Below are 72089 nucleotides of genomic sequence, written 5' to 3'. Positions count from 1 at the left end.
CGATGTGTCCTTACGCGCTGCCGGACTTTATGAGGACTTTTATTACTTGGTGGAGAACGCAGGCCTTACCGCCTTCGTTGAAGATAAGTGTCTGTAATACCTTCTCCTCACTAATATTTTCGTGCAAAGCTTTAACTTCTATCCAAGGAAGAATCCTCCTATGGTTGAGTTCAAATTATATGATATCCCCCAGCACATGTCACTTCAGGATTTTTGCAATGTTTGCAAATTACCTTATGTTGGGGATATTCATGAACCTTGTCCACGGGACTTGGAGGCTTTCATAGATACTATTGTTGTAGGAGAGCAGAGAGGAGTGTCTTGCGTTAGAGCTGCTAGCATCAATTTTCCCGTGCTTCGGTACTTCTCATTATTCGTGGGAAAATGTTTGATTGGTCGTGAGAAAGCTGGGTCCCTTAGCTCCCCAGATCTTGCGGTCTTGCATGAAGCCCTTTATAATGATAAAACTTATAGCTTGGGCGCTATAGTAGCTCCACGGTTGAACACGAACCGTTCTAAAGGCGTTGTCTATGGAGGTATCTATGCTACTCGTCTTGCTAGACATTTTGAGATACCTATTAGACTGGACGAGGAAGAAGAGATTCTTCTTCCCGAGAGATATCTAGATTATGATAGCATGGTTCGCCATGACTTTCTTGATAGAGATATAAATAGAAGGATGATTTATAACCTAGTATTTAGTCAGGGTACTCGCGAGACTATTACTTTGCCTGCTCCTTCTTTGTTCAATCTTCACGCAGGCAGGTACATTATTATGCCCTCGGACATCTACACATATTGGGGCATAGCCCAACCAAAGGTGCCCGTTCTTGAGCCACCAGTCGAGTACCAGATGCTAGTTTATCAGTGGGAGCGAGAGGAGTTCACACAGCAGTGTCACCCTCAGTACACTCCGGAGTACCCCGGAGCTGGTTATTTCCCTCCTTGGGAGTAGACCAACTTAGGCCAAAATCCTAAGCTTGGGGGGTACGTGTTTCTCACCGACTTTACATTCTTGCTTACACTTTCGATTTTTTAGTCGGTGTTCACACTTTGCCACTGTATCATCCACGCTGGTTTATTTCTTTTTCTCGCTTTCTTCTCGTGTGTTTGTCTAGTTTGAGAAAACCCAAAAAGATTTTCTTTTCTTCTTTTTTGCTTGTTGGGAGCTTTCCCGTGTAAATAGTTTTCTTTTTCTTTGGGTCAAGGTAGACGACCATGGTTACAATGTTTAGTGTCTCTCGCATGAATATATGTTCATCTTTCAAAGAGCCATATTACTTTGTCTTCTCCTTTGTGTTTGCTTGCAGATTCCAGCTTAGTCCAATGCACGAGCACTCTTATTATCGTTCACATCGTTCGGTCGTGCAAGTGAAAGGCAATAATGACGATATATGATGAAGTGACTGAGCCTCGAAAAGTTGGTATGAACTCGATCTATTTTATTTTTGTAAATATGACTAGCTCATCGTTCCTGATTCAGCTTTGTTGTGTGAGAAACATGCTTGCAATGACAACTTAGAGATCATAGTTTCTGATGCCATGCTTAATTAGCTAGGAGCTTATAATGGTTTGTCTTGGATGCCAACATGAATCTTGAGATGACTATGATGTAGTATGATAGGATGGTATCCTCCTTTGAATGATTCAAGTGGCTTGACTTGGCGCATGTTTACGCATGTAGTTGAAACAAAATCAACATAGCCTCTATGATATTCATTTTTATGGTGATTTATGTCCTACTCATGCTTGCACTCAATGTTGGTTAATCTCAATGCATTTTGATGACTGTTGTCGCTCTCTAGTTGGTCACTTCCCAATCTTTTGCTAGCCTTCACTTGTACTAAGCGGGAATACTGCTTGTGCATCCACTTCCATAAACCCAAAGTTGTTCCATATGAGTCCACCATACCTACCTATATGCGGTATCTACCTGCCGTTCCAAGTAAACTTGCATGTGCCACTCTCTAAATCTTCAAGAAATAATCTGTTTTGCATGCTCGAACCGCTCATGTGGTGACAAGGGGCGATCAATATCTTCCATGCTAGGCGTGTTATCCTCGATATGTGTTTATTCAATATCATTCACGAGAAAGAGGCCGGTAATTGGAATGCCTAGTTCCATGCTCAAATCGAAAAGATAATTGCAAACAAAACTCCCCCTGGATTGATGTTGGTATGGACGGCACCCGAGTATTCGGCTAGTCGTGGAGTGTGATTGATCGGTGGTGGGGGAGTCAAAACTTTACTTTTCTGTTTGGAACCGCCTATAGCATGTGTAGCGTGGAAGATGATGAGAACTCTTAGTCATTGCGTTAACAATGAAAGCATGCCACCCAAAATTATTATCTCTGTTTTAAAAGCTTGAGCTCTGGCACCTCTGCAAATCAATGGTTCCCTCTGTGAAGGGCCTATCTATTTGTGTTCCTGTTGAGTCTTACTCTTCTTATAAAAGCACCAATTAGAGAGCACCTCTGTCATTTTTATTCTTTGCTTTTGACTGATATTGAGTATGACTGTGACTGGATCTTCTTTGCCATTAATTACAATGTTTAGTCAGCCCTTGGTCTTTGAAGGTGCTCTGCATTTTTGTTTTGCGGTCTCAGAAAGAGCTAGCGAGATACCATCTGTTCCTACTGCTTCATGATTGTTTTGATTGAAGCGTAGACGTTTGAAACTTATTATTATTGCTCGCTAGTTGATTATGCCATTGATATGAGTTTACCGTGAGACCTAGATGTCATTTGCTTATGTGGTTTGCTTGTGATCTTGCTGAAATTCTGGTTATGAGTTAGACATAGTTGCAACAACAAGATCAAACAGAGTTCATAAAAGTTTTTCTTTTGTCTCTTTCAGTTTGTCAACTGAATTACTTGAGAACAAGCAAGGTTTTAAGCTTGGGGGAGTTGATACGTCTCCGTCGTATCTACTTTTCCAAACTCTTTCGCCCTTGTTTTGGACTCTAATTTGCATGATTTGAATGGAACTAACCCGGACTAACGTTGTTTTCAGTAGAATTGCCATGGTGTTGTTTTTGCGCAGAAATAAAAGTTCTCGGAATGACCTCGAAATTTACGGGGAATTTTTGTGGAATATATTAAAAATACTGGCACAAGAATCAGCCGGAGGGGTGGAGCTGTGAGCCCACAAGCCCACCAGGCGCCCCCCTGGCCGCGCCTGGCAGGCTTGTGGGGCCCACAAAGCTCCACCACCTCCAATCTCAGCTCTATTTAGTCTGTTTCATGCGGAAAAAATTAGGGAGAAGAGTTCATCACATTTTATGATACGGAGGCGCTGCCACCTCCCGTTCTTTCTCTGGAGGGCAGATCTGGAGTCCGTTTTGGGCTCCGGAGAGGGGAAATCGTCGCCATCGTCATCACCAACCTTCCTTCATCGTCAATTCCATGATGCTCTTCACCGTTCTGATTAATCTCATCGTAGGCTTGCTGGACGGTGATGGGTTGGATGAGATCTATCATGTAATCGAGTTAGTTTTGACGGGGATTGATCCCTAGTATCCACTATGTTCTGGGATTGATGTTCCTACTATTTTTCCATGCTTAATCTTGTCACTAGGGCCCGAGTGCCATGATTTCAGATCTGAACCTATTATGTTGTCGCCAATATATGTGTGTTCTTGATCCTATCTTGCAAGTTGTAGTCACCTACTATGTGTTATGACCCGGCAACCCCGGAGTGACAATAGCCGGAACCACTCCCGGAGATGACCATAGTATGAGGAGTTCATGTATTCACCAAGTGTTAATGCGTTGGTCCGGTTCTTTATTAAAAGGAGAACCTTAATATCCCATAGTTTCCATTAGGACCCCGCTGCCACGGGAGGGATGGACAATAGATGTCATGCAAGTTCTTTTCCCTAAGCACGTATGACTACATACGGAATACATGCCTACATTACATTGACGAACTGGAGCTAGTTACATATCTCTCCGTGTTATAACTGTTGCATGATGAATAGCATCCGACATAACCATCCATCACCGATCCAATGCCTACGAGTCTTTTCCTAATGGTCCTTGCTATGTTACTTTGTTGCTACTACTATCACTGCTGCTACTATTACTCTACTGCGGCTACTGTTACTGTGCTGCTACTGCTGTCACTTTGCTGCTATTGGTTACTGTTGCTACTTTTGCTATCACACTACTTTGCTACTGATACTTTTCTGCAGATACAAAGTCTTTCAGGTGTGGTTGAATTGACAACTCAACTGCTAATACTTGAGAATATTCTTTGGCTTCCCCTTGTGTCGAATCAATAAATTTGGGTTGAATACTCTACCCTCGAAAACTGTTGCGATCCCCTATACTTGTGGGTTATCACATCCCTACATGATGAGCTATGTTGTCTACCTTCAAAGAAAGACTATCTAATTTTTCTAATTTCTCTTCTACACTCTTGTTGAAGGCTTTTTGAGAAGTGATAAAGTCTTTAAGCACGCTCTCTAATTCAGAAGTGGAGTTTTTGGTGCTAGGATAAATGTTGTTGTTCCCATAGTTGTTAGATGGGAACGGTCTAGGATTGCTACCAATATTACTCCTATAAGCATTATTATTAAAGTTGTTCCTAGAGATAAAATTAACATCAACTTGCTCTCTTTCTTGAGCAACCGAAGAATTTAAAGGAACATCATGAGGATCAATAGGAGCTTGCTTAGTAAGTAAAGACATGATCATGTCAACCTTATCATTAAGGGAGGAGATCTCCTCAACAGAGTTTACCTTCCTACCTGTTGGAGCTCTCTCGGTGTGCCATTGAGAATAATTTGTCATCACCTCGTCCAATAGCTTTGTGGCAGCACCAAGTGTAGTTGACATAAAGGTTCCTCCTGCGGCCGAGTCAAACAGATTTCGCAACGTAAAGTTCAATCCTGCATAGAAAGTTTGGATAACCATCGAAGTAGTCAAACCATGTGTAGGGCAATTCATCAAACACCACGTCACAAGTTTCTATAACACATATGGTCGATTTGTTGTAGATCCTATAGGCATGAGAGTTTGACCCATATCCAACAATATGCCCTCAGTTGTTTTAGATTGAAATTTTCCTAACCGTTATTTCTTGTTGAGAATGAAACATTTGCAGCCAAACACTCAGATATACTTGAGATTTGGCTTATTTCATGTGATGAGCTCATATGGTGTTTTCTCCAAGATCTTACGGAGGAGTAGATGATTTGAAGCATGACATGTGGTGTTCACGGCTTCAACCCAAAAACTGTGAGGAGACCTGTACTCATACAACATGGATCATGCCATTTCCACAAGTGTGCGGTTCTTTCTTTCAGCTACCCCATTTTGTTGTGGGGTATATGGTGCAGAGTATCGATGCTCAATACCTTCATCACCGAGAAACTATTCCAGGGTGTATTTTTTGAATTCAGATCCATTGTCACTTCTTATTGCCAAGGTTTGTTTGTCAAACTTGCGTTCAACTTGCTTGGAAAAGTCAATGAAGGTGATATTTGTCTCATCCTTGGATTTAAGAAAGAACACCCATGTATATCTTGAGTAATCATCGACAATGACAAACCCATACTTCTTCCCACTAAGGCTATCCCATGAAGGATGCCCAAAGAGATCCACATGAAGGAGCTCCAGGGGTCTTGAGGTTGATGCAATGTTCTTGGGAAGATGTTTTGATTGATGTTGCTTCCCTGCAATGCAAGCACTGCACACACGATCTTTCTCAAACGATACATTAGTTAGTCCAATAACGTGTCACCCTTTAAGATATCTTGAATATTTCTCATACCGACATGGGCTAGCCGACGATTCCTTAGCCATCCCTTGTTGGCCTTGGCCATGAGGCAAGTTTCGTGGAATGTGCTCTCTTTCGAGAATTCAACCGTATAAAGGTTGCCATCTAACTCCCTCACAAAGGCAACTTCAAGAGTATCTCTCTTAAATACTTTCACATCCGTGAGTCCAAAAAGTGTATCATAGCCAACCGAGGCCAATTGACGAACAGAAAGTAAGTGATATTTAAGGGATTGGACAAGCATCACATTTGCATGTGACATGTCATTTTTGATGGCTACCTTGCCCAACCGAAGTACCTGTTCTTTAGTCCCACCGCCAAATACAATGCTCATAAATGGTTTAATTGCTTCCATGAAGTCTATAAGTAATGTGCCATCTCCGGTCATATGATTTGTGCATCCGCTATCAATCACCCATCTAACTCCATCGGAGAAGGCAACCTACACACATTTCAAACCTTGGTTAGAGGTACCCACTTTACAATGGGACCCCTCATGTTAGTAACAAGGGTCTTAGGCACCCAAATTCCATAGAATCGAAAAGCATTTCGAGGGCCAACAAATTTAGCATAGACATCTCCATATTCTGCCTTGCGGAGCACATATGATGGAGGCATGCATTCTTTTGGCTTGTTGGGAGCAGGCTGGCCCCTAGTGACCTTCCTACTCGCAACCTTCTCGACGTCTCCCAATCTGTATTTCTTGTGCCCTTCCTGCAGAAATATCTCCTCGAGGGGAGAAGTGGACTTATGTATAGTTATTGCATTCCTATTTAGGCTTCGATCAAATCCAAGCACTTCTTTAGTCACAACCTCCTTGTGTTGACTCAACACTTCATTTAGGTTCTTTTGTCCTTGGGCACATGACATGAGACCTTTTCCAATTTGAGATTTTAGCAACCAGTTCTCCTCAAGAACACTAGCTAGGTCACCACTAGGTTAGTAGCACAAGCATCAACATTTATAATAGGAGAGGAGTAAACTTTGCCTAGAATGTTAAGATATGTAAGCTTGAGTTCGTAAAACTTCTTTGTAAGACTGTTGAGCTCTAACTCCTTTGTCTTGAGAGACAAATGTAAGAGCTCACAATCTTTAGAAAGAGTGGAGTGAGACTCGTCAAGCTTACACTTGTCTCTTTTTAACACTTCATAAGCATTTTCAGTCTTTGTCAAAGAGGCAAGTTCTTCAGTGTTCTTATCAATGTTCACAATTCGTCATTACGTGCTTCCTCATATAGGACTTTCTACTCAAGGATTTCACATTTTTCCTTTTCCTCAGTAACGAGGGTTTCGAGTTCCTTAATGGAGGTGGTGTGCTTACTCACCATCTCCATAAGCATATGAAACCCAAAGAGCTTCTTTCCTTTGAGGGAGCACACGAATTTATTCATTTTAGCAAACATAGCATCACTGATTTCAGTTTCATGATTGATCCTCTATATCAAGATATTCATCACTAGATGTGTTGGAGGAAAATAGAGAAGGGTTAGGTCGTGGAGTTACCTTCACCTTGCTTGAAGATCTATGTCCCTCATCATCTTCCATCACATCTTGAGCCATGAGCCATTTGTGTGCATTACCTTTGTAGTCTTTCATGTAGTTGTATGTGACAACATCACTACCTTTGTTGACCAGCCTTAATGTGGTTTGAGTGTCTTGTGCTATGCCTGCAACACCCCCAACATCATCGGGGTCAGATTCATCTTGAGCAACCATTGCCTTCCCATCTTTTTCTAAACTTGGAGTTTAATGGGTTAGGCAACTTCTTCATCACAAAGGTCTTCGGAAATCTTGGTTTGTCTTCTCTCTTCTCATAAGGACACTCGTTTGAGAAGTGATTGGTTTCTTCACAATTATAACAAGGCCTTACTTTCTTCTTTTGGAATCTTCCCTTGAATTTTCCAGCACTGAACTTCTTGATAAAGAGAGCCCATCATCTGATTCATCTTCATAGACTTCCTCTTCATCTTCCTCTTCTTCTTCACTAACATCATCATCATCATCTTTTTCTAAACTTGGAGTTTAATGATACTCCTGATGATTTTAAGGGTATTAGTCCCACTCTGTGTCAACACAAGATTAAAACCGATCCCGACTCTAAACAAGTTGCTGATCATCAAAGGAGATTAAATCCTAAGATGAAAGAGGTCGTTAGAAAAGAAATATTAAAGCTTCTGGAAGCAGGAACCATTTATCCTATTGCTCATGGTGATTGGGTGAGTCCAGTACATTGCGTGCCTAAGAAGGGAGGTATCGCCGTCGTTCCTAATGATAAGAATGAATTAATCCCACAAAGGATTATTACTGGCTATAGGATGGTGATAGACTTCCGGAAACTGAACAAGGCAACCACGAAAGACCATTATCCTTTGCCATTTATCGACCAAATGCTAGAAAGGCTATCCAAACACACACACTTCAGCTTTCTAGACGGTTATTCAGGTTTCTCGCAAATACCTGTTGCACAATCTGATCACGAGAAAACCACTTTCACCTGCCCCTTCGGTGCCTTTGCTTATAGACGTATGCCTTTTGGCTTATGCAATGCACCTGCCACCTTTCAAAGATGTATGATGGCTATATTCTCTAACTTTTGTGAAAAGATTGTCGAGGTTTTCATGGATGACTTCTCCGTTTACGGGTCTTCCTTTGATGATTGCCTCAGCAACCTTGATCGAGTCTTACAGAGATGCAAAGATACCAACCTCGTCTTGAATTGGGAGAAATGGCACTTTATGATTAATGAAGGCATCGTCTTAGGGCACAAAATCTTTGAAAGAGGCATTGAAGTTGATAAGGCTAAGGTTGATGCAATTGAGAAAATGCCTTGCCCCACAGATATCAGAGGTATACGAAGTTTCCTAGGTCATGCTGGTTTCTATAGAAGGTTCATTAAATTATTCTCTAAGATTTCTAGGCCTCTTACCAACCTCTTGCAGAAGGATGTTCCTTTTGTTTTTGATGAGGATTGTGAGGAAGCTTTCGAAATACTTAAGAAGGCTTTGATAATCGCACCTATCGTTCAACCACCTGACTGGAACTTGCCCTTTGAAATCATGTGTGACTCTAGTGATTATGTTGTTGATGCTATTCTAGGACAAAGAGTTGACAAGAAGTTGAATGTTATTCACTACGCTAGTAAAACTCTAGACAGTGCCCAAAGAAACTATGCCACTACGGAAAAGGGGTTTTTAGCAGTCGTGTTTGCATGTGAAAAGTTCAGATCTTATATAGTTGATTCCAAAGTCAATATTCACTCTGATCATGTTGCTATTAAGTACCTTATGGAGAAGAAGGACGCTAAGCCTAGGCTGAACAGAAGGGTTCTCCTGCTACAGGAATTTGATTTGCACGTCGTTGACCGAAAGGGTGCTGATAACCCTGTAGAAGATAACTTGTCCAGGCTAGAGAATGTCCTTGACGACCCACTACCCATTGATGACAGCTTTCCTCATGAGCAATTAAATGTCATCCGCACTTCACATAGTGCACCGTGGTATGCTGATTACGCAAACTATATCGTAGCCAAATACATACCACCCAGTTTCAGCTATCAGCAAAAGAAGAAATTCTTCTTTGATTTGAGACACTACTTTTGGGATGATCCTCACCTTTATAAGGAAGGAGTAGATGGTGTTATTAGATGTTGTGTGCCTGAACATGAACAGGGACAGATCTTGCAGAAGTTTTATTCCGAAGCCTACGGAGGACACCATGCTGGAGATAGAACTTCTCATAAGGTATTGCAATCAGGTTTCTATTGGCCCACTATCTTCAAGGATGCCCGTAAGTTTGTCTTGTCTTGTGACGAATGCCAAAGAATAGGGAACATCAGTAAACGTCAAGAAATGCCTATGAACTATTCACTTGTCATTGAACCATTTGATGTCTGGGGCTTTGATTATATGGGACCCTTCCCGAGTTCCAATGGGTACACTCACATCTTAGTTGCTGTGGATTACGTCACTAAGTGGGTAGAAGCTATCCCCACTAAAAATGCAGATCACCACACCTCTATTAAGATGCTTAAAGAAGTCATTTTCCCAAGATTTGGAGTCCCTAGATATTTGATGACTGATGGCGGTTCACACTTCATTCATGGTGTTTTCCGCAAGATGCTCGCTAAGTATGATGTCAACCATAGAGTTGCATCTCCTTATCATCCTCAGTCTAGTGGTCAAGTTGAGTTGAGTAATAGGGAGATCAAATTGATCCTACAAAAGACTGTCAATAGATCTCGAAAGAATGGATCTAGTAAACTTGACAATGCACTATGGGCTTATAGGACTACTTATAAGAATCCCATGGGCATGTCGCCGTATAAAATGGTTTATGGTAAGGCCTGTCATTTACCTCTTGAGCTGGAACACAAAGCTTATTGGGCAATCAAAGAGCTCAACTTCGATTTCAAACTTGCCAGTGAGAAGCGGATGTTTGATATCAGCTCATTAGATGAATGGAGGGCTTGGGCATATGAGAATGCCAAGTTGTTCAAGGAAAAGGTTAAGAGATGGCACGACAAAAGAATACAAAAACGAGAGTTTAATGTAGGTGACTATGTCCTACTATACAATTCTCGTTTAAGATTCTTCGCAGGCAAGCTTCTCCCTAAATGGGAAGGTCCTTACGTTATCGAGGAAGTATATCGTTCCGGTGCCATCAAAATCAATAACACGGAAGGAAATTTTCCTAGAGTGGTAAATGGGCAAAGAATCAAGCATTATATCTCTAGTACTCCCATAAATGTTGAGACCAATATCATCAATATCATAACTCCAGAGGAGTACATAAGGGATGTTTATTAGGCTGTTTCAGACCCTGAAAACGAAGAGGTATCTGTTTCGGTAAGTAATTGGCTCCGAAACTTTTCCAATAGGAAATTTCCTCCGTTTTGGAATTTTTGGAAAATTAGAAAAATAAAAAGCAGTCCGGAGAGCGCACGAGGCGGCCACAGGCTTGGAAGCCACCACCTACCCCCCTGGTGGCGGCTAGAGGGCTTGTGGGCACCTCGTGTGCCTCCCGGACTCCGTTTTCTTGCAGAGCACTCCCTCTGGTCCAGAAAAAATCATTATATATACGCCCGAGGGTTTTGATCTCCGTATCAGGCAGTTTTCCTCTGTTTTCGTTTCGATCCTGTTTCTGTGGCAGATCTAGATCATCATGACTTCCCCAAACGCTCCTAAGGACAAGATCTTCGAGAAGGTCATCAATCCCTACCTCACGGAAGTGCTGAAACACCCTCAATCTATCAAGATGAGCGAGGGGATGTTGCACATCCATGATGTTGAGGGGCCTAAGAAGACCGGAAGCATGGAGACGAGGCTCGAAGCAATGGAGCAACAAGTCTTCAAGTGCCAAGGGATGGTGGAGCGTGGACTCAACGCCAACCACATGATGATCACGGAGTTCACCAGCAATCACAAGATGGATGCCATTGACATTGGGAAACACCTCTCCAGGCTCTATGACAGGGTTGACCAACTTCAGGGCCAGATCTATGACCTGCAGAATCAAAACTGTGAGTATGAGTATAGATTTAAATCAATTAGGTTGGCTGCAGATTTGAGGATTCCGGCGACTCGTTCATCCTGCCACGATGGAGCACCTATGCCTTGGAAGACACAGGATCAGACTACTCCAAGAACTCCTGCAGCACGACGGCGTGGTGTCGATGGAGAGACGAGGTCTCCCGGTAGGGCTTCGCCAAGCACCGGCACAGAGGAGGAGGAGGGGCAAGGCTGCGCCAAGGGAGAGGGAGAAGTCTATCTTCCAATGGCCAAAAGTGCCCGGTATATATAAGGGAAGGGAGGGGCTGCGCCCCCTTGAGGGTTTCCCCCTCCTGGGGGGTGGCAGCCCTAGATGGGGCTGGTGCGGCGGCCAAGGGGGGAGGAGGGGTGTGGCGCACCCCTGGTGGGCCTTAGGCCCACCTTGCTTAGGGTTTGCCCCCCTTTTTCTCTCCCCTGCGCATTGGGCTGAGTGGGGAGGCGCACCAGCCCACCTAGGGGCTGGTTCCCTCCCCCACCTAGCCCATCTTACCTCCTGGGTTCGTTGCCCCCCTTCGGTGGACCCCCGGGGCCACCTCCGGTGGTCCCGGTGGTCCCGGTACGTTACCAGTGATGCCCGAAACACTTCCGGTGTCCGAAACCATCCGTCCTATATATCAATCTTTACCTCCGGACCACTCCGGAGCTCCTCGTGATGTCCGAGATCTCATCCGGGACTCCGAACAACTTTCGGTAACCTCATATAACAATTCCCTATAACCCTAGTGTCATCGAACCTTAAGTGTGTAGACCCTACGGGTTCGGGAGACATGCAGACATGACCGAGACACCTCTCCGGCCAATAACCATCAGCGGGGTCTGGATACCCATGGTGGATCCCACTTGCTCCAAGATGATCAAATTGGATGAACCACGATGTCAAGGATTCAATCAATCTCGTATACGATTCCCTTTGTCTGTCGGTATAGAACTTGCCCGAGATTCGATCGTCGGTATACCTATGCCTTGTTCAATCTCGTTACCGGTAAGTCTCTTTACTCGTTCCGTAGCACGTCATCGTGTGACTAACTCCTTAGTCATATTGAGCTCATGATGATGTTCTACCGAGTGGGCCCAGATATACCTCTCCATCACACGGAGTGACAAATCCCGATCTCGATTCGTACCAACCCAACAGGCACTTTCAGAGATACCCGTTGTGCACCTTTATAGTCACCCAGTTACGTTCTGACGTTTGATACACCCAAAGCACTCCTACGGTATCCGGGAGTTGCACAATCTCACGGTCGAAGGAAAAGACACATGACATTAGAAAAGCTTTAGCATACGAACAATACGATCTAGTGTTATGCTTAGGATTGGGTCTTGTCCATCACATCATTCTCCCAATGATGTGATCCCGTTATCAATGACATCTAATGCCCATGATCAGGAAACCATGATCATCTATTGACTAACGAGCTAGCTAACTAGAGGCTTGCTAGGGACACATTGTGATCTATTTATTCACACATGTATTACTATTTCCTGTTAATACAAATATAGCATGAACAATAGACGATTATCATGAATAAGGAAATATGATAATAACCATTTTATTATTGCCTCTAGGGCATATTTCCAACAGTCTCCCACTTGCACTAGAGTCAATAATCTAGTTACATTGTGATGTATCAAACACCCATAGCATTATGGCGTTGACCATGTTTTGCTCGTGGAAGAGGTTTAGTTAACGGGTCTGCAACATTCAGATCCGTGTGTACTTTACAAATATCTATCACTCCACTCTGGACATGTTCCTGGATGGAGTTGTAGCGGCGTTTGATGTGCTTCGTCTTTCGGTGAAACCTAGGCTCCTTGGCTATGGCAATGGCCTAGTGTTATCACACAAGAGTGTCATTGGACCCGACGCGCTTGGAACCACTCCAAGGTCGGCGATGAGCTCCTTCATCCAAATTCCTTCATGAGCTGCTTCTGAAGAAGCTATGTACTCCGCTTGACATGTAGATGCTGCCACGACTTCTTGCTTGCTACTGCACCAGCTCACTGCCCCACCATTCAACACATATACGTATCCGGTCTGTGACTTAGAGTCATCCGGATCTGTGTCGAAGCTAGCGTCGATGTAACCCTTTACGACGAGATCTTCGTCACCTCCATAAACGAGAAACATTTCCTTAGTCCTTTTCAGGTACTTAAGGATATTCTTGACCACTGTCCAGTGTTCCATACCGGGATCACTTTGGTACCTCCCTACCAAACTTATGGCAAGGTTTATATCAGGTCTGGTACACAGCATGGCATACATTAGAGAGCCCACGGCTGAAGCGTAGGGAACATAACTCATCTTCTCTCTTTCTGCTGCCGTGGTCGGCGACTGAGTCTTACTCAATCTCATACCTTGCAAAACTGGCAAGAACCCTTTCTTTGAGTTTTCCATATTGAACTTCTTCAATATCTTGTCAAGGTATGTACTTTGCGAAAGACCTATGAGGCATCTTGATCTATCTCTATAGATCTTGATGCCTAATATGTATGCAGCTTCTCCAAGGTCCTTCATTGAAAAACTCTTGTTCAAATAGGCCTTTATGCTCTCCAAAATTTCTGTATTGTTCCCCATCAATAATATGTCATCCACATACAGTATGAGGAAAGCTACAGAGCTCCCACTCACTTTCTTGTACAGACAGGCTTCTCCGTAAACCTGTATGAACCCAAACGCTTTAATCACCTCATTAAAGCGAATGTTCCAACTCCGAGATGCTTGCACCAGCCCATAGATGGAGCACTGGAGCTTGCACACTTTGTTAGCACCCTTAGGGTCGACAAAACCTTCTGGTTGCATCATATACAACTCTTCCTTAAGGTTCCCGTTAAGGAACGCTGTTTTGACGTCCATTTGCCAAATTTCATAATCATAAAAGGTGGCAATTGCTAACATGATTCGGACTGATTTCAGCTTTGCTACGGGAGAGAAAGTCTCTTCGTAGTCAACTCCTTGAATTTGTCGAAAACCCTTTGCGACAAGTCGAACTTTGTAAACGGTTACATTACCATTTGCATCAGTCTTCTTCTTGAAGATCCATTTATTTTCTATGGCTCACCGGTCATCGGGCAAGTCCACCAAAGTCCATACTTTGTTCTCATACATGGATCCTATCTCGGATTTCATAGCTTCAAGCCATTTGTTGGAATCTGGGCCCGCCATCGCTTCTTCATAGTTCGAAGGTTCACCGTTGTCTAACAACATGATTTTCATCACAGGGTTGTTGTACCACTCTGGTGCGGAGCATGCCCTTGTGGACCTTCGCGGTTGAGTAGTAACTTGATCCGAAGCTTCATGATCATCATCATTAACTTCCTCTTCAATTGGTGTAGGCGCCACAGGAACAACTTCCCGCGCTGTGCTACTATCCTGTTTGAGAGGGGGTGTAATTACCTCATCAAGTTCTACCTTCCTCCCACTTCTTTCGAGAGAAACTCTTTCTCTAGAAAGGATCCGTTCTTGGCAACAAAGGTTTTACCTTCGGATCTAAGATAGAAGGTATACCCAATAGTTTCCTTAGGGTATCCTTTGAATACGCATTTCTCCGCTTTGGGTTCGAGCTTTTCTGGTTGAAGTTTCTTCACATAAGAATCGCAGCCCCAAACTTTAAGAAACGACAACTTAGGTTTCTTGCCAAACCATAGTTCATACGGTGTCGTCTCAACGGATTTAGACGGTGCCCTATTTAAAGTGAATGCTGCAGTTTCTAATGCGTATCCCCAAAATGATAGCGGTAAGTCGATAAGAGACATCATAGATCGTACCATATCTAATAAAGTGCGATTACGACGTTCAGACACTCCGTTGCGTTGCGGTGTCCCAGGCGGCGTCAGTTGTGAAACGATTCCACACTTCCTTAGGTGTGTGCCAAACTCGTGACTCAAATATTCTCCTCCACGATCAGATCGTAGACATTTAATTTTTTTGTCACGTTGATTCTCAACCTCACTCTGAAATTCCTTGAACTTTTCAAACGTCTCAGATTTGAGCTTCATCAAGTAGATATACCCATACCTACTCAAATCATCGGTGAGAGTGAGAACATAACGATAGCCACCGCGAGCTTCAACGTTCATTGGACCACACACATCATTATGTATTATTTCCAATAAGTCGGTTGCTCTCTCCATTATACCTGAGAATGGAGTCTTAGTCATCTTACCCATGAGGCACGGTTCGCATGTGTCAAATGATTCAAAATCAAGAGACTCTAATAGTCCATCAGTATGGAGCTTCTTCATGCTCTTAACGCCGATATGACCAAGGCGGCAGTGCCACAAGTATGTGGGACTATCATTATCAACTTTACATCTTTTGGTACTCACACTATGAATATGCGTAACATCACGATCGAGATTCATCAAGAATAAACCATTCACCAGCGAAGCATGACCATAAAACATATCACTCATATAAATAGAACAACCATTATTCTCTGACTTAAATGAGTAGCCGTCTCGCATTAGGCAAGACCCTGATACAATGTTCATGCTTAAAGCTGGTACTAAATAACAATTATTAAGGTTTAAGGCTAATCCCGACGGTAGATGTAAAGGTAGCGTGCCGACGGCGATCACATCGACCTTTGAACCATTCCCGACGCGCATCGTCACCTCGTCCTTGGCCAGTCTCCGCTTATTCCGCAGTTCCTGCTTTGAGTTGCAAATGTGAGCAAGAGCACCAGTATAAAATACCCAGGAGCTACTACGAGCGCTGGTAAGGTACACATCAATAACATGTATATCACATATACCTTTAACGTTGCCGGCCTTCTTGTCCGCTAAGTATTTGGGGCAGTTTCGCTTCCATTGACCTTTTCCCTTGCGATAGAAGCACTCAGTCTCAGGCTTGGGTCCATTCTTTTTCTTCTTCCCGGCATCTGGCTTACCGGGCGCGGCAACAGCTTTGCCGTCTTTCTTGAAGTTCTTCTTACCCTTGCCCTTCTTGAAACTAGTGGTCTTGTTGACCATCAACACTTGATGCTCTTTCTTGATTTCTACTTCTGCAGACTTGAGCATCGAGTACAACTCGGGAATGGTCTTCTCCATCCCTTGCATGTTGTAGTTAAGCACAAAGCCTTTGTAGCTTGGTGGGAGAGACTGGAGGATTCTGTCAATTATAGCATCACCCGGAAGTTCGACTCCAAGTGAAGTCAGACGATCGTGTAACCCAGACATTTTGAGTATGTGCTCACTGACAGAACTGTTCTCCTCCATCTTACAGCTAAAGAACTTGTCGGAGACTTCATATCTCTCGACACGGGCATGAGCTTGAAAAACTAGCTTCAGCTCTTGGAACATCTCATATGCTCTGTGTTGCTCAAAACGCCTTTGGAGCCCCGTTTCTAAACTGTATAACATGCCACACCTAACCAGAGAGTAGTCATCACATCGCGTTTGCCAGACGTTCAGAATGTCCTGGGCTGCCGCGGGAGCGGGAGGGTCACCTAGCGGCACATCAAGGACATAAGCCTTTTTAGCTGCTTCAAGGATGAGCTTCAAGTTGCGAACCCAGTCCCCATAGTTGCTACCACCATCTTTCAGCTTGTTTTTCTCTAGGAATGCGTTGAAATTGAGGTTGACGTTCGTCATCTACAATATTTATAAAGATAACTTTTAGAATAAGTTCATGACAATTAAGTTCATTTAATCAAATTAAGTATGGACTCCCACTTAAATCGACATCCCTCTAGTCATCTAAGTGATACATGATCCATGTTGACTAACCCGTGTCCGATCATCACGTGAGACAGACTAGTCACCATGGTGAGCAACTTCATGCTGATCGTATTCAACCATACGACTCATGTTCGACCTCTCGGTCTCTTGTATTCGAGGACATGTCTGTACATGCTAAGCTCGTCGAGTCAACCTAGGTGTTTCGCGTGTGTAAATCTGGCTTACACCCTTTGTATGCGAATGTTAGAATCTATCACACCCGATCATCACGTGGTGCTTCGAGACAACGATCCTTCGCAACGGTGCACACTTAGGGGAATACGTTCTCAAAATTTTAAGAGGGATCATCTTATTATGCTACCGTCGTTCTAGGCAATAAGATGAAAAACATGATAAACATCACAATGCAATCATATAGTGACATGATATGGCCATTATCATCTTTGCTCTTTCGATCTCCATCTTCAGGCATCGCATGATCATCATCGTCACCCGCGTGACACCATGATCTCCATCATCATGATCTCCATCATCGTGTCTCCGTGAAGTCGTCACGCCAACTACTACTATCACTACTACTATAGCTAACCGTTAGCAATGAAGTAAAAGTAGTAAGCACATGGCGTTGCATCTCATACAATAAATTAAGACAACTCCTATGGCTCCTGCCGGTTGTCATACTCATCGACATGCAAGTCGTGAAACCTATTACAATAACATGATCATCTCATACATCATACATGCAACATCACAACTTTGGTCATATCACATCACATGTCAAACCCTGCAAAAACAAGTTAGACGTCCTCTAATTGTTGTTGCAAGTTTTACGTGGCTGATTTGGGTTTCTAGCAAGAACGCCTTCTTACCTATGTGACAGCCACAACGATGATATGCCAAAGCTATTTACCCTTCATAAGGACCCTTTTCATCAAATCCAATCCGACTAGAGTAGGAGAGACATACACCCGCTAGCCACCTTTATGCACGGTGTGCATGTCTGTCGGTGGAACCAGTCTCACATAAGCGTACGTGTAAAGTCGGTCTGGGCCGCTTCATCCCACAATACCGCTGGAAAAGAATAAGACTAGTAGCGGCAAGCAAATTGAAAAATCATCGCCCAAAACTTTTGTGTTCTACTCGTGCATAGAATCTACGCATAGAAAACCTGGCTCGGATGCCACTGGTGGGAAACGTAGCATAAATTCAAAATTTTCCTACGCATATTCAGATCTTCCTATGGAGAGACCAGAAACGAGAGAGGGGTAAGAGCATCTTCATACCTTTGAAGATCGCTAAGCGGAAGCATTGCTAGAACGCGGTTGATGGAGTCGTACTCGCGGCGATTCTGATCTAGTGCCGAACTACGGCACCTCCGCGTTCAACACACGTGCAGCCCGGTGACGTCTCCCGCACCTTGATCCAGCAAGGAGGAGGGAGAGGTTGGGGAAGAACTCCAGCAGAACGACGACGTGGTGTCGATGGAGAGACGAGGTCTCCTGGCAGGGCTTCGCCAAGCACCGGCAGAGAGGAGGAGGAAGAGTGGCAGGGCTGCGCCGAGGGAGAGGGAGAAGTCTAACTCCCAATGACCAAAAGTGCCAGGTATATATAGGGGAAGGGAGGGGCTGCGCCCCCTTGAGGGTTTCCCCCTCCTGGGGGGCGGCAGCCCTAGATGGGGCTGGTGCGGCGGCCAAGGGGGGAGGAGGGGTGTGGCGCACCCCTGGTGGGCCTTAGGCCCACCTGGCTTAGGGTTTGCCCCCCCCCTTTTTCTCTCCCCTGCGCATTGGGCTGAGTGGGGAGGCGCACCAGCCCACCTAGGGGCAGGTTCCCTCCCCCGCCTGGCCCATCTTACCTCCCGGGGTCGTTGCCCCCCTTCGGTGGACCCCCGGGGCCACCTCCGGTGGTCCCGGTACGTTACCGGTGATGCCCGAAACACTTCCGGTGTCCGAAACCATCCGTCCTATATATCAATCTTTACCTCCGGACCATTCCGGAGCTCCTTGTGACGTCCGGGATCTCATCCAGGACTCAGAACAACTTTCGGTAACCTCGTATAACAATTCCCAATAACCCTAGTGTCATCGAACCTTAAGTGTGTAGACCCTACGGGTTCGGGAGACATGCAGACATGACCGAGACACCTCTCCGGCCAATAACCATCAGCGGGGTCTGGATAGCCATGGTGGATCCCACTTGCTCCACGATTATCTCATCGGATGAACCACGATGTCAAGGATTCAATCAATCCTGTATACGATTCCCTTTGTCTGTCGGTATAGAACTTGCCCGAGATTCGATCGTCGGTATACCTATACCTTGTTCAATCTCGTTACCGGTAAGTCTCTTTACTCGTTCCGTAGCACTTCATCGTGTGACTAACTCCTTATTCATATTGAGCTCATGATGATGTTCTACCGAGTGGGCCCAGAGATACCTCTCCGTCACACGGAGTGACAAATCCCGATCTCGATTCGTACCAACCCAACAGACACTTTCAGAGATACCCGTAGTGCACCTTTATAGTCACCCAGTTACGTTGTGACGTTTGATACACCCAAAGCACTCCTACGGTATCCGGGAGTTGCACAATCTCACGGTTGAAGGAAAAGACACTTGACATTAGAAAAGCTTTAGCATACGAACAATACGATCTAGTGCTATGCTTAGGATTGGGTCTTGTCCATCACATCATTCTCCCAATGATGTGATCCCATTATCAATGACATCTAATGCCCATGATCAGGAAACCATGATCATCTATTGACTAACGAGCTAGCTAACTAGAGGCTTGCTAGGGACACATTGTGATCTATTTATTCACACATGTATTACTGTTTCCTGTTAATACAATTATAGCTTGAACAATAGACGATTATCATGAACATGGAAATATGATAATAACCATTTTATTATTGCCTCTAGGGCATATTTCCAACACATAGTTTGCTTTGTGAAGGAATTCTTACTTTCCCATAAGAATCTTTATGATGTATTGTTGTTCTATGTGTGATCATGATGCCCTCATGTTCGTATTATGTTTTATCGACACCTTCGTCCCTAAACATGTGGACATGTTTATGGAACTTGGTTTTCGCTTGAGGACAAGCGAGGTCTAAGCTTGGGGGAGTTGATACGTCCATTTTGCATCATGATTTCATGTTGATATTTATCGCTTTATGGGCTGTTATATTACTTTGTGGTACCATATTTATGCCTTTTCTCTCTTATTTTGCAAGGTTTATTTGAAGAGGGAGAATTCAGGCAGCTGGAATTCTGGACCGGAAAAGGAGCAAATTTGAGTCCTCTATTCTGCACAGCTCCAAATGCCCTGAAAATTTACGTGGAATTTTTTGGGATTATATAAAAAATACTGGGCGAAAGAAGTACCAGAGGGGAGCTACCAGGGCGCCATAAGCCTGGTAGCCGCCACCCCCTGGTGGCGGCTACAGGGCTTGTGGGCTCCCTGACGGCCCATTGGCCCCCCTCTTTTGCTATATGAAGGGTTTCGTTCCGGAAATAATCAATCGGGAGCTTTTTCATGGTTTCGCCGCCGCCACGAGGCGGAACATGAGCAGATTCAATCTAGAGCTCCGACAGGACGATCCTGCTAGGGAAAATTCCCTCCCGGAGGGGGAAATCTTCGTCATCGTCATCACCAACATTCCTCTCGTTGGAGGGGAGGCATCTTCATCAACATCTTCATCAACACCATCTCCTCTCCAATCCCTAGTTCATCTCTTGTAACCAATCTCCGTCTCGCGACTCCGATTGGTACTTGTAAGGTTGCTAGTAGTGTTGATTACTCTTTGTAGTTGATGCTAGTTGGATTACTTGGTGGAAGAGTTTATGTTCAGATCCTTGATGCTATTCATTAGACCTCTGATCATGATTATGATTATGCTTTGTGAGTAGTTACTTTTGTTCCTGAGGACATGGGATAAGTCATGCTAATAATAGTCATGTGAATTTGGTATTCGTTCGATATTTTGATATGATGTATGTTGTCTTTTCCTCTAGTGGTGTTATGTGAACGTCGACTACATAACACTTCACCATATTTGGGCCTAGAGGAAGGCACTAGGAAGTAGTAAGTAGAAGATGGGTTGCTGGAGTGACAGAAGCTTAAACCCCAGTCTATGTGTTGCTTCGTAAGGGGCTGATTTGGATCCACTAGTTTAATGCTATGGTTAGACGTTGTCTTAATTCTTGTTTCGTAGTTGCGGATGCTTGCGAGAGGGGTTAATCATAAGTGGGATGCTTGTCCAAGTAAGGGCAGTACCCAAGCGCCGGTCCACCCACATATCAAACTATCAAAGTAACGAACGTGAATCACATGAACATGACGAAACTAGCATGATAGAATTTCCCGTGTGTCCTCGGGAGCGTTTTTCCTCCTATAAGACTTTGTCCAGGCTTGTCCCTTGCTACAAAAGGGATTGGGCCACTTGCTGCACCATCACTACTACTTGTTACTTGTTACTTTTCGCTTGCTACGTTTCACCTCACTACACCATCACTTGTTACCGCTACTTTCAGTGCTTGCAGTTATTACCTTGCTGAAAACCGTTTATCAGAGCCTTCTGCTCCTCGTTGGGTTCGACACTCTTACTTATCGAAAGGACTACGATTGATCCCCTATACTTGTGGGTCATCAAGACTCTTTTCTGGCGCCGTTGCCGGGGAGTGAAGCGCCTTTGGTAAGTGGAAATTGGTAAGGAAACATTTATATACTGTGCTGAAATTTATCGTCACTTGTCACTATGGAAACTGTTCCTTTGAGGAGTTTGTTCGGGGTATCTTCACCACGAACGGAAGCATGAGGAGTTGTTCCTCAACCTAAGGTACCTACTGAAAATATCTTTTATGAAATTCCTTCGGGTATGCTTGAGAAACTGCTGGCTAATCCTTTTACAGGAGATGGATCTTCACATCCAGACTTGCATCTAATCTATGTAGATGAAGTTTGTGGTTTATTTAAGCTTGCAGGTTTGCCCGAGGATGAGGTAAAGAAGAAAGTATTTCCTTTATCTTTGAAGGATAAGGCGTTGACATGGTATAGGCTATGTGATGATACTGGATCATGGGACTACAATCGGTTGAAATTGGAATTTCATCAAAAGTTCCAGCCTATGCATTTAGTACATCGTGATCGGAATTATATTTATAACTTTTGGCCTCGTGACAGGGAAAGCATAGCTCAAGCTTGGGGGAGGCTTAAATCAATGCTATATTCATGCCCCAATCATGAGTTCTTGAGAGAAATTATCACTCAAAACTTTTATGCTCGGCTTTCTCATGAAGATCGTACCATGCTTGACACTTCTTGTACCGGTTCTTTTATGAAGAAGGATATTGACCACAAGTGGAATTTATTGGAAAGAATCAAACGTAATTCTGAAGATTGGGAGTTGGAGGAAGGGAAGGAGTCAGGTATGAATTTCCTGTTTGATTGCGTTAAATCTTTTGTTGAGACAAACACTTCTAAAGATTTTAGCGCTAAGTATGGACTTGACTCTGAGATAGTAGCTTCTCTATGTGAATCTTTTGCTGCTCATGTTGATCTTCCCAAAGAGAAGTGGTTTAAGTATCATCCTCCTGTAGAAAGCAGCATAGTCAAAACCAATCTAGTTGAGGAGAAAGTCATTTCTTTTAGTGATCCTGTTGTTCCTTGTGCCTACGCTGAGAAACCACCATACCCTACTAGGATAAAGGATTATTCTAAAGCTCCAACCGTGATACATAGGGGTTACATTAGACCACTTGCACCCCCTGAGGAGATTAGAGTTGAACCTAGTGTTGCTATTATCAAAGATCTCTTAGCCGAAGACATAGATGGGCAAGTTATCAAATTCTGTGAGGACTCCGCTAGAATTGCTAAACCTCACGCGAAAGACAAATACGGACCTGTATTTGGCATGTCCGTTGTTTCTGTCAAGATAGGAGATCATTGTTACCATGGTTTATGTGATATGGGAGCTAGTGTTAGTGCAATACCTCGATCCCTATATGATGAAATCAAAGATGAGATTGCACCTGCTGAGTTAGAAGCCATTGATGTCACTATTATACTAGCTAATAGAGACACTATCTGCCCTCTGGGAATTGTGAGAGACGTAGAAGTCCTATGTGGTAAGACGAAGTATCCTACTGATTTCCTCGTCCTTGGTACTGCACAAGATAGCTTTTGCCCCATCATATTCGGTAGACCCTTTCTCAACCCTGTCAATGCTCACGTTGATTGCATTAAGCAGACTGTCACTGTTAGTTTCGAGGGTGTGTCTCATGAATTTAACTTCTCCAAGTTTGGAAGACAACCCCATGAAAAAGAGTCGTCTGGTAGGGATGAAATCATTGCTCTTGCCTCTATTACCGTACCTCCTACGGATCCTTTAGAGCAATATCTGCTTGAGCATGAAAATGATATGCATATGGAGGAAAGAGATGAGACAGATAAAATTGTCTTAGAGCAATATCCTATTCTCAAGAATAATCTGCCTGTTGAACTGCTTGGGGATCCTCCCCCACCCAAGGGTGATCATGTGTTCGAGCTTAAACAGTTGCCTGGTACTCTTAAGTATGCCTATCTTGATGAGAAGGAGATATATCATGTTATTATTAGTTCTCTTCTCTCAGAGCATGAAGCGAAGAAGTTACTAGAAACTCTAAGAAAGCACCGTGCTGCTATTGGATATACTCTTCATGATCTTAAGGGTATTAGTCCCACTCTATGTCAACACAAGATTAAAACTGATCCTGATTCTAAACCAGTTGCTGATCATCAAAGGAGATTAAATCCTAAGACGAAAGAGGTCATTAGAAAAGAAATATTAAAGCTTATGGAAGCAGGAACCATTTATCCTGTTGCTCATAGTGATTGGGTGAGTCCAGTACATTGCGTGCCTAAGAAGGGAGGTATCACCGTCGTTCCTAATGATAAGAATGAATTAATCCCACAAAGGATTATTACTGGCTATAGGATGGTGATAGACTTCTGGAAACTGAACAAGGCAACCAGGAAAGACCATTATCCTTTTGTCGTTTATCGACCAAATGCTAGAAAGGCTATCCAAACACACACACTTCAGCTTTCTAGACGGTTATTCAGGTTTCTTGCAAATACTTGTTCACAATCTGATCCGGAGAAAACCACTTTGCTTATAGACGTATGATTTTGGCTTATGCAATGCACCTGCCACCTTTCAAAGATGTATGATGGCTATATTCTCTGACTTTTGTGAAAAGATTGTCGAGGTTTTCATGGATGACTTCTCCGTTTATGGGTCTTCCTTTGATGATTGCCTCAGCAACCTTGATCGTGTCTTACACAGATGCAAAGATACCAACCTCGTCTTGAATTGGGAGAAATGGCACTTTATGATTAATGAAGGCATCGTCTTAGGACACAAAATCTCTGAAAGAGGCATTGAAGTTGATAAGGCTAAGGTTGATGCAATATAGAAAATGCCTTGCCCCACAGATATCAGAGGTATACGAAGTTTCCTAGGTCATGCTGGTTTCTATAGAAGGTTCATTAAAGACTTCTCTAAGATCTCTAGGCCTCTTACCAACCTCTTGCAGAAGGATGTTCCTTTTTTTATGAGGATTGTGAGGAAGCTTTCGAAATACTTAAGAAGGCTTTGATAACCGCACCTATCGTTCAACCACCTGACTGGAACTTGCGCTTTGAAATCATGTGTGACGCTAGTGATTATGTTGTTGGTGTTGTTCTAGGACAAAGAGTTGACAAGAAGTTGCATGTTATTCACTATGCTAGTAAAACTCTAGACAGTGCCCAAAGAAACTATGCCATTACGGAAAAGGAGTTTTTAGCAGTCGTGTTTGCATGTGAAAACTTTAGATCTTATATAGTTGATTCGAAAGTCACTATTGACTCTGATCATGCTGCTATTAAGTACCTTATGGAGAAGAAGGACGCTAAGCCTAGGCTGAACAGATGGGTTCTCCTGCTACAGGAATTTGATTTGCACGTCGTTGACCGAAAGGGCGCTGATAACCTTGTAGCAGATAACTTGTCCAGGCTAGAGAATGTCCTTGACGACCCACTACCTATTGATGACATCTTTCCTGATGAGCAATTAAATGTCATCCACACTTCACATAGTGCATCGTGGTATGCTGATTACGCAAACTATATCGTATCCAAATACATACCATCCAGTTTCACCTATCAGCTAAAGAAGAAATTCTTCTTTGATTTGAGACACTACTTTTGGGATTATCCTCACCTTTATAAGGAAGGAGTAGATGGTGTTATTAGACGTTGTGTGCCTGAACGTGAATAGGGACAGATCTTGCAGAAGTGTCATTCCAAAGCCTACGGAGGACACCATGCTAGAGATAGAACTGCTCATAAGGTATTGCAATCAGGTTTCTATTGGCCCACTCTCTTCAAGGATGCCCGTAAGTTTGCCTTGTCTTGTGACGAATGCCAAAGAATAGGGAACATTAGTAAACGTCAAGAAATGCCTATGAACTATTCACTTGTCATTGAACCATTTGATGTCTGGGGCTTTGATTATATGGGACCCTTCCCGAGTTCCAATGGGTACACTCACATCTTAGTTGATGTGGATTACGTCACTAAGTGGGTAGAAGCTATCCCCACTAAAAATGTCGATCACCACACCTCTATTAAGATGCTTAAAGAAGTCATTTTCCCAAGATTTGGAGTCCCTAGATATTTGATGACTGATGGCGGTTCACACTTCATTCATGGTGTTTTCCGCAAGATGCTCGCTAAGTATGATGTCAACCATAGAGTTGCATCTCCTTATCATCCTCAGTCTAGTGGTCAAGATGAGTTGAGTAATAGGGAGATCAAATTGATCCTACAAAAGACTGTCAATAGATCTCGAAAGAATTGGTCTAGTAAACTTGACGATGCACTATGGGCTTATAGGACTGCATATAAGAATCCCATCGGCATGTCGCCGTATAAAATGGTTTATGGTAAGGCCTGTCATTTACCTCTTGAGCTGGAACACAAAGCTTATTGGGCAATCAAAGAACGCAACTTCGATTTCAAACTTGCCAGTGAGAAGCTGATGTTTGATATCAACTCATTAGATGAATGGAGGGCTCGGGCATATGAGAATGCCAAGTTGTTCAAGGAAAAGGTTAAGAGATGGCACGACAAAAGAATACAAAAACGAGAGTTCAATGTAGGTGACTATGTCCTACTATACAATTCTCGTTTATGATTCTTCGCAGGCAAGCTTCTCCCTAAATGGGAAGGTCCTTACGTTATCGAGGAAGTATATTGTTCCGGTGCCATCGAAATCAATAACACGGAAGGAAATTTGCCTAGAGTGGTAAATGGGCAAAGAATCAAGCATTATATCTCTAGTACTCCCATAAATGTTGAGACCAATATCATCAATATCATAACTCCACAGGAGTACATAAGGGATGTTTATCAGCCTGTTTTAGACCCTGAAAACAAAGAGGTATCAGTTTCGGTAAGTAATTGGACTCTGAAAATTTTCCAATAGGAAATTTCCTCCATTTTGGAATTTTTGGAAAATTAGAAAAATAAAAAGCAGTCCGGAGAGCGCACGAGGCGGCCACAAGCTTGGAAGCCGCCACCTGCCCCCCTGGTGGCGGCTGGAGGGCTTGTGGGCACATCGTGTGCCTCCTGGACTCCGTTTTCTTGCGGAGCACTCCCTCTGGTCTAGAAAAAATCATTATATATACGCCCGAGGGTTTTGATCTCCGTATCGCGCAGTTTTCCTCTGTTTTCGTTTCGATCCTGTTTCTGTGGCAGATCTAGATCATCATGACTTCCCCAAACGCTCCTAAGGACAAGATCTTCGAGAAGGTCATCAATCCCTACCTCATGGAAGTGCTGAAACATCCTCAATCTATCAAGATGAGCGAGGGGATGTTGCACATCCGTGATGTTGAGGGGCCTAAGAAGACCGGAAGCATGGAGACGAGGCTCGAAGCAATGGAGCAACAAGTCTTCAAGTGCTAAGGGATGGTGGAGCATGGACTCAACGCCAACCACATGATGATCACAGAGTTCACCAGCAATCAGAAGATAGATGCCATTGACATTGGGAAACACCTCTCCAAGCTCTATGAAACGGTTGACCAACTTCAGGGCCAGATCTATGACATGCAGAACCAAAACTGTGAGTATGAGTATAGATTTAAATCAATAAGGTTGGCTGCAGATTTGAGGATTTCGGCGACTCGTTCATCCTGCCACGATGGAGCACCTATGCCTTGGAAGATGGAGGATCAGACTACTCCAACAACTCCACCACCATCACCACCAAAGGAAGACAACTAAGCATTGGTATGGGCAATCCCCTTGGCTTCTGCCAAGCTTGGGGGAGTTGCCCTAGTATCGTATCACCTTTATATCTTTTGCTTTTACCTTTGTTTTAGTTCTTTCCTTTTCAGTTTTTATTTCTTCTCTTAGTGGAATAAGTCTTTAGTGTTTAGTTTGAGTCTTTTTCTTTTGTCTTTCCCTCGTTGTATTCGAGCTTACGAGTTATATAATAAAGAGTATCTTAGTCAAGGGCTTTGCTTTATGTCGTGATCAAAAGTATGAAAAGAACGATAGCATGAAAGATCATGAGATGATCTTATGGAAAGTGATAGCTTCACATATAACAAGTATGATGATTGAAACTTGTTGAGAATAAACCAACATAGACCTCAGTCGTTGTTGCAATTAATAAGAAGTAATAAGGAAAGAGAGGTTCACATATAAATATATCATCTTAGACACTTTTTACAATTGTGAGCACTCACCAAACTATTACATGCTTAGGAGTAGATGTTGGACAAGGAAGACAACATAATGAATTGTGTTTGCTTGGTTCCAAACAATGTTATATGATTATAGATCCCTTAGCATGTGACGATTGCTTCCACCTCATATTAGCCAAAACTCCCGCACCAAGTAGAGATACTACTTGTGCATCCATAAACCTTCAACCCAGTTTTGCCATGAGAGTCCACCATACCTACCTATGGATTGAATAAGATCCCTCAAGTAAGTTGTCATCGGTGCAAGCAATAAAAAAATGCTCTCTAATATGTATGATCTATTAGTGTGTGGAAAATAAGCTTTATACGAACCTGTGATGAGGAAGACATAAAAGCGATAGACTGCATAATAAAGTTCTTTATCACAGAAGGCAATATAAAGTGACGTTCCTCCGCACTAAGAGGACATGCATTCAAACCTCAAAAGCGCATGACAATCTCTGCTTCCCTCTGCGAAGGGCCTATCTTGTACCTTTACTTTTTGCCCTTGTAAGAGTCATGGTGATCTTCACCAATTCCCTATTTTTGCCTTTGTCTTGGCTACCGTCACATGCTTGGGAAAGATCTATATTCATATATCAACTTGGAGTTGAGTACTTATGCTTTATTATTGTCGACTTTACACTTGAGGTAAATAGTTAGGAGGCAAAACTATAAGCCCCTATCTTCCTCTGTGTCCAGCTGAAACTTCGATACCATGAGTACCATGTGAGTTGTAACAATTGTGGAAAATAAAAGAGATGATTGAGTATGTGGGTTTGCCTTACAAGCTCTTATTTGACTCTTTCTGATGTTTTGATAAATTGCATTTGCTTCAATGACTTTGGACTGTTGTTGGTTACTTCTCGGTAAGGTTTTTGCTTCATACTTTGCTTTGTGAAGGAATTGTTACTTTCCCATAAGAATCTTTATGATGTATTGCTGTTCTATGTGTAATCATGATGCCCTAATGTCCGTATTATGTTTTATCGACACCTTCGTCCCTAAACATGTGGACATGTTTATGGAACTTGGTTTTCGCTTGAGGACAAGCGAGGTCTAAGCTTGGGGGAGTTGATACGTCCATTTTGCATCATGCTTTCATGTTGATATTTATCGCTTTATGGGCTGTTATATTACTTTGTGGTACCATATTTATGCCTTTTCTCTCTTATTTTGCAAGGTTTATTTGAAGAGGGAGAATTCACGCAGCTGGAATTCTAGACTGGAAAAGAAGCAAATCTGAGTCCTCTATTCTGCACAGCTCCAAATGCCATGAAAATTTACGTGGATTTTTTTGGGATTATATAAAAAAATACTGGGCGAAAGAAGTACCACACGGGAGCTACCAGGGCGCCACAAGCATGGTAGCCGCCACCCCCTGGTGGCGGCTACAGGGCTTGTGGGCTCCCTGACGGCCCACTGGCCCCCTCTTTTGCTATATGAATGGTTTCATTCCAGAAAAAATCAATCGGGAGTTTTTCGTGGTTTCGCCGCCGCCACGAGGCGGAACTTGAGCAGATCCAATCTAGAGCTCCGGCAGGACGATCCTGCTGGGGAAACTTCCCTCCCGAAGGGGGGAATCGTCGTCATCGTCATCACCAACACTCCTCTCATCGGAGGGGAGGCATCTTCATCAACATCTTCATCAGCACCATCTCCTCTCCAATCCCTAGTTCATCTCTTGTAACCAATCTCTGTCTCGCGACTCCGATTGGTACTTGTAAGGTTGCTAGTAGTGTTGATTACTCTTTGTAGTTGATGCTAGTTGGATTACTTGGTGGAAGAGTTTATGTTCAGATCCTTGATGCTATTCATTACACCTCTGATCATGATTATGATTATGCTTTGTGAGTAGTTACTTTTGTTCCTGAGGACATGGGATAAGTCATGCTAATAATAGTCATGTGAATTTGGTATTCGTTCGGTATTTTGATATGTTGTATGTTGTCTTTTCCTCTAGTGGTGTTATGTGAACGTCGACTACATAACACTTCACCATATTTGGGCCTAGAGGAAGGCATTGGGGAGTAGTAAGTAGATGCTGGGTTGCTGGAGTGACAGAAGCTTAAACCCCAGTCTATGCGTTGCTTCGTAAGGGGCTGATTTGGATCCACTAGTTTAATGCTATGGTTAGACATTGTCTTAATTCTTCTTTCGTAGTTGCGGATGCTTGCGAGAGGGGTTAATCATAAGTGGGATGCTTGTCCAAGTAAGGGCAGTACCCAAGCGCCGGTCCACCCACATATCAAACTATCAAAGTAACGAACGCGAATCACATGAACATGACGGAACTAGCATGAAAGAAACTCTCGTGTGTCCTCGGGAGCGTTTTTCCTCCTATAAGACTTTGTCCAGGCTTGTCCCTTGCTACAAAAGGGATTGGGCCACTTGCTGCACCATTGCTACTACTTGTTACTTGTTACTTTTCGCTTGCTACATTTCACCTCACTACACCATCACTTGTTACCTCTACTTTCAGTGCTTGCAGTTATTACCTTGCTGAAAACCGTTTATCACAGCCTTCTGCTCCTCGTTGGGTTCGACACTCTTACTTATCGAAAGGACAACGATTGATCCCCTATACTTGTGGGTCATCACTCCTCTTTGTGCTTAGCAAGGGCCTGTTCGAGATCTTCAGAAGTGAAATATCTCCCTTCATCCATGGATGAAGCTCCTCCTTCAAGAGGAGGAGCAGGCAGCGGGTTCCCAACCTTATCCATCTTGCTCTAGGGCGGTTAAGCCACTAAATTAGAGCACAAGGCTCTTATACCAATTGAAAGGATCGAGATGGACCTCGAGGGGGGGTGAATAGGTATAATTAAAAAAATTAATAGTTTCTTAGCAATTCTAGGCAATAACGTGGAATATGAAGGTGAGCCTAACAATTGCAAAGATGGTAGTCGTGCTACGCATACTGAACAAGACAGCAATTAATTAAAGAGTTAAGCACAAGTAATATAAGAAATATCACAAAGACAAATAACCACAAGTAGAGAGTTAGGGTTAGGGATAACTGCAACTCCGAGAGACGAGGATGTATGCCGATGTTCACTTCCTTGGAGGGAAGCTACGTCACCGTTTAGAGAGGTGGATGTTACCACGAAGGCACACCAACGCCACAAAGGCTCACCCTATTCTTTCTTTGAGACAACACCACGAAGGCGATTCTCAACCACCACTGGTAGACCTTGAGGTGGTCTCCAAACCCTCCCAAACTTTCTGCGGGTAATCACAATGAACGATTCCTCGCCGGAGTACTCCTACCGCCTAGGAGTCTCCAACCTCCAAGAGTAATAAGATGCACGATGAAAACAAAGGGGGAATCAATTTTTGCTTTGGTGAATGTGTAGAGCAGGCACTCCTCCTTCACTCCTCAAAAGATCAAGAGCTTTGGTTGGATAAGGAAGGATAACTTCAAGAAATAGATGTCTGAAAATGGTGGAGAGAGAAAAATGGAGTAGCTTCCTGTGCCTCGGAAGAAGAAGGCAATTCATAGGTGGGGAAGAAATCCAGCCGTTGGGGGCCAGATTTCTACCAACCCCGGAAGTTCCGGGTGGATTGGAGGTTCCGGACCCCCGAGGTTCCGGCCAGGTTCCGGGCAGGTTCCGGCCTACACATAGTGATTGCACCATGGTTGGAGTGCCCCGGGAGCAGACATGATGGGGACGGAAGATCGAGTGCCCGGAAGTTTCGGCCACCCCAAAAGTTCCGGCAAGGTTTCGTCCTAAAGAGAAACATTGCGGGGAAGCTGCCAATTTCTCTGGTTGGCGTGGAAGCTCCTCGGACCTTGTGGTCCCCGGAAGTTCCCTGGACCTTCTGGTCCCCGAAAGTTCCGGCCATCCCGAAAGTTCCGGCCTAGATAGAGTCCTTGCACTGTCAATTTTGACAGGTTTGAGAAATGGTTTTGCTAGAACTTATTTTTATGAAGAATTGATTCCTAGATAATTTTCACAATGCATCCCCTCTTAATAGTGCGGTTTCCCTAAGGACTCAAGAAAGAAAGGAAAACTTTCATGGCACTCTGTCTTTATCCTTTTTCCGAGTAGAGGGGAAATAACCATCCATGCTTCTCTTTACTTTTGTCGGAGCTTTTTACACTAGAGCATGTGGTTAGAAATACAAATGAAATTGTCATAGATGTAGAAAATAATTAAGGGCAATGATGCACTTTCACCAGGGACATGGACGATGAGCTCGACGACATCAAGGAAGAGGGGGAGGAAGAACAGGCACATGTCGAACCGGTACCAGCGCCGAAAGCGAGAAAGAAGAAACAAGCGTCGAACGCCAAGCCAGCAGAACCCTGAGTCAAGTGGACGTCCAAGGAAGACGAGTGCCTTGCTGGAGCGTGGAAGACCGTCAGCATCGACCCGATCACCGGCGCGAATCAGAACATCGACACGTATTGGGGGAGAATCAAGACGGCGTTTGATGAACACAAGCTGGTCGACCCCGACTTCACCAACATCACATGGACCACGGCGACAAGGCCATGGCGAACTACTCAGCAATGATCTAGATGGCCTGCAACAAGTGGCATGGGATTGTTGAGGAGGTCACTGCTCTCCCTGAAAGTGGCGCCAACGTCGAGTGTCACGTATGGACATAGTTCCCTAGCTCTAGTTTGTCATGTCGTCGTGTACTTTGCCATCACGTTTTGTGTGCAGCTATGCAGATGGTTCTTACGTTCAGCATGTATCGCCAAGACAACATCGACCAAGAGTTCAAGTTCCTTCATGTGTTCTCTAGGATCGAGTCATGCGAGAAGTGGAGGGAAGTTAGGCTTGCTCTCGCCAAGTCCAAGGAGACCTACAATCCGAACACGCCTGCCCTGGCTGCGGCAGGCGGGCTCCCCGATGGCACAAAAAATCCAAGGTGGTGAGGGATGCGATGCCTGCTGCCGAACGGCTACAATTTTCGATCAAGCAATGCATCGCCGACGCCAAGAACAATGCCGCCAAGAGCGAGGAGAAATCCGACGCGCGGTGATCGACGTTGATGACGAAGCAAGACGTCTAATACGTCCCAAGCGTATCTATAATTTATGTTTGTTCCATGATCTTTTGGGTGACATTGTTATATGTTTTGCTACACTTTCATACCTTTCTACACATATTTGGACTAACCTACTAACTCAGTGCACCCAGTGCGAGTTTCTGTAATTTACATGTTGTTGCTATGCTTGGTTTGCTGGGATCCGATGGATTATGAGATTATGTTCAGATTGTGATGAGTTATATATTTGGTTCTCCTTTTATATTATGTCCTTTAGTAATTCATGCATGTTCTTCATTTCTTTTTATTGCTTTAGCCAAGTAGTAGATTGTGACTCCAAGAGGGAGCGTTATGCATGATTGTGGGTTCATGCTCCCTGATGTCTAGCTTGAGTGACAGAAACATGAGACTAGGGGATGTGTTGTTGCCACCAGGGAGAAAATAACGGTGCTTGTGACCCCGGTTGCAAGTATTGTTTACCTTACGCAAAGTTCATTAATGCAGTTGTCCGTTGCTTTGAGTTTACACTTTGGATGGGGCTCGCAACTTAATACCAGCAAGATGTTCTGGATAGATATGTCAAGGTGATGATTAGAGAGTAGATGCCGATGGATAAATGTCTACTTGTCTTGGCGTACTACCAATTACTTTTGAGCCTCTAACTTTCTAGTAGCATGATTAGCATTGCGGTGCGTTTATAATTATGTCAATTGCCGAGCTGTAATTTGTTTACCCACCATAGTTGTTTATCGTCTTTTGGGAGAGAGATGTCACTAGTGAACATCATGGGACTCTCGTTCATATTACCACCATTGTTTACACCTCCACCATTTATTTTTTTTATTTACTTTTCCGTTGCAATCACTATCGCTATTCCCGCTTGTGTTTTGATCCTTTGCAAACTACAAGGCCGGAGAGATTGACAACCTCTCTGAACTCATTGGGAGCAAAGTTATTTGTTGTGTGTGCAGGTCCACGTCTTCTGCTAGCGTCAGAGCAGCGGACACCTACTTGTTGATCCTCGGAGTCCTCCTGGTTCGATAAACCTTACAGTCCCCGTGTAAGGGAAATCTGCTGCTGACTACATCTCCACCTTTCACTTGGGGTAACCAACGAGGGGCGAGAAGTGTATCCATCAACTCGTCATCAAGCAAATTTCTAGCGCCGTTGCCGGGGACTCCAGTCTTCAAGATAGGGGAGTTGCACAGTATCTTTTACCTTTGCTTTTTAGTCTTGTCAGTTTGCTTTCTAGATTTTCTTTAGAGTCTTATACCAAAAACCACAAAAAATTAGTTGCTTTGTTCTTGCTTGTTGTTGCTACTATGGGTTCCACTGAGAACACCAAGTTGTGTGACTTCACTAGTCACAACAACAATGACTTTATCGGCACTCCTATTGCTGCTCCCGCCACTGGGGCGACTTCCTATGAGATTAAACCTGCTTTACTGAACCTTGTTATGAAAGATCAATTCTCCGGTGCTGGAGATACTGCTGCTTTGCACTTAAATAGTTTTGTTGAGATTTGTGATATGCAAAAGTACAAAGAAGTAGATGGTGATATTGTTAAACTTAAGCTTTTTCCTTTCTCCTTGAGAGGAGGAGCTAAAGTGTGGCTTCAATCTTTGCCTAGGAATAGCATAGATTCTTGGGATAAGTGCAAAGATGTTTTTATTGGGAAGTATTACCTGCCTGCTAAGATTATCCACTTAAGAAGTAACATTATGAATTTTAGGCAGCTGGATAATGAACATGTTTGCCAAGCGTGCGTACGTATGAAATCTCTTGTTAAGAATTGCCCTACACATGGTTTGACTATTTGGATGGTTATCCAAACTTTCTATGCAGGATTGAACTTTACCTCGCGGAATCTGTTGGACTCGGCCGCGGGAGGAACCTTTATGTCAACTACACTTGGTGCTGCCACGAAACTATTGGACGAGATGATGACAAATTATTATCAATGGCACACCGAGAGAGCTCCAATAGGTAGGAAGGTAAACTCTGTTGAGGAGATCTCCTCCCTTAATAATAAGGTTGGCATGATCATGACTTTACTTACTAAGCAAGCTCCTATTGATCCTCATGATGTTCCTTTAAATTCTTTGGTTGCTCAAGAAAGAGAGCAAGTTGATGTTAATTTTATCTCTAGGAACAACTTTAATAATAATGCTTATAGAAGTAATTTTGGTAGTAATACTAGACCATTCCCATCCAACAACTATGGGAATAACAACACCTATAGTTACACTCCTAATGATAGAAGAATGCCTAGTTATGAAAAACTTTTAGAGATAGAGAAGGCTACAAAGAATTATATGCACACCTAATATGAACAAAACAAGGCCTTCTCTAGACAATTAGATGAGCATTCTTATATTTTGCAAAACATTGGAAGACAACTTGAGAGCCTGAATAGTGAGATTTCCAATCTCCAGACTAGACTCACCACCACGGAGATCCAAGTTTCCAATATGTCTCACACACATGCCACTTTGGTAAATAAAATGGCGGCCAAACCCGAAGTGGTTGTATCTCAAGAAGAGGAAGATAGGATTAAGTGCCTTCCTACACACACTACCCTTGCTACTATACAAGTTGTTGAGGATCTCAAAACTATTAGCACCCATCACATCCCTAGTCCCAATGGGCCTATTAATGGTGATGCTAATACCTCAACTTTAGGACAAGAAGGTCCTTTAAACTTAGAGACTACCAAAAGAATGAGCTTAAATGACATCACCGCCACTTTAATTAATGGTAGTATTCTTGATTTTGATAATTGTAGTCTTTCCGAAGTTATCACTTTTTTGCAAAGAATGGCTAAATACCCCACACTAGTACACTCAATATTGCCTTCACCGAGCATATTGGCAATGCTCTTATCAAAGCTAGGGAGGAGAAGCTCAAGCTAGAGACTTTTATTCCTAGAAAACTAGAAGATGGTTGGGATCCTATGGTCAAGATTAAATTGAGTAATTTCTCTTGCTTTGCTTTATGTGATGTTGGAGCTAGTGCCTCCGTTATGCCCAAAAGAATGTATGATATGCTTGATTTGAAACCTTATGATCAATATTCTTTTGGTGTTCATCTTGTTGATTCTTCCATAAAGAAACCTTTAGGGAGAATTGATGATGTTCTTATTGTTGTCAATGATAATTATGTTCCCGTTGATTTTCTTATTATGGACATTGAGTGTGATCCCTCATGTCCAATTATTTTGGGACGTCCTTTTCTCCGCACCGTTGGTGCTAGCATTGACATGAAAGAAGGGACCATTAGATTCCAATTTACCCTTAAAAAGGGAATGGAACACTTTCCTCTAAAGAATATTAAGTTACCTTATGAGTCCGTTACTCGGGCAAGTTACTATTTTGGAGTTGATAATACTTGATCTTTTTGCATCATGCCTAGCTCACAAGCATAAAAGAATGCGCTTGTTGGGAGGCAACCCAATCTGTTTTTTACTTTCATTTTTAGTGGTCTTGATGCTTGTTACTAATGTAGCAACATCATTGTATCTTTATTTTCAAGCTTTGTGCCAAATTTTAGCCTCCGATTGCAAGAAAGTTCAAAAGTTGTGACATGCTGTCCAGAAACAGATTCTGTCTGCTTGACGAAAAAATTCGCCAAAAATCACTAGATCTGAATTTTGATCCGATTTTTTGAAATTATGCTCTATATAATTGTCTTTCTGATGCATGTTCTGAGTTTTTTTGATTTGAGTTGTAGAAGTGCCCCAAAAAATTATTTACTACCTGCTGTTCTGTTTTCCCAGATTCTGCCCTGTTTGCGTTTTCATTGTTTTGCAAATCTTAAGCTTGCTTTTTCTTTGCAAAAACCTTTTGGAATTCTTGAGAAACAGTAGATCTTCATGAAAATATTTATTTCTAGTAGAGAATAAATTATTTTATTATGGGCACTAACCACTCTAATCAGCTTATGATGAGTTTCGTATGAAGGGAGTTTTCAAGTATGCGATGGAAGATGATGAAAGAAGATCGAGGAGTGTCAAGCGCTCAAGCTTGGGGATGCCCCCATGCACCCAAAGAAATATTCAAGGAGACTCAAGCGTCTAATCTTGGGGATGCCCCCGTGCATCCCCTTCTCCATGAACAATCATCAGTTCGTCCTTCTCCATGCTATATTTTTATCACTTCATATGTTATGTGTTATGCTTGGAGCGTCCCGCTTTTTACTTTTTAGTTTGTTTTAGTTTTGCTTGTTGTTCATAACAAGTCGGAACCTGGCCTTCTTTGTTTGGGGGAGAAACACACTCCAATCCACCCTAGAACACAACATAGGATTTCATCCTTATCTTTTTGTGTGTTCTTTATCTTTTCATAGCTACTGTAATGCTTAGCTCTTAGTTTTCATGCTTTATCTTTTTAAGAGCTTTTATTTAGTTTTCTTTTGAAACTCTCTTAAGTTATCATGCTTATCTTGTTTAGAGAGTTGGCTTGTTGAACTGAGTTGTGTGTCTTGCATGGGTAGGTAATTGAGGTTGCTATTTAAGTATAGTAGTAACTTGCAATAGTTTTGAGGTATTGTTTTGAGTAATGTTTGGACTATTGATGCCAAGAGCTTGAGCCTATTAGTGATAGGAGTCGTATTTTGGGAAATCCGTGTGTATTTTCAAAAACTAAAAAAAATAGTTGAGAACTCTAGCTACTAGATGGATCGCTAACCTCTGGAGGGTTAGAATATATAGAGTACCCTCACGTTATCATGGGTCGAGGATGCGCAAGGATAACCAAACCCCCAAACACTCCTACTCGGGGTACTTGTCTCTTTGTTAATCTCCTGACTAGATAGAGAGTTACCGATAATAAGTGCATGAGTTCTTCGGACTAATGCGAGTATTCGATTGTTGGCACTTCCACCATCCATATTGTGCTAGCCTCTTCGGTACCGTGCATTGTCCTTTATCATATTGAGAGTTGGTGCAAACTTCGCCGGTGCATCCAAACCCTTGGCATGATACGCTCTGTCATCATGAGCCTCATTGTATCTTTCCTCAAAACAGCCACCATACCTACCTATTAAGGCATTTCCATAGCCTTTCAGAGATACATTGCCATGTAACATCCACCATCTCATGACTTGATCTTCATGTCATACATGTTTTTGCTTGATCGAGGAGCCGCATGCTAGTTGGGCCTTGCCCTTATTATTGCTACATGACGCGCTAGTTTCATTGCATATCCCGCTACACTAGCACAGGCATACATTTGCATACATCATGATAGTTTTCATTTGTCTTTATGTTGAGTACTTCTTATAAAGTGTGAATGTCTTCTTTTTATTCTTGTAGAATATAGAGTGTTGCCCTTAAGTGAGGAAAAGGTCCCAAAGAGGACAAATTTAAAGATCCCAAAAGACGACACATGAAAAGACCCAAAGAGGACAAATGAGAGATAAATAGAAAGAGCCAAAGAGGCCACAAAAATAAAAAAAAGAAATAAAAAGAGAGAAGGGGGCAACACTACTATTCCTTTTGAAAGATCCACACTCGTACTCCATTGTTATATTTGTACTCCATAGAGATTATCATTCATGCATAACTATGTGGGGACCCTTACACTGTAGAACTTGGCTTGTATATTCCAATGATGAGCCTCCTAAAATGAGATGTAGGTCTTCATGAGCAAGCAAGTTGGATGCACCCCCACTAGTTCCATTGTAGAGCTTACCTTAGCTCATATGTGCATCGGTTGCATGGCAATCCCTACTCCTCACATCATATCTATCATTTGGCTTTCTCTTGCCTATGGTTGTCCTCATTGATGTGAGCCTTTCACACCTTTTTGTCTTTCTTCCCCATCGTTATTCTCTTTGCCATCTTAAGTTCCAACATATCTTGCTTGTGCTCATCCATTGCATGAATGCTCAAAGTTGAAAGGGAGATGATCATTTTGACTTGTGCCTGACTAGTGGTGTGGGGATGAGTCAAAGTAAGATTTCGAAGGAGACCAAGTGTGAAGTTTTAGTACATTGAGTTCTCAATTAAACTTTATAATATTTTTTATGATCTAAACCCATCTCCCACTTCTTGCATGCAAACACCAATTGGAGACATTCGAGTCACGGGCAGCGAGAGCTCTTGCACCTTTATGTTCTTACTTTGCTAATTTCAATACTAAATATAGACTCTTGCTTGTTATTGTCTTGACCTGAATTGCATATCTTACTTGCTTTACTTTGAAGTTCTTATATGTGTGTTAGCATGTCACCACAGAAATTATTTGTGTTATCATTTACCTACTCGAGGACGAGCAGGAATTAAGCTTGGGGATGTTGATACGTCCCAAAGTATCTATAATTTATGTTTGTTCCACGATCTTTTGGGTGACATTGTTATATGTTTTGCTATCAGCAACCTCTTTGCCGTCTGCTTTGTGCCAGCTGACGGCAAAGAGGATCTTTGCCATGCGTCAGCAGACGGCAAAGGCATGGCAGATGGCAAATTTCTCAATTCCAGTAGTGACTTTCATACATTTTTACACATATTTGGACTAACCTACTAACTCAGTGCACCCAGTGCCAGTTTCTGTCTGCTGATGTCTTTTTTGCAGGGACTTTTACCCCAATTTACAGAGCCCCAAAAGTCCCGAGAAAAAAAAAAAAAATCAGTGTGACGGAAGCTTCACTAGGCACCAAGGTGGGCCAGAGGGGAGCCAGGCCCTACCCAGGCGGCCTCCCTGCGCGGCCCACCTCCCGGTCGCGCCACCAGGTCACCTAGGTGGGTCCCACATCCTATGGTGCCCTCCTTCGGCCTATATTTACCTCTCCGATAGAAAACCCTTGGAGGAGATCCAGAATCGCGAATTTCTCCACTGTTCCGCCGCCGTAGCGTTTCCGAGATCGGGAGCGCCAGAAGACCTCTTCCCGGCACCCTACCGGAGGGAGGATTGACCTCCGGGAGCTTCTCCACCACCATGGATGCTTCCCGGACGTGTCGTGAGTAGTCCTCCTTGGACCATGAGTCCATGACCAGTAGCTATGTGATGTATTCTCTCCAATCTTGTGCTTCAATGCTTAACCCTTGTGAGTTGCCCTACATGATCAAGGCATCTATGTAATTTACCTGCCATTACTATGCCTGGTTTGCTGGGATCCGATGGATTATGAGATTATGTTTAGATTGTGATGAATTATATATTTGGTTCTCCTTTTATATTATGTTCTTGAGTAATTCATGCATGTTCTCCGTTACTTTTTATTGCTTTGGCTAAGTAGTAGATTGTGACTCCAAGAGGGAGCGTTATGCATGATTGTGGGTTCATGCCCCCTGATGTCTAGCTTGAGTGACGGAAACATGAGACTAGGGGATGTGCGGTTGCCACCAGGGAGAAAACAACGGTGCTTGTGACCACGGTTGCAAGGATTGTTTACCTTACACAAAGTTCGTTAATGCAGTTGTCTGTTGCTTTGAGTTTACACTTTGGGTGGGTCTCGCAACTTAATACCAGCGAGATGTTCTGGATAGATATCTCAAGGTGGATGATTAGAGAGTAGATGCTGATGGATAAACGGTCTACTTGTCTTGGCGTACTGCCCATTACTTTTGAGCCTCTAACTTTCTAGCAGCATGATTAGCATTGCGGTGCGTTTATAATTCTGTCAATTGTCGAGCTGTAATTTGTTTACCCAGCATAATTGTTTATTGTCTTTTGGGAGAGAGACGTCACTAGTGAACATCATGGGACTCTGGTCCATATTACCACCATTGTTTACACCTCCACCATTTACTGTTTTTATTTACTTTTTCGTTGCAATCACTATCACTATTCCCGCTTGTGTTTTGATCTTTTGCAAACTACAAGGCCGGAGAGATTGACAACCTCTTTGAACTCGGTGGGAGCAAAGTTATTTGTTGTGTGTGCAGGTCCACGTCTTCTGCTGGCGTGAGAGCAGCGGACACCTACTTGTTGATCCTCGAAGTCCTCCTGGTTCGACAAACCTTATAGTTCCCGTGTAAGGGAAATTTGCTGCTGACTACATCTCCACCTTCCACTTGGGGTAACCAACAAGGGGCGAGAAGTATATCCATCAACTCGTCATCAACATCAAGCTCGACCATCTCAGGACCAACGTCGTCGCGAAGAAGAGGAACACCGACGTGACGTTATTGATGAGGGCAGACATGTCGACGATGGCCGAGCAGGTGAAGGCGTGGTACCTCGCGGAATGCGGCCTCATCTTAAACCAGATGCTCGTGTCGGCGTCGACCACAATGGTGACCACGACGGCAACACCAACGACGACGCCTAGTTCGATCACAAAAACCACGCTAATGACGAGCCCGACTACGCCGACGACGAGCCCGACCCCTGCCAATCCCGCGACAGAGGAGCCGCCCTACGCCGAGCCGGCCGTTTTATTCGTTCCATGTCTACTATCCCTTCCTTTTGATTGTCGAACTATTGAGTGTGTTTGATCGTCGAACTATGGCATGTTGATCGCCTCACTTGTGGCATGATGACCGCTGAACTAGTGACGTCTTTTTAACCACGTGTAAGACAAGTTTGAATTAGTTGGCGTTTGGGAATTGAAACCCGGAGGCGCGACTCGAAATTCGTTCGCCCCCAAGGCAAAAAGAACGCCGACGCAAACGCCAAAAAGGACTCGCCGGATGCGTTGGGGGGCGAAACGACTAGAGTTGCTCTTATTAGCAAGACTAGCAAAAGGGCCCATGCGTTGCAACGGGAGAAAGAAATACCACACGCTCTTAATTTATAAAAAATGGTCTATAATCTGAGAATTTGTAGTTACGACACAAATAAAGATGGTCTTATCCTACAAAAATGCAGTTCAAAATTTCAAAGGTCTTCTATTTTAACACGGCTTGCATGTAGATTTAATACGTACAAAGAATCAGTCAAGTGACCTTCAGTTTCATCTCTAATCCTGATTTTGTTGACGTGTTCATCACCAACCCGGATGAGTACCGGTATGAAAGAAAGACGAATAATGACTTATTTATTAAGATTGCACCCTAGATAGTATTTTTATTAAACGTTTAACAGATAAAATAATATCATATTTAAATTCTACATATTTTTCTAATCAAATTCCATATATAATATGCTAAATTTGAAGTTACGGTTTAAAAGATATGAGTATTTTAAAAAACATTTAATATATACTACAAGTTTAATGTCATAAACAGTAAGGGCTTTTTTGTAAAATCACCTCGATGGGTTTTCCAACGAAAACGATAGCCTCTTTATTATTATAGGTAAAGAAGTATACGTGGGCATTTTCCGGGCTGGGCCAAAAGAATCCTGGTGCTAAAAAATTCAGGATCGAGCCCGGCCCGGCCCAACCGTCGGGTCAGAATTTTGGGCCCAAGCCTGGCCCGAGATAGAAAACGGCCGACTGGGCCTAATCGGCCCGGCCCGACCGCGGCTTAATTTTATTTTTTGATAGGCCCAAACCCAACCTGACATGACCATCGGGTTCAACTTTTTGGACCAAATCTGACCCGATGAGACAAATAGGCCTGGCCCGGCCCGGGATTTTTGGACCGGGCCGGTCGGGCTGGGCTGCCCATGGCTAGGTATAGCAGGAAGGGGAGATCCACACCGTCCGTCCGCCCCTCCCGCCACCCTACCTAACCACGACCGGTGGCCTCGTTCCTTTCGTTTTTCTCCCCGGAGGAGCGGCGCGGCCTCCGCCAGACGTCAGACGTGCCCATCCGTGCTCTGTCTGATCATCCCTGTCGTGAATCCAACCTGACCAACCCTGAGCCGGATGCTCCATACGCCGTGCTGGGCCGCTGAGGGCATCAACCTCGATCGGCGTCCACCAAGCTAAGGCTCCTCCTCCCTTCCTGGTCCAGCGATGTGAGTCATCTGAACCTGAATTTCTGCTCCAAAGGTTTGCTCATAACATCTGCTCCCTCCGTCCCATAATATAATATAAGATGCTATTGCAAAAAAGTTTTAACTCGCCAGTCTCCACATCATCGAGGGCAGGAGACGATCACCATTTTCGCCAATGGTTGGATGGTGGGCAGGCAGGCTTATGTGCATCATTTTACAGCATGCTCCATCTCTGCCTACACTCTCTACTACTCCCTCCGCACCACAATATAGGATCGTTTTTCAAGCTATTATGGACGGAGGGTTTGTCAATAAGACAAACACCATTCCTGGTTATTTCCCAGGGTATGGCTCCAGACAAGTTTCGTCCAACATCAGTGAGCCAAATTCTGCTTCCAACAATTTTTTTTTTGAAATAAAAATTCTGCTTCCAACTTAGTTCAAGCCAATGACAACTATTTTTGTATATGCTTGCAACAGGTCAAACAAGCGAAAGCAAATTAACAAATATATCATCGTGGGAACCTTTTCATTTATATTTTCTTATATGCTTGCGGCAGGTCAACAAGTAGTGTGTCATGGATACAAGGACCGATCACATTTTGCCTGATAGGCAAATACCAGAAAAACAAACCTATATCTATTTATCTATACTTCCAATGAACCAGGGACGAGAACTTCACATTTTGCTTGCTTTCTGGAATCCATGAACCAGACCTGATCAATGCCTCATGTAAATCATCTTGTTTCCACCTCGCCTAAACCTCTCACCATTGCTTCTTCACATCTCAGCTACGAGCTCGCCGTACTGATCCAGAGCCAGATCAAATGAAGTGAAAGAGTGAGGAACAAGCATGGCTTGCATCTCTTCTGCAGCATTGGGTAGGTCACTTCTTTCTGGCACAACCTGCACCATTTGCAAGATACATGTTACACGAAAAATTCTAGCGCGTAATGTATGAAACAGAAAATCCGTAAGAAAAGCAAAGGAACCATCTTACGTTACGTGGGTCATCGAACGTGTTCTCATCCAACACATTGTCGGATGTGAGAACGGTGACAGCTGAGCGTGACGTATTGACACCAGCTTGCAGTCCGATTGCAGATAAGGTGAGGTTCACAGCATTTGACCCAAAGTTCACAATCTGCAGAAGATCACATGAAGATCGGTACGGAGTTCTAATTCCTAAAAGCTAGACATATTACTCTAGCAGTAGAAACCATATCTGTGAGTTTTTTACTACCCTTTATCTAATGAAGTGAAGCAATGACATGCAGGCTCGGTGGAAACTGGGACAACTGAGTTTACCTTTATCCTCAGGAAGATATCCTCATTGTCTCCCCAGGTAATTGCAGATGCTGCCAATGAACCAGAGTAGCTGGAATTGAGTCTCATAGGATGGATCACAGCACCACTTGATTCACGGAAAAATGTCTGCATCCAGTAGCTAGGAGTTCCATACTGTTGCCAGGAGTTGAAGACTATTGCATCTGGGGTCCACCTGATCATTATATTCAGACATAATTATGAAACCATCATAAATAAGAATGCTAGTACGAAAACACACACAGAAAGCTGTCAGTGCTAACTGGCGGTCGTTTTCATTTACGAAGAGTGGAGCATAGCTCGCCATGTGGACGATATCACTGCAGAGGAGAATAACGCAAAACCATCTCAATAACTCATAGTAAGGCATTATTGTTAAATAAATATTTAGAAGATTATTCATTGTTCAACATATATATCTCATAGTTTCTTACCATATGAACAGGTATCAAAGAGCATTTACACCCAGGAAAACTTATACAGAAAGATAACTTATGATAAAAAGACAACCCTTTGCATTAGTAGTGTTTCCCTAAACCTCAAGAAAAGAAGGAAGGCAAGACATTACCTATTCACTTCTAATCCAATGAGGAATGCAGCTTCTGCCAATGAAGCTAGAAGGGTTCCCTTGCTGGTATCCCCATCAACATGAACAGCATACTCACTAACGAATACCTGAAATAAGATCTTAGGATAATTATAAGACACCTTCAGTCTACAGAACACACAATTCTAGAACATGATAACAGTGTGGCGCTTATCACTATGGATCTGTTAAGATCTTTCTTCCAAGAATCTAAGAAAACTGTATGGGAATTGAAAAAATATAATACGATGATTTCAATAGATTTTTTGGTATATTAATCAGTACACATGGATGTCAATTTCAGTTGCACAATAAGCATAAGAAACAGTGACCTCAGAACTCCCTAGAAAGTCAGAAACTAGGTCCATGAAACATCTATTACCAACATAAACCACTCCATACGCCTTTAGAAACTAAGCCGTACCTTAGGCCCGGTACGTGATGTCCTGCTAAACGTATCTTTCATGAGAAAAATATTATTCGCATCCTTATATGTCTACAGAAACGAAGGCAGAGTATTTTAAGAAACCATTGATAAAATAACTACTAAAATATCTGGTGACAGTTAAACAGGGAGAAATGACAAACTAATTTGCAAGCAATAAACTCACATGGAAATCATATAAATCCGCAGGATGGTCAAGTGGCTTAGATGAGCCGTCACAGTTTGAAATAATTTGAATATCTGGATAGGCCTCTCGTATGGCATTGTAGAACTTGAGGTAATGTCCTGTTGAATAGAATTTAAGGACATCATGTGAAACATGGGAAATTCTAAGCAAGCTCTTCATTTTTTATTATTCCACCAAAACAAGTGAAGGCCACTGTAATTCTGTAAGCTAGGATGGAAAGCTTAATTTATGTGCAAATCCAATGTTAGTGGTCTAGTGGACGGCTAAATTTTTTCTTCCATTTTTGTCATGGCGTTGCTCATAATCAAGTCCACAATTCAATTATGGCTAAAAAAGGGAAATAAAGATGTAAAATGTGGTTTTAGATATGCTTGACAAAAAAAGTCATGTCGAGGAATTGTCGATTAGACTTGGCCAATGGCCATCACATCACTTCAGAATACTAAGGTACTCCCTCTGTAAAGAAATATAAGAGCGTTTAGATCACTCTTTAGTGATCTAAACGCTCTTATATTTCTTTACAGAGGGAGTATTAAATGGCAAACATTACCTTTACAGTTTACGCATGTTAATTACTAATAAAAATTTACCCTGGTAAAATGGTTTGGTGTTGTCACAGTCTTCATTCCCAACCGCGACATACTTCAGTGGAAATCGTTCAGGATGCCCCATTGCAGCTCTAACGGATCCCCATGTTGATTTTAAACTTCCCCTAGCGAACTCAAGGCTGTCCAATACATCCTATAGCAAGGCAAAAAAAAACAAAGAACTTACAATCATGAGAAATGCATAGGCCTAAATATTTTTTAGATGAGAAATTTTAAGATGCTCCCAAATTGTTCTGGATCGTCCAGTTATGTTGATATAATAGCTAGGATGATATATTACTTTGTACTCCCTCCGTTCCTAAATATAAGTCTTTTAGAGATTTCACTAGGGGGCTACATATGAAGCAAAATGAGTGAATCTACGCTCTAAAGTGTGTCTATATACATCCGTATGTAGTCCCCTAGTGGAACCTCTAAAAAGACTTATATTTAGGAACGGATGGAGTAGAGGATAAGAGGCCACTTTAACCTTTCTAAAGATATTGATGCCTTTTCACAAATACATAATATTTTTTTTGGAAAAGGAGGTTAAACCCTCTGCATCACAAATACATAAATACACCAGTACAATTTTAAAAGAGCTCTTGTTAGATCCATAGCATCTGCTATGTGGGTTAACTTTTTTTGAAGAACATTGACAGTGACATAGGTGACACACTATGTCCCATTGTGCCAGTTTGGCTTTTCATTATGCTAACTATCTTCCCTCTGAGCAATGTTCCATTGAGTATACACACTATATGTCTATGTGTTGTTGTCATTCAGATACCATACCAGTAAACTAGTGTGTACAGCTGCTATTTTCAAGACCACCTAACTTACCTGGATCTAATATGCTCATAAATATGTTCTGAAAAGAGACGCCATATGTTCTTTTTGTATATGCACCCATAAAAAAGAACATTAAACTGTACTGCACTAAGAGTGATCCATACAGTGAAAGATCTATTCCATAAAAAAATACCTTTACAAAGGGTGCAATAGCAGTGATATCAACTTGATCATGCCGGCTGATCCCTAAAATTCAAGAGAAAAAAGTTCAAGAAATTAATCGGTATGCAGGTGATTATTCTGCAAGATATGTTAAAGTACGATTAAAGGAAAAATTGCAAGAGTACTATTTACCAGCGTTAAAAACCCAGATTGGTTCGGCGGCCAGGTCTTCCGCAAGCTTTCATAGACATCGCACACTCAATGTATGAGTTAAGATATGGCTACACCTAGAAAATTCATATGAGATTAATCAGCATACCTGGAGAAGCTCATAATACCCAAGACCATCATCTGTCCAGTAGTTCCAGACGTCTCCATAGTGACCAGGCCTCTCTTCCCATGGACCGATAGTTTCCCTCCATCTGAAAGCATTTCTTAACAAATTCCCTTCAACAAAGGTACCACCTATAAAAAAATGGTGTGAAATATCAATATATGTATGATTGAAGAATTTTTAAAAATCTGGTTACAAAATTTCATTTGTTTCTAGAATAAAGTACCCAGCATGGCATTCATATGAAAAAATACAGAGAAATATGGCATCCATATGAAAAATACAGAGAAATATGGCACATATGACATTAGGCGTAAGATAGTCATTTTCAGTTTAACTTGTCGTCAAATTTGAAACTTCTACTCATTCTTCAAATTTATGCGTTAAGCATACAGTGCCAAGTACATTAGCATCATCACTCTAATCTGGACGAAGATTAATAAGTTGTACAGTTCTAAAAAGGCAATGATATACTTAAGCATATCATCTCAATTCTCAAATCAACCTAAACAGAATGACTATGTAAAAAGAACGTTGCATGAGACACTAAAATAATAAGAATTTTGTGCTCAATTACAGTTTGTTCTGGTAAAGTAGTTTTAGATTTTTGTGTTATCCATATCTTGGACTATACCACAAGATAAATTTGTGTGTATGAATCTTATGATGCAGAGGCCGGGGGTAATAAAAGCTTCCATTATGAATTAAAAATACCACAGTATAAAAACTGTCTGCTGGGTACACCAGCTGCAAGATCTGCTTTTCGGGTTAGCCAACTTGATACATAAGAGAACATTAAGGATCTATTTGATCATATATGTTTAACACTCTTGTGTAATAAGGTCAGCTATTGATATGGGCCTAATGCGGGCATATATAAACACAGTACATGGTACAATAGAGAGTCCTACTCTATCTTGCACATCAAACCTTGTCAGTTTTAACTTGATTTCGCAACCATAAAAAATGCATTCTACAGAACAAAAGGTGATATGCAGTACAAAGGAGACTACAGTGTACTTCTACAGTTTTGTGCTTCTGTAATTAGTAGTTCCTTTGGCAGACATAATAATGTTTATGATTGTCCGTCTAGGCATATTCCGGTTTGAGATGGGTTGCTTAATTAGTTCCTGCCAAAACCTAATGGCTGAATATGATCTAAAAAAATACAAAGGAATACCAATCGAAAGTTTGCAAGAATCATTGGATATAAACAGTATCATAAACATGCTAAAAGTTTAGAACGTAAACGTGCAGCATTTATTAGTTGATCTTAATTTAAAAAACATATGAAATACCAGGAAATCGAAGGAACCGTGGTCTTAAGTCCATAAGCATGTGTATGAGTTCCTTGCGAAAGCCATGGCCCTGTATATATACAACAAAATAACGATTAAGGTACAACAAACCAGTTCCTACTCTTATTATTTATATTTTAGAAGCATTAGATAAGGTGGATTAAATTATCATCATCATCATCATTATTTTTATTATTATTGTTATTATTATTCGAGTTTCTAAATTATAAATGCAAACTATTATTATTGTTATTATTCCAGATCACATCATGTGTTTGGAATTTTCAGTACCCGTTAGGAAGACAGGATAAAAATGCAATTCACCTTGTATGTATCTGAAGGTATGAGTGACACTTGATCGATCCATATGACTCCCCTTTTGGAAGTTGTTAACTCAAGTCTTGAAGTTCTGCACGTTCCTTTAGCTAATAATTGCATCTCTATCTTTCTCCAATCTGACACATCTGTATCTCTGTAACCACACCGTATTTAATCCTTTCAGTCTTAGTGAAAAAAATAACAAATTGAAAAATCATCTTATCTCAGTGCTAGGGAAGGTATATACACTATGACAGCTGTTGCTATATTTTGCAGTCCATCTGAACATGTGAGTGAAGCAGCTAACTCCACGGATTCTAGTGATCTGATATACATTACCAGATTATAGCTCTTCCCTTCTTCTATGTTCTGGAAGTTGAAATGGTCAGGTGCAGCACAAAACCAGAGGGGAAAAGTGGAAATGCCTCTGAGAAAAGATTGGCAGTAAAATGCCCAAGGAAGCAAAAGCACAGCATTAAATGGAGAGCTAAAATTATCCAAGGAAAATATGGATGTGGATTAGAACAGGTGAATTTATGTTTCAGTTTTACTTTTGGGAAGAAAAACATTTGACATCATTTTTCAACTGGCAATACTGTAGCTTGTAAACTGTTGACCGTAATTTTTTTTATGATTAATATTTTCATGCTGATGTAACTGTCCACTTGGTATATGGATGAATAAAACATACCATGCCCCAGAATCCTGGGTTGTAAATACCAACACCGCCAGCTGGACACTTGGCACAAAGAATTTCCATCCTTAGAGCAACGATATTTCTACTGAAACAAGATGTTCTTTCAGTCTTCACGTATATGGAGGATTCGTCACCAATGATAGACCATGGATCTATGTTTGAAGGAGTGTGAGGCCCTCCGGCTTCAAAACCTAAAGCATAATTCTGCAACAGTCAGTACTCGGCTAAACGTGAAATTTTGTCGACAGGTTATAAAAGGGAAAGGCCAAACAATTTTTTCCTGTTGTTATTGATAGTAATAATGATTTGTTTTGTTCTGCGGTGATTGCAGGACTACCTAGGGAACAGAAAACAAGAAGCAGGAAGGACTGCCAACTGTCAATATGGTACGGGAATAAAAATAGAAATATGTTCTGTTATTGTTCTTTGTACAAAATTTCGTACAATCCAGTTGCGCAAAAAGGGCACTGTACTCTCTTATTTCATAAACTGGCCATTTGGCCTATATGAATCCTTGTTATAAAGGGAAATTAGGATATAGGTCAGTGAAAATTTTCAGAGTCCCAGAAGATGTAACTAGGTGTATCACTGCCTTGTAAGTATGGCCTTTGGAGCTATGTATCAAGCGCATTTGTCTGTAACGTAGTCAAGTGCATCTAGAACTTTCTGATAACATGTTCCCTTTTTTTCTGATAACATGTTCCCAAGAGGCAGTGTACATATAACAGCTGATAGTGATAGTACGTAACAGAAGTACCTTTGTTACTGACAAGCTCCGCCCATAATCCACCAGCTCCAGCGTGGTTGATTTCCTAGAATAAATATTCAGTGGAGGAATATTGTGAACAAACAAGAATACTCAGATGGAATTTAAAAGGCAATAGTTGTTAACCAAAAGATGTTATGCACCTCAAAGAACAAGCCAAAGAGGGTTTGAGGGATCTTTCTGGCGGCCTTCCATGATGTATCGACTTGTAGCAGCGCCGTCTGAGCCCCCTCGAGCTCTGCCGCCAGCGCCAGGCACCCGCAGCTCAACGAGAGAAGAAGCAAGGAGCAGAGGATGGCATGCAAAGTTGCCGCATCCTTGCTGCCCATCCTCCCCTTACTCCAGCCTGCAGATAAGGATCGCCAGCTCAGTTCGGGATCGATCGAGCATGTACAATGGCAACAAACAGTAGAATTGCTTCCACAATAAAACCGAATAATTGGGGGCGCCGATCAAGGAAAGAAGAGAAAAACCAAGCGGCAAAGGTGAACTGGTTTGGGAAATTTAGCGGGAATAAAGCATAACACACAAGGGAAACCAAGTAAACCTCCTCCCTTAGTCATTCCATCGAACACCTCAACCTCTCAGCCATGAGGCCCGTGAACAGTACTGACCGGAGCACGGGAGCAGGGAGAAAATGACGCAGACAGAGAGGGGGACGTCGTAACGAACAAGATCGGATCATGGAACTGCTCACCTCTTGCCAACGCTCGAGGAAGGAGCGATGGGGATGCCGAGCGCGCGTGAACTGCGATGCCGCGATGGTGTTGGTGGGGAGCTCGGGGAGGAAGGGGAAGTGCCGCTGCTTAAGTAGCTCCTGCTGAGAGCCCATGACTACGAACGAGGAAGAGAAGAGAGGTGGGTGGGTTTGGTGGGTCCAAGAGAGTGGGACCGCATGCCACCTGGAGCCGGCAGCCAGCATCCTTGCGCGTATCAGCCGTTCGATGTTGATCGGGCGGCGAGCGCGTGGCGATGGGCAAGGCTCACGCTCACCTTTGGTCCTGGCTTCCCGGGCTAGGCCTGATATGTCGCGTTGTGATAGACATGTCAGTGTTGGGAGGTTTTTTGGGTGTCTGGAATTCAGTCTTTGACACAACAGGGTGTGTAATCTTTTTTATGACAAAAAGCATTCACTTCAGTCAATAAGTTAACTGGAAACGGTTGATCACCTGTTCTTGCAATGCCCCATGGATGGCACGCTTGGCGATGGTCAATTGTGCCTTTTAGTTCTGATGATGGTATGAATTTGACTTCGGTTAGTAAAATTTGTAATCGAGTTTCTAGTTTCCAATAGTTTAACATGAGTGCATTTATTTGTGCAGATGCTTTCTTTCTGGGGTTGTAGGAGAATAGATTTCAGAAGTTAGGATGATGAAATATGCTTTCTTAAAAAACAATGACAGTCGTATCGAGGCCAAAGGGGCAAAACTGCTACTGTAAGTTGCAACCGAAGAATAGATGGATGATGTACTTTTGTTTGCACCCTAAAACCTATTGTATACAAGTATGGGCGAAAGAAGAGAACTTTTTGCTACTGCTAGCTACGAGGGAGAGGCCATCTTTATACGAATAACATCTTACAAAAAAATGAAACTGAGTTTATTTTTAAAATTTCAAAGCAATCAAAGCAAAAAATATGGTGACCCTACCACCGAATCCGTTACCTAATTTAGTTGACCCAATTCAGTTGTAACATACAAAAATGCCCTAAAACACGACATATTAAGGAGACGTGTGTAGCCGCAACATTCTTAGTCTCACACTCTCTAAAGAAGAAATGACCGAAGGAACTTGTAGAGGTCTACTCATCCTTACTACGCAAACGCATCGACGAGATAATTTTTGCAAAACTTAAGCAGGGCCGGCCCTGAGGGGGGCGGGAGGGGTGGCCGCCCCGGGCCCCCGCAAAGTTAGGGGGCCCTCCCAGGTATTACGCCGCAGGTAGTGGCTGTAATCACGAAATCGCGAGTACGTTTCGCAGTTGTTTTTGTTCTGGCTGATAACGAGAAGCAAAAGGTAGTAGGGCCTGTATGGCTGGACCATGATTGCACATAAAAAATAGATTATTGGGTCTGGCACTTATTTGTGCGTAACTAGGGCCAGCCATCTGATGCACATAACTTCTCTCAAAAAGAATTCTACTAAGCAAAACTCATGTATCAATTAGGATCCCGCCGCTTGGAGCCCTCAAAATAAAATTAGGATCCAGCCACTGGGAGCCAACATCATGCACGTCAAACCTAGCGGCGCCGCCCTTCACCTCCTTCCAGATCGTCGAAGGTGAACAGAGAAGGTTTGCCTTAGGAGGAGGCCCCCATTGCAAGCAATAGGACTTGGCGCCGGACTTCGGCGGCACACCAAAACATCATCTGTTGATATGGGCTTTTGTAGTCGAAGTCTTCCACGGTATGCCTCATTAACAGATATATGTTTTCAGTTTAATAATGATATTTGTGGTGCCGATCTCAAACAGATTATGAAGGAAGCGATGTTTTAGATGCTGATCTTGACTAGTACTTTTCGAATGATCTGTTCGATGACCATATAGATATGGCAATTAACTCTTGATTTACTAATTTGCACAACTAGATAAGCATAACTTAAGTGCCGTTTGATTTGATTTTGAAAGATATGGATATGGAGTAATATTTGCATACCATCCATATTAACTGGCTCGTCTTTCTTAATTTTTCATATACTGCTATTTAGAAAAATTATACCTATTTATTTTGAACTATTTACAGCCATTTGGCCCCTCAAATACATTATGTACTCATATAACTATATTAAGCCTGGCACTAAACATGGCTTTGCACTCCCATGAAAAAAAATATGCTTCTTTGTCAATTTCCTCCATAGACCATCATATATGCAATGATTACGTATCTATCAATTGTTATGACGTTTATATTAAAGGGCCTCAAGATTTAGTTTCACCCCGGGCCTTTAAAATCTCAGGACCTGCCCTGAACTTAAGGGACTGTCACATGTCCATGCCTACATAATCCATTTGTAGGAGACATTCTGTGTCAATGATTGCATACATCCACATGAAGGTGTTGCTTCTAAACCATAGTCTCTCTATGGCCTGATTTGTATGGAAAGCCCTACACCATGTTGCTTGTGTCTTTTTTTATTTTCTTTATGTAAGAAATAGAAATGTGGTGGCCGCTCATCATTGCACCCCTTTGGTTGGCATCATGCCTTGATTGTCATTGCCTGTTTTTTAGGTCTCATTATATTATCACCTCTCGGAGCACTTCCTTGCGTATAAGATTGCATGCATAGTATTTTGTCTCTTACTCAATTTGCGGGCCAGAATATTTCCTCAAATCACAATAAAGGAAAACGAATATAGTCATTTGTAGGTGGTAGAGCGAGGAGCAATAATATGTGTCGTGACATGCAACGTGATGAGATGGGAACCCTATCACAGTATCACTGAATCGGTTACCTAATTAAGTTGACTCAGTTTGACCCGAACATACACAAGTGCCCTAATGCACACCATATCAGAGAGATGCGTGTAGCCGCAACATTCTTAATCTCGTGCTCTCAAAAGAACAAATAATCAAAGTACCTCGTAAAGGCCTACTCATCCTTATTAAGCAAGCCCATTGACTAGAGCATTTTTTGCAGAAGTTAAATGGGCTACCATGTATCACATGCCTATAAATTCCATACTGTATGAGCCACCATTTGTCAGGATTACATCCATCCACATGATTGTTTCTGGACCATAGTCTCTCTCTATGACCTGATTTGTACAGAAAGCCCCACTCGCATGTTGCTTGCGTCTTATTTTCATTCATTTTTAGTAAGAAATAGAGAAACAATAAATGTCAGGGCCCGCTCATAATTGTACCTCTTTGGTTGGCATCTTTTGCCTCGGTTATCATCACCTATTTTTCGAGTCTAATTATTCTGTGTCATACTTGATTTGCAGGCTAGAATATTTTCTCAAATCACAACAAAAAGGAAAATGAATATAGTCACTTGTAAGTTGTAGAGTGAGGAGCAATAACGTGTGTCGTGACATGCACCGTGACGAGATGGATACATACACGGATGATGAAACTTAGAAATGATAGCTACAGCTGACAGGTCCATTGCTTGCTGCGATGGCTCACTGGCTAGTTATGTTGGTCCCAAAAAGCATAAAAGGAAACCACTATGGCACGATAGTTAGCGTGACTCATTTGCATCGAAACGTAGTAGTTTGGCAGTTCTGTTGCGAATTAATCTATGGTTGAATTGTTAGAAGGATTATGGTATTTTTAGTTCATCAGGGTTTAAATTTTGATGCTCGTATTATTTCTGAAATTTTAGGATTTTGGACGATGCGTATTCAGTGGGAGGAGACGTTTTCGTTGACGACGAGACGTCTACGATAACTTCGTAAATCTTAAGATTATATGTTGATTATGTTTTTTAAAGGTACTCATAAAGATATAATGTATGTATGTGCGTCTATAGGGATGAGTGAGCGCTTGCATCTGTATTATATTAAAAAAAAGTCTGCCTGTTCTGTTCTATGGTGCTAGGCTGCTAGCCACGTGTTGGGCTTCTCTGGCTTTTCCTGACGGTGTGAAGTGCCATTTATCTGAAATACCGGGGCAACTTTTTAATGCCATAATATAAATCCAAAAGTACCCATGGTATTAGTATGAGCATGAAGAACAGTCCATTGATGCTCGCGTGATGAGCGTGGTGGGCAAATATAGAATCAAATCGAAAAGTAAAATATATGCAATCAATCTTCCAGCACATCACATTTCATCTGCCATCCTCAACACATAGCGTGATGAACGCGGTGTGCGTCATCTTGCTGCTCTTCCCCGTCCTCCTTTCGGCGGCTGAGGCGTTTGCGAATGCGCCGCCGGCCAGTGCTAACATGATACTTGCCGCATGCAAGACCGTCGGCGGCGGGAGCACCTACTTCGACGTCACGTTCTGCTTGGGTGCCCTCCGCTCCGCGGGCGGCGCCGGCGACTACCAAGGCCTCGCCGCCGTCGCCTTGGACCTCCTCGCGACCAACGCCACCAGCACGGAGGCCAAGATCGACCGCCTGCTTGGTATCAGCGGCGCGGAGGTCAAGGCGGATGGCGCCGCCCTGGCGCGGTGCCTCCGGTCGTGCCAATCGATGTACGGTGGCATAGTGGACGACGAGCCTGCGTGCACCGCTGCGGTCAAGGGCGGGAGGTTCGGCGAGGCAACAGCGATCCTGGAGAAGGCCGCGGCCGCGGCGAAGGAATGCGAGGGCGGGTTCGAGAAGAGCAAAGCGGCTTCGCCTCTGACGACGGAGAACGACAACGCGTTCAAGCTCGCAAAACTCGCCGTTGCGTTGCTCCGTTTTGCGTAAGAGCCCGGAAAGGGACATTGTTTTTTTTCTCTCTCTCTCTCTTTTCATTTCTGAATATTTTCGTATAGTCAAAAGATAGGCGGCGGTCGACTCTCTCTCTTTTCATTTCTGAATATTTTCGTATAGGCAAAAGATAGGCGGCGGTCGACCTGCATGCGTTCAATTGAGTTAGTACGCGTATGTCTTATACACTTGGACGAAGGTAGTACTTCAAACCGTACAATTTTGATCAAGCTTGTTTATTATGACTTTCGGATCCTCTCCGCTTTACAAGTACGACTCCCAAAACAGAAGGAGCGTCGACATGATTTCGAGGAGTGGCTAAAACTGAGCTCCTCTACAGCGTGGAGCGGAATTTTGATAAGAGATGTTTCTAATAGGCTCTCACTCTTTTGTCCATCTCGCACATCACCCTTCTCTTACTAGCGACCTTCACTCTATGTTGTTGTAGCAATTTCGTCTTCCATCGCATCTTCCCGGCATCATCGTCGCCAACTCATTGCAATACTGGTTCTAGTAAAAAAAGTGATGGTTTCAGTATTCCATGGTCCATCGTATCTTTCGGTGTTGATTCGCCAGCTTTCTACATCAATGGTTCCAACAAAATAAAAATGTTGGTTCCAGCATTTTCGAGCCCGTCGCCCCTTTGTGCTGCCGTTGCCAGCTTCCTGCATCAAAGGTTCTAGCAAAAAAAGATTGCATCATTTGCGGCGGCTGGTTCCAGCACCTCCCATGCCCGGTTTCCAACTTCATTGCTTGTTGGTCATATCTTCTCGCTTTGCAGGTTGCAGCTTCGTCATTGCTGGTTGCAACTCCGCCTAGCCGCTTCCAGCTTGCCGTCTCATTGGTTGCAACGTGGGAGGTCACCGGGATTTGACGACCGTAAATTGACTCACACAACATCGATATCGGTGGTGTCCTTTCCAACATATCATTGGCCGACCCAGGGGTCTCCCGCTTTTAGCACCATGCCACACAATGCCGAAGGCTGCGGCAACCTCGTCACACGTCGTCGGATCCTTTCCTTGACCACATGATGTGCAACAGCGCAACAAGTGGTCCTTCCCCCACCCAAATAGAAAAGCACGCCCGAGCATGCGTTGTCCTCTCCTGATGCCAGCAGGATGAGAAATCCATAGATTTGTTGGGGAATTTGTGGGGAAGAAGAACAAGGGGATGAGAGGCACGGGCCAGCAGGGGCCCTTGCCCCTCCTAACACCATGGATATGTTATATATTTACTAATGACCATTGCAAGATCAATGGGGATTTGTTGTTAAAAACATATTTTCAATTGTTGTTGCCCTTTTCAATCAGTTTTAAGAGCACTTGGCCCCTCGATTGAATTTTTCTGGCCCCGCCACTAATGAGGGAGTAGCATCAGTGCAAAAGGAAAAAGATGAGTGGACCACAACGTGCCTTGCATGTAAAAGGATAAGGTGGGAGGCCCGAGCGGTGTGTGGAACCCACGCCGTGTATCAAGCGCGCGCATGACCGACACAAACAGTGGGTCGGCCGGCTGGAAGCCAACATTACCCTTTCGTATATTGCATAATAACCTTTGTGATTAGTTGTTCTATCTGTAATATGAGTGGTTGGTTAGATAAGGACGCATTCGATCCGTGGTAAACAATCCAAACAATTCAAAAAAAGGACGCATTCGGTTCGTTCCTGTTTGTTTTGGATCGAGACGGACAAATACAACGACCCAACGGGCTATCTCACGCGGAAAATCTGTCGATCTCATGACCATGTGGGCCAATTTGTAGCGTAAATTTTGGCCGGATTTACGTCCAGGTGGACACTGGACAGATGCGTGCGTGTTCTCTCGATGTATGTCTTCAGACCCGTGTGTCAGCCGACCAAGCACTTCACATATGATCGATAAAATGAACTTTTTTTCCTAAATAGAGTTGCAACATGGAGGACAATCTATTGGTGCAAGGATTCGGGCGGGGATGATTGAGTCACAGGCATCAACGTCCATGGAGCACCATTCATGTTATACGTACGATGAATTTCGGTCCAACACTTTATTCGATTGAAGACAACCATAGATGATTCAGTTTGTGGGCTATAGTATTTAGAGATGATCAACTGTCTTGTCGTACCGTTCATATGCAGAGTAGTTTCAATATGTACTTATTCATGTTCATGCACAAGAAGGATTTTGGGACCTCTTATAGGGCGCCTTCTACGCCACGAAAGGTAACTGGCGCGTGCAGCTGTGGCTGGATGGGCCAGCACACACTGGCGGATCCAGCTCAATATTGCAGCATGGTCCAACAGTGTAATTCTTTATAGAAATATATTTTTTTTCTATTTTTTTATGATACATAGACTATGTGAAAATCTCGAGGTTGTCCATGGACCACCCTAGCCACCCCCTAAATCCGCCACAACCGGCCCACGATTGTGCAACGCTAAAAAGGACCGCCAAAAATAGCTCACGAGAATTCGACCTCGCACCCTAGCGCTTCCGCAAAGCAAGGGAAACCACATGACCAACTAGCTGCTAGTGCTTCTCTACAGCGCGTAGGTTTAAAACTGTTGGAAATATGCCCTAGAGGCAATAATAAATTGGTTATTAATATATTTCCTTGTTCATGATAATCGTTTATTATCCATGCTAGAATTGTATTGATTGGAAACTCAAATACATGTGTGGATACATAGATAACACACTGTCCCTAGTGAGCCTCTAGTTGACTAGCTCGTTGATCAAAGATGGTCAAGTTTTCCTGGCCATAGACAAGTGTTTTCACTTGATAACGGGATCACATCATTAGGAGAATGATGTGATGGACAAGACCCAAACTATAAACGTAGCATATGATCGTGTCAGTTTATTGCTGCTGTTTTCTGCATGTCAATGTATCTGTTCCTATGACCACGAGATCATGCAACTCCCGGACACCGGAGGAATACCTTGTGTGTATCAAACGTCGCAACGTTACTGGGTGACTGTAAAGGTGCTCACTCGGTAGTTCTTATAAAGGTGTTTGTTGGGTTGGCATGGATCAAGACTGGGATTTGTCACTCGGTGTGTCGGAGAGGTATCTCGGGGCCCACTCGATAATACAACATCACATACAAGCCTTGCGAGAAATGTGACTAAAGAGTAAGTCACGGGATCTTGTATTACGGAACGAGTAAAGAGAATTGCCGGTAACGAGATTGAAATAAGTATGGAGATACCGACGATCGAATCTCGGGCAAGTAACATACCGAAGGACAAAGGGAACAACATACTGGATTAACTGAATCCTTGACATAGAGGTTCAACCGATAAAGATCTTCATAGAATATGTAGGAGACAATACGGGCATCTAGATCCCTCTATTGATTATTGACCGTAGAGGTGTTTTGGTCATATCTGCATAGTTCTCGAACCCGCACGGTCTGCACACTTAAGGTTCGGTGACGTTTCGGTATAGTTGAGTTATAGTTGTTGGTAACCGAAAATTGTTCAGAGTCCCGGATGAGATCTCGGACGTCATGAGGAGCTCCGGAATGGTCTGGAGGTAAAGATTGATATATAGGAAGTCCTGTTTTGGTCACCGGAAAAGTTTCGGGCTCATCGATAGTGTACCAGGAGTGCCGGGAGGGTACTGGGGACCATCGGGAGGGGTGCCACTCCCCGAGGGGCCTTATTGTTGCAAATATGCCCTAGAGGCAATAATAAATTAGTTATTATTATATTTCTTAGTTCATGATAATTGTTTATTATCCATGCTATAATTGTATTGATTGGAAACACAATACTTGTGTGGATACATAGACAAAACACTGTCCCTAGTAAGCCTCTAGTTGACTAGCTCGTTGATCAAAGATGGTCAAGGTTTCCTGACCATAGGCAAGTGTTGTCACTTCATAACGGGATCACATCATTAGGAGAATCATGTGATGGACTAGACCCAAACTAATAGACGTAGCATGTTGATCGTGTCATTTTGTTGCTACTGTTTTCTGCGTGTCAAGTATTTGTTCCTATGACCATGAGATCATATAACTCACGGACACCGGAGGAATGCTTTGTGTGTATCAAACGTCGCAACGTAACTGGGTGACTATAAAGATGCTCTACAGGTATCTCCGAAGGTGTTCGTTGAGTTAGTATGGATCGAGACTGGGATTTGTCACTCCGTGTGACGGAGAGGTATCTCGGGGCCCACTCGGTAATACAACATCACACACAAGCCTTGCAAGCAATGTGACTTAGTGTAAGTTACGGGATCTTGTATTACGGAACGAGTAAAGAGACTTGCCGGTAAACGAGATTGAAATAGGTATGCGGATACTGACGATCGAATCTCGGGCAAGTAACATACCGAAGGACAAAGGGAATGATATACGGGATTATATGAATCCTTGGCACTGAGGTTCAAACGATAAGATCTTCGTAGAATATGTAGGATCCAATATGGGCATCCAGGTCCCGCTATTGGATATTGACCGAGGAGTCTCTCGGGTCATGTCTACATAGTTCTCGAACCCGCAGGGTCTGCACACTTAAGGTTCGACGTTGTTTTATGCGTATTTGAGTTATATGGTTGGTTATCGAATGTTGTTCGGAGTCCCGGATGAGATCACGGACGTCACGAGGGTTTCCGGAATGGTCCGGAAACGAAGATTGATATATAGGATGACCTCATTTGGTTACCGGAAGGTTTTCGTGCATTACCGGAAAAGTTTCGGGCTCATCGGTAGTGTAACGGGAGTGCCGGGAGGGGTGCCGGGGACCATCGGGAGGGGTGTCACGCCCCAAGGGGTCTCATGGGCTATGGGAAGAGATAAACCAGCCCCTAGTGGGCTGGAATAAGTTCCCACTAAGGCCCATAAGGTTTGAGAAGGAAAAAACACAAGGTGGAAAGAGTTTCCAAGTGGGAAGGTGGAATCCTACTCCAAATAGGATTGGAGTAGGACTCCTCCACCTCCAATTTCGGCCAAACCTTTAGGTTTTGAGGCTGCCTCCTCCCCTACCTCCCTCCTATATATAGTGGGGTTTTAGGGCTGATTTGAGACGACTTTTCCACGGCAGCCCGACCACATATCTCCACGGTTTCACCTCTAGATCGCGTTTCTGCGGAGCTCGGGCGGAGCCCTGCTGAGACAAGATCATCACCAACCTCCGGAGCGCCGTCACGCTGCCGGAGAACTCTTCTACCTCTCCGTCTCTCTTGCTGGATCAAGAAGGCCGAGATCATCGTCGAGCTGTACGTGTGCGGAACGCGGAGGTGCCGTCCGTTCGGCACTAGATCGTGGGACTGTTCGCGGGATAGTTCGCGGGGCGGATCGAGGGACGTGAAGACGTTCCACTACATCAACCGCGTTCACTAACGCTTCTGCTGTACGGTCTACAAGGGTACGTAGATCACACATCCCCTCTCGTAGATGGACATCACCATGATAGGTCTTCGTGCGCGTAGGAATTTTTTTTGTTTCCCATGCGACGTTCCCCAACAGTGGCATCATGAGCTAGGTTCATGCGTAGATGTCTTCTCGAGTAGAACACAAAAGTTTTTGTGGGCGGTGATGTGCGTTTTGCTGCCCTCCTTAGTCTTTTCTTGATTCCGCGGTATTGTTGGATTGAAGCGGCTTGGACCGACATTACTCGTACGCTTACGAGAGACTGGTTTCATCGTTACGAGTAACCCCCTTTGCTCAAAGATGACTGGCAAGTGACGGTTTCTCCAACTTTAGTTGAATCAGATTTGACCGAGGAGGTCCTTGGATGAGGTTAAATAGCAACTCATATATCTCCGTTGTGGTGTTTGCGTAAGTAAGATGCGATCCTACTAGATACCCTTGGTCACCACGTAAAACATGCAACAACAAAATTAGAGGACGTCTAACTTGTTTTTGCAGGGTATGCTTGTGATGTGATATGGCCAACGATGTGATGTGATATATTGGATGTATGAGATGATCATGTTGTAATAGTTAATATCGACTTGCATGTCGATGGTACGGCAACCGGCAGGAGCCATAGGGTTGTCTTTATAACTAACGTTTGTGCTTGCAGATGCGTTTACTATTTTGCTAGGACGTAGCTTTAGTAGTAATAGCATGAGTAGCACGACAACCCCGATGGCGACACGTTGATGGAGATCATGATGATGGAGATCATGGTGTGACGCCGGTGACAAGAAGATCGTGCCGGTGCTTTGGTGATGGAGATCAAGAAGCACGTGATGATGGCCATATCATGTCACTTATGAATTGCATGTGATGTTAATCCTTTTATGCACCTTATTTTGCTTAGAACGACGGTAGCATTATGAGGTGATCTCTGACTAAAATTTCAAGACGAAATTGTGTTCTCCCCGACTGTGCACCGTTGCTACAGTTCGTCGTTTCGAGACACCACGTGATGATCGGGTGTGATAGACTCAACGTTCACATACAACGGGTGCAAAACAGTTGCGCACGCGGAACACTCGGGTTAAGCTTGACGAGCCTAGCATGTGCAGACATGGCCTCGGAACACATGAGACCGAAAGGTCGAGCATGAATCGTATAGTTGATATGATTAGCATAGAGATGCTTACCACTGAAACTATTCTCGACTCACGTGATGATCGGACTTGAGATAGTGGATTTGGATCATGTACCACTCAAATGACTAGAGAGATGTACTTTTTGAGTGGGAGTTCTTAAGTAATATGATTAATTGAACTAATTGTCATGAACATAGTCTAATGGTCTTTGCGAATTACGATGTAGATTGCGCTATAGCTCTACTGTTTTTATATGTTCCTAGAGAAAATTTAGTTGAAAGTTGATAGTAGCAAACTTTGCAGACTGAGTTTGTAAAACCGAGGATTGTCCTCGTTGCTGCACAGAAGGCTTATGTCCTTAATGCACCACTCGGTGTGCTGCACCTCGAGCGTCGTCTGTGGATGCTGTGAACATCCGACGTACACGTTTCTGATGACTACACGATAGTTCAGTACAAAATACTTAATGTCTTAGAAGCAAGGCGCCGAAAATGTTGTAAAACGTCACGGAACATAAGTTATGTTCTAAAGAGATGAAATTGTGATTTCATGCTTGTGCCCTTGTTAAGAGGTACGAGACCTCCGACAAGATTCTTTGTCCACAAAGCACAGGAGAAAAGGCTCAATCGTTGAGCATGTGCTCAGATTGTCTGAGTACGACAATCGCTTGAATCAAGTGGGAGTTAATCTTCCAGATGAGATAGTGATAGTTCTCCAAAGTTACTGCCACCAAGCTGTGAGAGCTTCGTGATGAACTATAACATATCAAGGATACATACAATGATCCTTGAGCGATTCGCGATGTTTGACACTGCGAAAGTAGAAACCAAGAAGGAGCATCAATAGTTGATGGTTTGTAAAGCCACTAAGTTTCAAGAAAGGCAAGGGCTAGAAGGGATACTTCGTGAAACGGCAAAACAGTTGCTGCACTAATGAAGAGACCCAAGATTAAACCCAAACCCGAGACTAAGTGCTTCTGTAATGAGGGTAACAATCACTGAGGCGGAGCAACTCAAGATACTTGGTAGATAAGAAGGCTGGCAAAAGTCGAAAGAAGTGTATTTGATATACATGATGTTGATGTGTACTTTACTAGTACTCCTAGTAGCACGAGGGTATTGGATACCGGTTCGGTTGCTAAGTGATTAGTGACGCGAAATGAAAGCTACGACAGAAACGGAGACTAGCTAAAGGCGAGGTGACGATACGTGTTGGAAGTGTTTCCAAGATTGATATGATCAAACGTCGCACGCTCCCTCTACCATCGGGATTGGTGTTAAACCTAAATAATTGTTATTTGGTGCTTGCGTTAAGCATGAACATGATTGTATCGTGTTTATTGCATTACGATTATTCATTTAAAGAGAATAATGGTTACTCTATTTTCTTGAATAATCACCTTCAATGGTTTATTGAATCTCGATCGTAGTGTTACACATGTTCATGATATTGGTGCCAAAAGATACGAGTTGATGATGATAGTAGCACTTACTTGTGGCACTGTCGCTTGAGTCATGTTAGTATAAATTGCATGAAGAGGCTCCATGCTGATGGATCTTTGTACTCACCTGATTTCGAATCACTAGTGACATGCAAATCATACCACATGAGCAAGTCCTTGTTTTCATTGAGATGAAATAAGATAGCAACTTGTTGGAAGTGATACATTTTGATGTATGCAGTCCAATGGGTGCTGAGGCACGGAGTGGATATCATTATGTTCTTACTTCACTGACGATTTGAGTAGATACAGGAGTATTTACTTAATGAATCACAAGTCTGAAATGTTGAAAAGTTCAATTCCGTTTCAGAGTGAAGTTCGTCATAACAAGAGGATAAACTGTCTACGATATGATCGTAGAAATGAATATCTGAGTTACGAGTTTTGGTACGCAGTTAAGACAATGTGGAAATTGTTTCGCAGTTCATGCCACCTGGAACATCATAGTGTGATGATGTGTCTGAACGTCATAGCCACGCACTATTTGGTATGGTGCATACTATGATGTCTCTTATCGAATTACCACTATCGTTTATGGGTTATGCATTAGAGACAACCGCACTCACTTTAAATAGGGCACCGCATATTTCCGTTGAGATGACACAGTATAGACTGAGGTTTAGAGAAATCTAAACTGTCGTTTCTTGAAAGTTTGGGGCTTCGACACTTATGTGAAAAAGTTTCAGTCTGATAAGCTCGAACCCAAAGCGGATAAATGCATCTTCATAGGATATCCAAAACAGTTGGGTACATCTCCTATCTCAGATCCAAAAGCAAAGTGTTTGTTTCTAGAAACGGATCCTTTCTCGAGGAAAGGTTTCTCTCGAAAGAATTGAGTGGGAGGGTAGTAGAACTTGATGAGGTTATTGAACCATCACTTCAACCAGTGTGTAGTAGGGCGCAGGAAGTTGTTCCTGTGGCGCCTACACCAATTGAAGTGGAAGCTGATGATGGTGATCATCAAGCATCGGATCAAGTTACTACAAGCCTCGTAGGTTGACAAGGTCGCATACTACTACAGAGTGGTATGATATCCCTGTCTTGGAGGTCACGTTGTTGAGCAACAGTAAACCTACGAGTTATGGAGAAAGCGATGGTGGGCCCAGATTCCGACAAATGGCTGGAAGCCATGAAATCCGAGAGAGGATCCATGTATGAAAACAAAGTGTAGACTTTGGAAGAACTACTTGATGGTCATAGGACTATTGAGTAAAAATGGATCTTTAAAATGAAGACAGACGATGATAGTGATAAGTCACTATTAAGAAAAGCTCGACTTGTCGCAAAGATGTTTTCGACAAGATCAAACAGTTGACTATGATGAGACTTTCTCACTCGTAGCGATGCTAAAGGTCTGTTAGAATTATGTTAGTTGTTGATGCATTATTTATGAAATATTGCACATAGGATGGGAAAACATTGTTTTCTCGACGGTTTCCTTGAGCAAACATTGTATGTGATACAACCAGAAGGTTTTGTCGATCCTAAAGATACTAGCAAGTATGCAAGCTCCAGTGATCCTTCAATGGACTGGTGCAAGCATCTCGGAGTTGGAATATACACTTTGATGAGATGATCAAAGATTTTGGGTTTGTACAAGGTTTATGAGAAACTTGTATTTCCAAAGAAGTGAGTGGGAGCACTATAGAATTTCTGATAGGTATATGTGGTTGACATATTGTGGATCATAAGTAATGTAGAATTTCTGTAAAGCATACAAGGTTGTTTGAAAGAAGTTTTCAAAGGAGTACCTGGATTACGCTACTTGAACGTTGAGCATCAAAGATCTATGGAGATAGATCGAAAACGCTTAATAGAAGTTTCAACAAGATGCATGCCTTGACAAGTTTTTGAAAGAGTTCAAAATAGATCAGCAAAGAAGGAGTTCTTGGTTGCGTTGTGAGGTGTGAATTTGAGTAAGACTCAAAACCCGACCATGGCAGAATAAAGAGAATAGACGAAGGTCGTCTTCTATGCCTTAGCCGTAGAATCTAAAGTATGCCATGCTGTGTACCGCACCTGATGTGTGCCTTGACTCAAAGTATGTTGAGAGGTACAGAGAGTGATCCATGATTGAATCACTAGCAGCGGTCGAAATTTATCCTTAGTAACTAATGGACTAAGGAATTTTTCTCGATTATGGAGGTGCTTAAAGAGTTTGTCGTAAAGGGTTACGTCAATGCAAGCTTTGACACTAATCCGAATAACTATGAGTAGTGAAACGGATTCGTATAGTAGAGTAGATATTTGGAGCATTTCCGAATAGCACGTACTAGCAGCATCTATAAGATGACATAAATATTTGTAAAGAACGCACGGATCTGAAAGTTTCAGAACCGTTGACTAAAACCTCTCTCACGAGCAAGACGTGATCAGACCCCATAACTATATGGGTGTTGGATTTGTTGGAATCACATGGTGATGTGAACTAGATTATTGACTCTAGTGCAAGTGGGAGACTGTTGGAAATATGCCCTAGAGGCAATAATAAATTAGTTATTATTATATTTCTTAGTTCATGATAATTGTTTATTATCCATGCTATAATTGTATTGATTGGAAACACAATACTTGTGTGGATACATAGACAAAACACTGTCCCTAGTAAGCCTCTAGTTGACTAGCTCGTTGATCAAAGATGGTCAAGGTTTCCTGACCATAGGCAAGTGTTGTCACTTCATAACGGGATCACATCATTAGGAGAATCATGTGATGGACTAGACCCAAACTAATAGACGTAGCATGTTGATCGTGTCATTTTGTTGCTACTGTTTTCTGCGTGTCAAGTATTTGTTCCTATGACCATGAGATCATATAACTCACGGACACCGGAGGAATGCTTTGTGTGTATCAAACGTCGCAACGTAACTGGGTGACTATAAAGATGCTCTACAGGTATCTCCGAAGGTGTTCGTTGAGTTAGTATGGATCGAGACTGGGATTTGTCACTCCGTGTGACGGAGAGGTATCTCGGGGCCCACTCGGTAATACAACATCACACACAAGCCTTGCAAGCAATGTGACTTAGTGTAAGTTACGGGATCTTGTATTACGGAACGAGTAAAGAGACTTGCCGGTAAACGAGATTGAAATAGGTATGCGGATACTGACGATCGAATCTCGGGCAAGTAACATACCGAAGGACAAAGGGAATGATATACGGGATTATATGAATCCTTGGCACTGAGGTTCAAACGATAAGATCTTCGTAGAATATGTAGGATCCAATATGGGCATCCAGGTCCCGCTATTGGATATTGACCGAGGAGTCTCTCGGGTCATGTCTACATAGTTCTCGAACCCGCAGGGTCTGCACACTTAAGGTTCGACGTTGTTTTATGCGTATTTGAGTTATATGGTTGGTTATCGAATGTTGTTCGGAGTCCCGGATGAGATCACGGACGTCACGAGGGTTTCCGGAATGGTCCGGAAACGAAGATTGATATATAGGATGACCTCATTTGGTTACCGGAAGGTTTTCGTGCATTACCGGAAAAGTTTCGGGCTCATCGGTAGTGTAACGGGAGTGCCGGGAGGGGTGCCGGGGACCATCGGGAGGGGTGTCACGCCCCAAGGGGTCTCATGGGCTATGGGAAGAGATAAACCAGCCCCTAGTGGGCTGGAATAAGTTCCCACTAAGGCCCATAAGGTTTGAGAAGGAAAAAACACAAGGTGGAAAGAGTTTCCAAGTGGGAAGGTGGAATCCTACTCCAAATAGGATTGGAGTAGGACTCCTCCACCTCCAATTTCGGCCAAACCTTTAGGTTTTGAGGCTGCCTCCTCCCCTACCTCCCTCCTATATATAGTGGGGTTTTAGGGCTGATTTGAGACGACTTTTCCACGGCAGCCCGACCACATATCTCCACGGTTTCACCTCTAGATCGCGTTTCTGCGGAGCTCGGGCGGAGCCCTGCTGAGACAAGATCATCACCAACCTCCGGAGCGCCGTCACGCTGCCGGAGAACTCTTCTACCTCTCCGTCTCTCTTGCTGGATCAAGAAGGCCGAGATCATCGTCGAGCTGTACGTGTGCGGAACGCGGAGGTGCCGTCCGTTCGGCACTAGATCGTGGGACTGTTCGCGGGATAGTTCGCGGGGCGGATCGAGGGACGTGAAGACGTTCCACTACATCAACCGCGTTCACTAACGCTTCTGCTGTACGGTCTACAAGGGTACGTAGATCACACATCCCCTCTCGTAGATGGACATCACCATGATAGGTCTTCGTGCGCGTAGGAATTTTTTTTGTTTCCCATGCGACGTTCCCCAACACTTATGGGCTGTGGGAGGATACAAACCAGCCCCTAGTGGGCTGACATAAGCTCCCACTAAGGCCCATGAGGTTTGAGAGGCAAAAAACCTAAAGGTGCAAAAGGTGGAAAGGGTTTCCAAGTGGAAAGGAGGAATCCTACTCCTACTAGGATTGGAGTAGGACTCCTCCACCTCCAATTTCGCTCAAACCTTGAGGGTTTGAGGTTGCCTCCTCCCTCCTATATGTACTAGAGGTATTGAGGGTTTTTGAGACACAATTTCAGCCACGTGCTACCCTTTCCTCTAGTTTGTAGTTCTTCCTCTAGATCGGAATTTTGCGGTGCTTAGGCAAAACCCTGCAGGAATAGATCACCACCATCACCGGCGCACCTTCATGCTGCCGGAGAACTCATCTACTTCCCCGTCTCTCTTGGTGGATCGAGAAGGTGGGGGTTGTCATCGAGCTGTACGTGTGCTGAACGCGGAGGTGCCTTCCGTTTTGCACTAGATCGGGATGGATCGTGATGGGATCACGGGACAGATCGTGATGAGATCGCGGGACGGGCTGCGATTTGGATCGCGAAGATGTTCCACTACATCAACCGCGTTATATACGCTTCCGCTTAGCGATCTAACAGGTATGTAGATTCACTCTCCCCTCTCGTAGATGATCATCACCATGTATAGGTATTGCGTGTGTGTAGCAAATTTTTGTTTCCCATGCGACGTTCCCCAACAAAAACAATAGAAACTTAGACGCGCTATTTATTGCACATTATGTCATAGCGTTTAGTTTTTTCAATTATTTAAAAACATGTTCACATATTACAAATGAGGTTCACGAACATGCACAAAAAGTTCATCTATTCAAAAAAATAGTTCACCAAATCGAAAAAGTTCATGTATAAAAAAAGTTCACAAATTAAAATAAGTTCACCGATTTTTTTCAAAAAAGTTCATCGAATAATCAAAATATTTCATCGATTTTAATAAAATGTTCATCGAATTTGGAAATAGTGCATCTAAATTGAAAAAGTTCATCGTTTTGAAAAAAATCAAAAATTTGAATCAAGTTCATCAAATTTGAAAAAATACGATCATTGATTTCGAAAAAGCTTCATCTATTTTAAAAAATTCACGAGTTTCAAAAAAAATAGTTTATGGATTTGGAAAGAAATTTATCTGTTTGAATTTTTTTTTAGGAATTTGGAAAAAGAAAGAAGAAAAGGACAATAAAAAGAGAAAAAGGATAAAGGGAAAGGAGGAATCAAGAAATGTATGAAAAACTTGTATGTTTTTTAGGCTGGAAACAGTAGGAGAGTCTCCTACTTCATATATATTAACTTAAGACATCCAACAACAATACATTTGGGAGATGACAAAGAGAGGGGGGTACAGAGGAAAAGAAAGAAACTAGTTTACACTATAGAGTTTCCGAGATCACACATATGAGAATGCAGGCTTTCAGGGGTTTTGTATCTTAGGTTATCTAGATTAACTTTAAGTCGCCTCCGCCAGACTTGTAGTGTCGATGTAATCCCTCTAAAGTATTTGTTAATCATTTCCTTCCATATATTCCAGGCAGCCAGTAGGAAGGTATCCATGAAGATCTTCTTGCCCCATTGCTCTCTTGCGTAAGTGAGCAATTCCAATCTATGGTCTGCATTGTTCCATTTGATGCCCACTTTATCCCAGCATTGTTTTGGGGAACGTCACATGGGAAACAAAAATTTTCCTACGCGCACGAAGACCTATCATGGTGATGTCCATCTACGAGAGGGGATTTGGATCTACGTACCCTTGTAGATCGCACAGCAGGAAGCGTTAAGAAACGCGGTTGATGTAGTGGAACGTCCTCACGTCCCTCGATCCGCCCCGCGAACCGTCCCACGATCCGTCCCACGATCCGCTCCGATATAGTGCCGAACGGACGACACCTCCGCGTTCAGCACACGTACAGCTCGACAATGATCTCGGCCTTCTCGATCCAGCAAGAGAGACGGAGAGGTAGATGAGTTCTCCGGCAGCATGACGGCGCTCCGGAGGTTGGTGGTGATCTATCCCAGCAGGGCTCCGCCCGAGCTCTGCAGAAATACGATCTAGAGGAAAAATCGTGGAGGTATGTGGTCGGCCTGCCGTGGCAAAGTTGTCTCAAATCAGCCCTAAAACCTCAGTATATATAGGAGGGAGGGGGAGGGCCTTGCCTTGAGGCTCAAGGGAGCCCCAAGGGGTCGGTCGAAGCAAGGGGAGGAGTCCTCCCCTTCCAATCCTAGTCCAACTAGGATTGGAAGGTGGAGTCCTTCTCCACTTTCCCACTTCCCCTTTTTTCCTTTGATTCCTGCGCATAAGGCCTCTTGGGATGTCCCACCAGCCCACTAAGGGTTGGTGCGGCACCCCTAAGGCCTATGGGCTTCCCCCGGGTGGGCTGGCCCCCCCGGTGAACATCGGGAACCCATTCGTCACTCCCGGTACATTCCCGGTAATGTTCAAAAACTTTCCGGTAATCAAATGAGGTCATCCTATATATCAATCTTCGGTTCCGGACCATTCCGGAAACCCTCGTGACGTCCCTGATCTCATCCGGGACTCCGAACAACATTCGGTAACCAACCATATAACTCAAATACGCATAAAACATCGCCTAACCTTAAGTGTGCAGACCCTGCGGGTTCGAGAACTATGTAGACATGACCCGAGGGACTCCTTGGTCAATATCCAATAGCGGGACCTGGATGCCCATATTGGATCCTACATATTCTACGAAGATCTTATCGATTGAACCTTAGTGCCAAGGATTCATATAATCCCGTATGTCATTCTCTTTGTCCTTCGGTATGTTACTTGCCCGAGATTCGATCGTCAGTATCCACATACCTATTTCAATCTCGTTTACCAGCAAGTCTCTTTACTCGTTCCGTAATACAAGATCCCGTGGCTTACACTAAGTCACATTGCTTGCAAGGCTCATGTGTGATGTTGTATTACCGAGTGGGCCCCGAGATACCTCTCCGTCACACTGAGTGACAAATCCCAGTCTTGATCCATACTAACTCAATGGAAACCTTCGGAGAAACCTGTAGAACATCTTTATAGTCACCCAGTTACGTTGTGACATTTGATACACAGAAGGCATTCCTCCGGTGCCAGTGAGTTATATGATCTTATGGTTGTAGGAATAAATACTCGACACGCAGAAAACAGTAGCAAGAAAATGACACGATCAACATGCTACGTTCATTATTTTGGGTCTAGTCCATCACATGATTCACTCAATGATGTGATCCAGTTATCAAGCAACAACACCTTGTACATAGTTAGAAGACCTTGACTATCCTTGATCAACTGGCTAGCCAACTAGAGGCTTGCTAGGGACAATGTTTTGTCTATGTATCCACACATGTATCTAAGTCTTCATTTAATACAATTATAGCATGGATAATAAACGATTATCTTGATACAGGAATTATAATAATAACTTATTTATCATTGCCTCTAGGGAATAATTCCAACAGTCTCCCACTTGCACTAGAGTCAATAATCTAGTCCTCACATCGTCATGCGAATTACATTGTAATAAATCTAACACCCATACAGTTCTGGTGTTGATCATGCTTTGCCCATGGAAGAGGTTTAGTCAGCAGGTCTGCCACATTCAGATCCGTGTGCACTTTGCAGATATTCACGTCCTCCTCCTCGACGTAGTCGCGGATGAGGTTGAAGCATCGTTTGATGTGGCTGGTCTTCTTGTGAAACTGTGGTTCCTTTGCTAAGGCAATGGCACCCGTGTTGTCACAAAACAGGGTTATTGGATTCAGCGCACTCGACACCACTCCAAGATCCGTCATGAACTTCTTCATCCAGACACCCTCCTTAGCTGCCTCCGAGGCAGCCATGTACTCCGCTTCACGAATCAGCTACGATGCTTTGCTTGGAACTGCACCAGGATTCTGCACCCCCATTAATAATAAATACGTATCCGGTCTGTGACTTTGAGTCGTCCGGATCTCTGTCAAAGCTTGCATCGACGTAACCTTTTACGGTGAGCTCTTTGTCACTGATACATCCATTTTGCATCATGCTTTCATGTTGATATTTATCGCTTTATGGATTGTTATATTACTTTGTGGTACCATACTTATGCCTTTTCTCTGTTATTTTGCAAGGTTTATTTGAAGAGGGAGAATGCCAGCAGTTGGAATTCTGGACTGAAAAAGGAGCAAGTCTGAGTCCTCTATTCTGCGCAACTCCAAATGCCCTGAAAATCAACGTGGAATTTTTTGGGAATATATAAAAAATAGTGGGCGAAAGAAGTGCCAGAGGGGAGCTACCAGGGGCCCACAAGCTTGGTAGCCGCCACCTACCCCCTTGC

General features: G+C 43.2%; 2 protein-coding genes and 1 long non-coding RNA gene across 4 annotated transcripts; 2 read left to right on the top strand and 1 right to left on the bottom strand.

The window, feature by feature from the left end:
• Positions 1 to 43109: 43109 nt before the first annotated feature.
• Positions 43110 to 50915, bottom strand: LOC123448187 (alpha-L-arabinofuranosidase 1-like). 2 transcript variants are annotated; one of them, XM_045124999.1, is made up of 18 exons: positions 50806 to 50915; positions 50252 to 50454; positions 50100 to 50154; positions 49337 to 49533; positions 48893 to 49014; positions 48652 to 48799; positions 48328 to 48397; positions 47015 to 47160; positions 46888 to 46933; positions 46727 to 46779; positions 45745 to 45895; positions 45134 to 45252; positions 44947 to 45018; positions 44505 to 44623; positions 44200 to 44256; positions 43919 to 44111; positions 43611 to 43754; positions 43110 to 43516 (listed from the first exon to the last, which is right to left on the bottom strand). In XM_045124999.1, the coding sequence occupies exons 2-18, from the start codon at positions 50435 to 50437 to the stop codon at positions 43391 to 43393; spliced, it is 2004 nt and encodes a 667-aa protein (XP_044980934.1). In that variant the 5' UTR covers positions 50438 to 50454; positions 50806 to 50915; the 3' UTR covers positions 43110 to 43390. The 2 variants fall into 2 exon arrangements, with proteins under 2 accessions (XP_044980934.1, XP_044980935.1); XM_045125000.1 differs by having other exon boundaries at positions 44505 to 44611.
• LOC123448188 lies at positions 49498 to 49987 on the top strand. Its single transcript, XR_006631623.1, has 2 exons — positions 49498 to 49590; positions 49674 to 49987. It is a non-coding gene; the product is annotated as an uncharacterized LOC123448188 (long non-coding RNA).
• Positions 50916 to 54771: 3856 nt separating the features above from the next.
• LOC123446259 lies at positions 54772 to 55567 on the top strand. Its single transcript, XM_045122931.1, has one exon. The coding sequence runs from the start codon at positions 54856 to 54858 to the stop codon at positions 55468 to 55470; it is 615 nt and encodes a 204-aa protein (XP_044978866.1). The 5' UTR covers positions 54772 to 54855; the 3' UTR covers positions 55471 to 55567.
• The last annotated feature ends 16522 nt before the right edge of the window (positions 55568 to 72089 follow it).

This window comes from Hordeum vulgare, chromosome 4H (genome assembly GCF_904849725.1).
Source record: "Hordeum vulgare subsp. vulgare chromosome 4H, MorexV3_pseudomolecules_assembly, whole genome shotgun sequence".
Taxonomy (NCBI): Eukaryota; Viridiplantae; Streptophyta; class Magnoliopsida; order Poales; family Poaceae; genus Hordeum; species Hordeum vulgare.
The sequence above is the reverse complement of the archived record's forward strand: the minus strand, read 5'-3'. Positions and strand labels throughout refer to the sequence as shown.

Excerpts from the sequence above, each read along its gene's own strand:
- LOC123446259 (XM_045122931.1), top strand. The coding sequence starts at position 54,856 with ATGCAATCAATCTTCCAGCACATCACATTTCATCTGCCATCCTCAACA.
- LOC123448187 (XM_045124999.1), bottom strand. The coding sequence starts at position 50,437 with ATGGGCAGCAAGGATGCGGCAACTTTGCATGCCATCCTCTGCTCCTTG. Across the intron at positions 45,253-45,744 it reads CACCAAACCATTTTACCAGG|GACATTACCTCAAGTTCTAC; the intron begins GTAAATTTTTAT and ends TCTATTCAACAG. Across the intron at positions 45,019-45,133 it reads CGGATTTATATGATTTCCAT|ACATATAAGGATGCGAATAA; the intron begins GTGAGTTTATTG and ends TCGTTTCTGTAG.